The following is a 72,089-nucleotide window of genomic DNA, read 5'->3' on the forward strand; positions in this document are numbered from 1 at the left end:
TTAGATAAATATATACAAATCTAAAATGCATCCATATCTGCCAACAATTGAAGTAGAATTGCATGCTTCTTGTTTATTAATAGGATATTGATTTGATATGTACAATAAAAAGGCTAAAATGTGCCCGTAATTAAATTGTTTGATTCATGTGTTAAGTGCAGTAGCTGAATCCTGCTAAACTATTGAGAAATGACTCAATTTGTCATTGCAAGATCTCATGCCTTAAATAACTTCTAAACCAGAAGTCATACTACTTTTTTGCCTTGTTCAAAATGGATACAATACAAGTCCAAATGAATCAAGTTTATTGTATATAAAAGCAAGTCATACTGTTTTCCCCATGTAACATTGCAGTAGTGAATCAAGTTTTTAGATTGGATCAAAATAAAAGCAAATAAGCAGTGAAAAAAATACCATGTAACAGTGTCGTTCTTTAAAAAGTGAAGAAAAATAATTACAATTTTACTATATATATCATAGCAAAGGATAAGCACAATTGAATGTAATCTAAACCCAAAAATAGAGTAATCGAAAACCTCAAACCAAGTTAATTTTAACAGACCAAAACAAAAAATACAGCCAAATGAGAATGAAAACAAAGAATTCTAAAACTAAACTATTTAACTAAAATGGAAAAAATAACGAGATAGGTAAACGAACCTGTCATGGCTGTTGAATTAGAGATGAAATTGTGATTTGTGTTTTGTGGTTTTGAGATTTGAGAGAAAAATGGTTTAGTAGATGAGACTTTGAGTTATGAAGGAGGCACCGGGGGGAGTTGAAGAATGAAATTGAAAATTAGGGTTTCTTTTATTTGTATAATAAAATTATATTTATTAACTAATAATATTTTTATTATTTATTAGAAAATTAATATATTAGTAATTTATCATTTATTATTATTTGTTAACAAATTAATAATTATTATTTAGACATATTTTTTAAGATAACTATTAAAAAATATAAAAAAAATTAATGAGCTGCTCGCGAACTTATCGAGTCGAGTTGAACTTTGCTCGACTCGAGTCGAGCTCGAGTTCTAGTCAAGTCAACCCGAGTCGAGTTTTTACCGAGCTTTGATCGAGTCGAGTTTGAGCTACTCACGAACTGCTCAACTGATAAGCACCCTAATGCCCAACTAAGGTTTTTTTTTCTATCAAACCCAAAAGAAGCTTACCATAAAGCATAGCGTTGTCCCCCATTTACCGTAACATCTATGTAAGTACGATGGATTTTCTTTACTTGTTTTTCTCACTACTTTTTCTCTCAGACAAATGGAAGAAGAAGAAATTGTTTTTCTCACTACTTTTTCTCTCAGACGAATTGAAGAAGGAGAAATAGGTTTATAGAATAAGAAGAAATGGTTTTATGGAAGAAAAAGAAATGTGTTTATGGAATAAGAAGAAATGTTTTTATGGAATAAGAAGAAATGAGTTTATGGAAAGAATAAATGTGTTTATGGAAGAAGAAGAATGGTTCCGAATGGTAAATGAAACCCTTGATTCCCATATTAATAGGGTAAACTACACAGTTGGTCACTAATGTTTGAGTAAATTTTCATTTTCCCTACTAAAGTTTAAAAAATGTGGCGGTCAACCTGGTCAACCCAATCCATGTAGCAGTTAACGCTTAGTTGTGTTTTCCGTCATGCTTGTTAACGGCGATTAACGTCGAGTGACCAATTTGTAACAAATGATAACAGTAGTGACCTATTTGTGACTCTCAAACATTAGTAACTATTTGCATAGTTTACCCAGAAAAATTATTATTTTTCTCATTGTCTTTGCCTTCTGAATACAGTTTATCGAAATATATTACACTTTTGGATTTATATACTCCTCCAACTGCCCGTTTGTCTTGGCTGTCTTTGAAACGTGGCCTTAATTAATAACAAAGAGTTGACCTAAGGAGAAATAAAATAATTAATACAAATTTTATATAATTTAAATTATGGATGAGCATGAATTGAGTAGGATTGAATTTTTTATTCACCCCAATTTAATTCGAGTATTATATTCTTCCACCTGTTATTTGACCCGGATTTAAAGAGGGTTCATCTAATCTAAAATTTGATTTGATTTTTTTGGTAAAACTCGTACTTGATCTAATCCGACCCGACATAAATATATATATATATAATTTTTATTTTATTATATGAAATAATGACCTAATTGAAAAATTATAAATAAAATGATATTATCATAATTATTTTAAATATTTAAGAGATAATTATAATGTTCTTTCATGTTGGGTCAAGTATATTTGATCTTAAACTCGAATTTAATACGATCTAATCTAAACATAAATTTTCATAAAAAAAATTAACCTTATAAAATCAAGTTGAAATCATTTGATATATGCCCACCCCAATTTAAATAACCAAATTTAATCATACATTTATTTCGTAAAGAAAAAGTATATTTAAAAATATTATAAATTTAGATATCGATATTTTCCAACTCAGATTTACTTTGTTCCCAAAAAGATAATATGGTGTAGATTATAATTGTCGTTATGCAAAATAGAAACTCAAACATCTCCCATTTCTAGGTTTAGTTTCATACAAAAATGGATAGAAGGGTAGATAGAGATAGTCGTTCACGTTAAAAAATTTAAATTATTATATATTTTGAATATTTTTTTATTTTCAATTGATAATATGTTTTTGTCTCTCTTAAAATTTTAGAAATTTATCTCATAGTATAAGATATTACGTCGGTCCTGATTTCATATATTGTTTTAGGTCAAATTCCTGGACTCACAAGTCGAGATGTATTCAAGAAATGTGGCGAAATCTGTATCTCGTAGCGTCTTGGATTCTCGTTGTCAATTAGTTCGGGGACGGTCTAACCTTGCAATCGAAAGGCAGACTATGCAATGAAGCCACCGATAGCCGAGGCTTAGTTGGATTCACAAACACCCTATGCAGCACACTTTTGTATCTGCCATTGCTGAATATCTGATAACAATAACAACAATAAAACTCAAACTCAAAATCAAAATCAAATTATAACTCGCCTCAAGGTGATCACCAACGTTAACAACAACAGAATTGTCAGTTGGTTCAACAGTGATCCATTGTCCTTTGTATTGAATCTGCAAACCTTGAACATCATCTTGGAGAAGAAGGGTTAGGAATCCATAATCCGAGTGTGGTAGCATCCCTAATGTAAGGTCAGGTTCAGGGCATGGAGGGTAACAATTAACCACCATTAGCTGGCTTCCATCATCGAATTGCTTTAGTATCTCACCATTCTCTGGTGTCTTATCACCTTTAGTGGCACCCATCAAGCCTAGGGTCTCAAGTATGGCCTCCATTATTCGTATAAACAAGTACTTGGTTTCTTTTGCGTAGGTAGCCGCCCAGTCCCTATTAAAATAATCATATAAAGATTATTATATATATTCTCAGTGCACTAAAGGAAGCAAAGTATGCGGATATTATTATAATCCCCCAAGAAAAATGGTTGTTTTATCTTGACCTGAACTCCATGGGGGAAGTAGGCCAATGAGGGAGAACATCTGAAGTGGATGGCAGACAAGCTTCAAGAAATCCCTCCAACAGAAGACAGCATCTTTGCTCTGGTTCCAGCTTGTTCCATATCGAACAGGTGATGCCATGTCGGAAGACATGTACTTTGATCTCTCCTCGTGTGGGAGCCGAATGTATGTACCAGTAACCAGAAAAGAGAATATAGGAATAGAAAAGAAGAATAGGCAGTAGATTAAGAAGCTTTTTTAAAATATTTCAGGGTTACATATATCCTTTTTCACGTTTCACATGCTCTCTTATTTATAATTTTAATCCTTAGAAACAGACAAAATCGGTTAAGGCTTGGGGCGTCCTTTTTTCTCTCAAGCTTCTGCGCAATATTCGGTTGTCCTTGCTGGTCATTTCTTGGTTGCCAACTCCCTCTGTGGTAACGCTCTCGTTCCCTGTATCAACTCTAACTACCTTTCCTTGACATTACCCCCTCCTGAAAGAAGGACCTTGTCCTCAAGGTTAGCAGCAGGTGTAGATGGGAGAAACTCATCCATCATCAATGGAAAAGATGTAATTTGTTGAAGAGGATGACCCTTGCATGGCTTGAGTTGAGACACATGAAAAACTGGATGGATACGCGTGGACTCTGGTAATTCTAGCTTATAAGCCACTCGACCTATACGTTGCAATGCGTAAGGACCAAAGAAACGTGGTCCAATCTTCTGATGTCTCCTTAGACGTAGTGATAGTTGTCGATAAGGTTATAAACGCACAAAAGCCCAACTACCCTCCTCGAGCTCTACTTCGCGTCGATGTTTGTCGGCCTGATTTTTCATACGGACCTGCGCTTGAACTAAATTGCTTTTTAATACTCGCAATAATGCATCACGTTCCTGCAGATCATGATCTACTTGAGCATTGGAAGAACTACCCTCTAAGTAGTTGAGAATGGTGGGTGGATCACGCCCATACAATGCTCGGAAATGGGTCATTCCTGCTGATGTATGATATGCTGTATTATACCAATATTCTACCCATGCTAAGTATTGCTCCCACTTGCTCGGATCATCTGCTGTCATACAACGAAGATACATCTCGAGACATCGATTCAAAGCTTCAGTTTGCCCATCCGTCTGTGGATGGTAGGTTGAACTGAACATTCAGTCCCTTGTAGTTTAGCTATCTCAGTCCATATTCACTAACAAAAATCCGGTCTCTATCACTGAAAAAGTTCTCGGTATCTCATGAAGTTTCACAATCCCTTGGACCATAATCTTGGCTATATATTTACTATCAAAATGCTTCGGAAGTGCAAAAAAATGACCGTACTTTGTGAGACGATCGACCACCACCAATATTCTCTTTCTCATTAGATTCGGTAAACCTCTAATAAAATCTATTCACTAACAAAAATCCGGTCTCTATCACTGAAATAGTTCTCGGTATCTCATGAAGTTTCACAATCCCTTGGACCATAATCTTGGCTATATATTTACTATCAAAATGCTTCGGAAGTGTAAAAAAGTACTTTGTGAGACGATCGACCACCACCAATATTGTCTCTTTCTCATTAGATTTCGGTAAACCTCCAATAAAATCTAACGAGATGTCTTCAAATACCTTATCTGGAATCAAAAGTGGTTGAAGAAGTCCTGCCGGGGCCAAGCTAACACTTTTCATTCTTTGGCAAACCTCACATTCTCTGACAAATTGTCGAACCTCTTTTCGCATACCTTTCCAATAAAAATTTGCAGCTAATCGTTGAAAAGTGCGTGTAATACCAGCATGTCCTCCCATCAACGAGCTATGAAATTCTCGTAATAATAATGATTTTAGTGCAGATTCTTGAGGTACCACAATTTTCCCGTGCCTTAACAATAATCTATCTTGCTCTTCATACTCATCAAAATTAGTTTGTCCCTGCTGAATACTTGCTCGAATATGTTGAATCTCAACATCCGTTCTACTTGCTGCCCAAATATCATCAAAAATACCAAACAATGGTCGAGAAAAAGCCATGAGAGTAACTGTAGATTCTCTGGATAGCGCATCAGCAACATTGTTGAGTTTTCCAGATCGATAATGGATCTCGAAATCATACCCAATCAATTTTGATAACCATCGTTGTTATTCCGGAGTTTGAATAGTTTGTTGATTTAATTCCCACAGTGAGCGCTGATCAATGATAATGACAAATCTATGACCCACCAAATATTGACGTCACTTCCCCACTGCTTGAGTAATGGCGAACATTTCTCGATTGTAAGTAGAAGCACCTTGCATCCGTGGACTGAGCTTTTGACTAAAATAGGCTAACAGCTTACCCTCTTGAGTTAGAACCGCTCCTATACCTGTCCCTAAAGCATCAGTTTCGACCTGGAATTCTTTGTCAAACTGCGGCAGCCCAAGTATTGGAGCAAAACAAAGGCGTGATTTCAAATGGTCTATGGCGCTTTGAGCCGCTTCAGTCCATTCGAATGATTGGCCTTTACGAAGCAAATCCGAGGTGGGAGCTGCTATAATAGCAAATTCTTTAATAAACTTGCGTTAGTAAGATGCAATGCCGAGAAATCCTCGCACTTCCTTGACCGTGGTAGGTACGGGCCAAACTCGTATTGCCTCAACCTTAGCGGGATCCACTGCCAATCCTTCCCTTGAAACTATATGCCCCAAATATTAACAGTGGTCTGTCCGAATGTACACTTACTACGCTTTGCGATAAAACTATTTTCTTGCAACCTTTGTAGCACCTGTCGAACATGGTCCAAGTGTTCCTACCAATTTTGACTGTACACAAGAATGTCATCCAAAAAAATTAAAACAAATTTACGTAGAAATGGTCGGAAGAGATCGGTCTTTGTTGCCTGAAAAGTGGATGGCGCGTTGGTTAAACCAAACGGCATGACGAGAAACTCATAATGTCCTTTATGAGTCCGAAAAGCTGTTTTCGGAACATCTTCTGCTTTAACGCAAATTTGATGATAGCCGCAAGTAAATCCAGTTTTGAAAAGAATTGTGAATCACCCAACTCATCAAAGAGTTCATCGGCAGTGGGAATCAGGAATTTATCTTTAATGGTGATTGCGTTTAAAGCACGATAGTCAACACAGAACCGCCACGTACCATCTTTCTTCTTTACCAACAACACTGGTGAAGAAAATGGGCTATTTCTCTTACAAATCAACTGGTGTTCAAGCATGTCTCAGACTTGTTGTTCGACTTTATCTTTCTGAAAATAGGGATACCGGTAGGGTCGCACATTCACTGGTTTGCTCATAGGTTGTAAATGAATAGCATGGTTATTTTCTCGAATAGGGGGTAGACCATGAGGAGCCACAAAAACCATATCAAATTCAACCAATAGTTTTGTCATGTCCTCTGGTTCTACTTTGTTTTCCATCGTTAGTCCCATATTCATTTGCAAACAATAATAGGCAGCTACAGCCTTAGTATCCTTTAAACGACGTAAGGATTGTAATTGGATCGGTTGGGGAGCCAGCCCTGTTTCCCCTTGCCAACAATGCTCCTTGTTCCCGTGGTGGAATTGAAACCGAAGTGTAGAAAAATCCATAGTCACCGGTCCGAGAGTAGCCATCCAAGCAACTCCTAACACCATTTCAGTACCTTCTAACGGTAACACATAGAAATCATAAGCAATTCAGTAACTTGAACTCGCAATTTAAGATCGCGCACACAACCCTCGTTTTGTAATTTTTCACCATTTCCCACCAGGACCCTGAATTTGGTGTTGTTGTCACATTCAAACCCAAATGTTTTGCAACACGGGTCTGGACAAAGTTGTGTGTACTGCCACCATCAATCAAAACCCGAATCGGTCGGCCTCTAATCTCCCCCGTCACACGTATGGTATTAGGAGTAAAACAACCTGCAAGAGCGTTAAAGGAAACTAAAGATTGTTCGCGTAAAACATCGTCGGACTCCTCTAAGTCATCGCAGTCATTCACTCGTGTACCTGTGATCGTTTCTTGGTGTTCATCCTCAAGTTCATCATCTAACAATAATAACTGAGGATCCTTGCATTTGTGACCCGGAACAAATTTTGCATCACAATAATAACACAACCCTTTCTCGCGTCGAGCTTGAGCTTCAGCTGCCGAAATTCTGCGAGGTTGCATAAGATTATGAGAGGTCGTGTGATTTTCTGATTGAGGTAATCGGCCAAGAGTTGCTTTAGACCCAGAAGAAAATGAGGTGGGGTTTGGTAGTATGGGCGGCAAATTTGTACCCGATACCTTACCTAATGATTTCCGTGTCAAGAAATTTGGCTTATTAAATCGGGCCAGCGCAATTACTTCACTCATAGAGGTGGATCGATAACCCAACACCTCATGCTTAATATCTGAACGGAGCCCAAACACAAAACATTGTGTCAGAAATTCATCAGAAAGATTATTTGTACGCAAGGCAAGGTCTTCAAATCGGTTTTGGTATTCGTCCACCGTTGTTGTTTGGAAAAGCTTAGAAAGTTGCCCTTTCGGTGATTCGATTTCCATCACCATGAATCGTCGGTGAATCGCTCCAACCAAATGTTGCCAACCTGACAGTTGTCGCTATCGTTGCATCCAACGAAACCATTTCTTGGCTATGCCTTCCATTCTGAAGGATGCCATGGTTACACGATGGTGGTCCTCAGTGCCATAAAACTCGAAGAAATCATTCGCCGATGCAAGCCACTCCTCTGGGTCCTTACCATTAAATATAGGTAACTCCACCTGAACTGGTTTGGGTGAGAAAGGAAATACGTCATCGGATTCCACTTTCATTTTTGCCTCGCCTCTGGTCACCATGATTTCTCCTGAACCATCACCATTGCAAGAAGTGGTTGCCAGAGCTCCCAACTGTGCAGAAAGCACTGTTAACTAGCGAACCAAATCCTGGAGGGTTCGCTGTGTGGTTGCATTCCATTTCTTCTGATCCTCCGCCTGAGATTGGAGAGAAACCAAAAGTTGGTCATGGCGAGCACTCGCTTCCTTCAAAGCTTTGATAACGTCCGTGTTACTCACCATATTGGTCAAGCTCAATGATAGCACCAAAATGTTATGTACCAATAACCAGAAAAGAGAATATAGGAATAGAAAAGAAGAATAGGCAGTAGATTAAGAAGCTTTTTTAAAATATTTTAGGTTTATATATCCTTTTTCACGTTTCACATGCTCTCTTATTTATAATTTTAATCCTTAGAAACAAACAAAATCGGTTAAGGCTTGGGGCGTCCTTTTTTCTCTCAAGCTTCTGCGCAATATTCGGTTGTCCTTGCTGGTCATTTCTTGGTTGCCAACTCCCTCTGTGGTAACGCTCTCGTTCCCTGTATCAGCTAACTCTACCCTTTCCTTGACACCAAAGAACCTAGTGCTCACCTCAACTATTCTTCTTATAACTTCGATGGGGATGCCATGATTTACCACCTGCATTTCAAAAATTGTTAATGCATCCATTTTATCAATTCGTTTGTATCTTAAAGCTTAGAGGTTACCTGAAAAAACCCATATTCTTCGCAAGTGAAGGAGAGGGAGTTGAGGACTTGGGACCGGTTTGGGCCTTGTAATTCAGCAAAATCGATTATGGACAGTTTAAGACTAGACTTAGCCATATATGCTGCTCTTTATCCACATTGTGTCGATCAATATAGGCAATATATACTTATCGGGAAGTTTTCCAACTCCATTCTCAAGAAGATTTTTTACTCCTTTCTGAAACTCATGGGTTTCTTTTGCGTCATCTTTTCTCATTCCATTGCAGGGGACTGGTTAACTCACCTGGAAATAGCTGAAATGAAAGGAATTGACAGTGAGAGAAATTAAGAAATAAAGCAAGTGGTGTGAGAGAGATGAAGAATGGGGGTTTGATGTGTGATATATTTATAGGAAAGAAGATGAATGGGAAAGAACAGGAGCAAGTTTTGGAGAAACCGGCCTCGGATTTATGAATCCCAGCCCCAGAAACACTGACGTCTGATTCTATTATTACGTAAACAAAAACCTTTTACAACTAATAAGGAAAGAATTCAAGGACTAGAGAGCCCTGGATCGACTATTCCCTTTTATTTCCTTCTAGCAACAATTAATCTCCTTTTGTATTAACTTTGCATCCTTTTCTATTTGACCCAACAAATTTGATCTTATATGTCTCTTTTTCTTCTATCTTATTGTTTGGGTAAACTACTCAAATGACCACTTAACTATAAGGTTAGTGTCGATATGACCATCATACTTTTAATTTTGGCAATATGATCATATAATTATTTAAGCGGTTTCAATCAAATCATCTGCTCTTAAAATTTAACGAAGCAACTAACGCGAAAGTTAATAAAATTTGTATAATTATATGTTTAGACCTCATAACTTATACATTGTCTCAATTTGGTCCTAATTTTAAATTAATTTTATAAATTTAACATCCAATCAAATTATGAAAGTATGGTGGTCGTATTGTCAAAATTGAAAGTATGGTGGTCATATTAATTTGACCATCTGTAATATCCCAAAATCCGGCTAGTGACTAAAATGAGAATTTTGAAAGTTTTGTGTTCAATTTTGAAATGAGTTAAAAGTTTTGGGATTTAAGTAAAGAATTTTGATGATGGATTAAATAGCATAGATGGATAATTAAAGGGGCAATTTAGTCTTTTCAGCTTAAATGATATTTTTCCCCTTTAAATAAGAGTTATACACGTGGGTTTTGGGAGATTTCTAGATGCCTTCTTCTTGCTCTCTTCTTCTTCCCGTAACTCATGCTTAAAGGTAAGTTTGATTTTTAGTTGTTAATTTTGAATTTATAAGTTAGTTTTGAATCTTTGGGGGTTATATAAGCTTAAGGAAACTTGTATAAGCTTAAAACATCAAGAAGAGAGAATTGAAAAGGAATTTCTATTAAAAGTTTAGAAATGAAATTTTGATATAGAAAGGTTTTTGAAATTCTAAGGATGAATTTGACTTGTCCTCAACTTAATTAAGAGATATGAAGTGATGGAATTGAATTTAGAACAAGTAGAAAATTTAGTATGATTCTTGAATTCCATATGGAATATAGGATTTTGAGACTTGAGATGGGATAAACGAGTACAAATGGGCTTAAGTATGTGTGTTTGAGTTTATTATATAAAAGGGGTTGAAATATGAAGTGTTTAAATTGAAATGAAGTAATTTTTGTGCTAAAAATGTGATTTCTGGGCTAGGGGTATCGGTACCCATTCAACAGGTATCAATACATCTCAAACGAAAAATTACAGAATGCAATGAGGGTACCGATACCCTAAGAGGGTATCGATACCCCTAAAGGAAAAAGTGAATATTGGTTTATTAAGTTCGTTTAAGTAGTTAGTATCAAATTATAGGGTGTAAGTATCTAATAAGATTGATCAAGGGGAAAGATAAGAGATTGGTATTGACTAGTGAGGCCAGGTGAGTGCATACTAGTGACATATAATGTTTAATGGAAATAAGACTTGTGATAAGTCTATTTCCTAGAGTATTATGCATGAAGTCACGAACATGATTATGTGTTTGTTATGATTATATGTATTACATTAATTGTATATATGCATGACTAAAGATATTGATATGCTTTGTAATAATATGATTTGTAAAACACTATTATTTAATAATAGAAGAACATGAAATAAGCTATATGATAAAGACATAAGGAATTAAATGAACTTGTGACATAAGCTACAAGTTAATGAATCATTGATATATATGTGAACATAAGATAACCAAGTATAAGTCTTATTATATTGTATAAGTGATTATACGAGAAAGGTTAGGAGACTCTATGAGGATAGTATAAATTTGAGGGCATAAACATAAATAATGATACATAAGTCATACAGGGAAGATTTATATACTTAAAGGAAACTATGGTGTATGAGTTATAAAGTGAAGAACTACAAAGCTTTATGAAAGAATATTATAGAAGTCATGGGAAATTGAATTAAATAAAAAGATTAAACTAGTATATAGATTATTTATGTGAGTGAAAGGGGAAGTGAGATAAGATGGGTAGAAATTATTTTTATGATAGAATGAGACTATTTGAACCTGTAGTATAAACTTTATAAAGGAAGACTTAGGTAAAATCATTATATGATACAAATATAGAGCATTACTATACAATTACATTAAAGAGTATATGAGATATGTGTAAGTTTATAGGTTATTGATTGGACATATAAGATTATATAATTGTATGATAACATGAAAAAGTGAACTAAGTTTAATGATGTTAAACCCTATAGTAGAAGTTATGTGATTATAAGTGACATGATTACATGATCACAAGATATGATACATGACATTAGATATATGAAAGAGAAAGTATATATGATGTGATATATGAAGTCATATGGATATTATATGACTGATTATATGAAAAAGAATATAGGTACATGTGAATTATATAGAAATGAACTATGTGACTGGATGTAATCTTATGAAAATTAATAATGAGCTATGTGAAAGAGCTATGAGATTATGTGTATATGTGATATGAATATATGAATGTATATTAATATGAATATTATTGTCCATGTTATGTGTCTGAGAGCTAGAGGTATAGTTGGCATGCCAAGAGTCGAGGGTCTACGCGGTCCTTCGGGACATATATGTATTCTTTGGAACATGTGTGAGGTCTTTTGAGACACATACTTGATCCTTGGCATATGTATATGATTCTTAAGGAAATTCTATGTGGTACTTAGGGACATCTTATATGGCACTTCGTTGTATTTCTACGCGGCACTCCGGTGCAATTCTACGTGGCACTTCGGTGCATTTATACGAGATGTGGTGACAACATTAGTGCACAACCTCTATAGACTCACATATCTATAGTTCTCACATATGTACATGGGCTAATCAAGAGTTAATAACAAATATATGTTTGTGATATGATAAATGTTATGGAAAGGATATGATGATGTATGAGTATAGTATTTGATTAAGAAGGTTAAGTATAAAAGTATGTGATTAAATATAAACTACTAATGATGATTTATGTGTATGTATGTATGTATGTATGTATTTCTTACTAGGTAATATGTTATGATTTATATAGTGATATCTGTATTGTTTGGTTTATTCAATCATATGTTGATTAAAAGAATAGATATAAGAGGATATGATTATTAGATATAAATGATAAGAATATTGTTGGTGGAATAATTTTAGAGATGAAATAGTGTGATATATGTGTATATTACGTTGTATACAATGTTATATTGTTTTGGTGTGGTATCATGAGATGATATGTTCATGCATGTGTAAATAGTTAGAGTTCTTTGATATGATTTATTCCTCACTAAGTAATCGACTTAGTGTGTGAGTATTTCACACGCAGGTTACGAAAAGTGAAAACAGAAGTTGAGAGGAGTAAGACAGGTCAGCATCTTCCTTACAAAGTTCATATCAGAAAAGAAATGTTTGATAAATATTTTATTCTTTTAGATGTAGTTGGCATGTAATATAAACGATTGAATTGTATATGCTCTGATAAGTTTGGAAACTTTTATTTTGAAATAATATGAAGTTTCTTTAATGGGGATTTTTATTATTTTGAGCAAGTAAAGGTTTTAAAAGTTGATGTGACTCCTCAACGTCATATCATTAGTCATTGTGAACTACCACATCAGCACTGTAAATTATCATGTCAATATCATAAAGTGTCACGTCAACGTCATAACGGTCAATAACAGAAATCATCGATCAAAATGTCACATTGATTTTTTTCTAAGTTTGAGGGTCATATTGATTGCAACAATAGTTCGAGGGTCACATTAGTTTTTTTATAATACAAGAACTCCAAATACTTTTTTGCTATAATTATATTTATCAAACATAAAAAATAATAAAAAATATTTATTTTTTAAAATGTTTACTAGTGAATAAGATCAAAATTTTATACATAAGATTGAACAAAATTTAATATTTTATATGTATAATTATATTAAATTAAGATTTATATATTACATTATTTATTTCATAGAAATGGCTTAATATAAAAATAAGCTTCCAAATTATACATCTTTTCTCATTTAGGTGGCTAAATTTTTTCTTGTTCAATTTAGGTGCCTAATATTTCTAATGTTATCATTTAGGTGCCTACGCCGTAGTAGCCGCTAAAAAGAATCCGTTAAAAATAAGTCAACCAAACATTATTTCACATGTGGCTTGATTTTTATTTTCAAAGAATAAAATTCATAAATTTTCAAGAAAAAACTCAAACTTTTCCTATTTTTCATAAAATGTCCCAAGACTTTCAATTCAACCTTAACCACCACTAACGTTGGCGATCATCGACTCACTTGTCGTCCTCCACCTTGTCGACCACTTATCCACTGAATAAGATGGATTGGTGTTGGAATTTAGGAATTTTGGGGGTTTGAAGCCACGATTAAAGGCAGTTTATGGGTGGGTAGGATGTAACCGATGGGTAGGTATTGGTGGGGACGACAGCGGCGGTGGCCAGCCAATGGGTGGGATGAATGCTTTGGAATAAAGGATTTTGGGACTTTTTTGATATTTTAGGAATTTTTTGAAAAATAACAATAATTTTAAGTTTTTTAAAAAAAATTATAAAGGTGCCACATGTCACATTTTGAGTGGTTAACGTAATTTGTTTAATTCCTACTACGATCAAAGCATATAAATGATAACATTTGAAACGTTAGGCACCTCAATTGATAAAAAAAAGTATAATACCTAAATGGAAAATAATAATTATTTTATTATTTTTTATAGTTAATAATTATTTTATTTCTTTTGTATTAGTTCGTAATAAAATAGTGAAAGACAGCCCAGGCTAAGTAAAATTTGACTCGATTAGCACGAACCAACTTACCTTAGTGGGTAAAGGAATTGTTTTTGTTTCTAGAGGTCATGGGTTTGAGCATCAATGACAAGCGTCAAAATTGTCAAATAAATAAAGTCTTTTTTCTCAAATAAATAAACTATGAACGTAGTATAGAGAAGAAATGGTCGATCCACAGGGACTTAAAAATTTCTAATATCAATTTGAATTGATCTTGATTTAAGAAAATTACAAAATTAAAATAAAGGGGTTTTGCAAAATAAATTGAATAAATTGAAATAAATAAAAATAAGAAAAGCATATGATTGAAAATAATTGTGATGAGAGATAGCCTTCAGCTTTGTTTTGCCTCAATTTATTTCAATCACTGAAATAGATTTTACTTCGAGATTTTTTCCGGTTACAGTCTACAAGGCAACTTGGCCTTCTCTCATGTGAAACTAATTTCCAAGTCAATCATTGGAATTTAGTTTGTTTGGATTAACAAAGACTATCGATGTTACACCAATGCTACTTTAAGTGCTGGAAAAATGTGCTCATATTATGGTGTCTCAATGAGATTCGAACCTGATCTTGGTTTCCTTAGCGGACCCCACTAAGTTTGTTAGGAAGTTGAATTTGCTACAAGTTGATTCTTCTCCCACGGTAAATCAAAACAACATTCAGCTAATCTGTAATCTTTGAATTGAAAGTGTTGAGATATTTAAAGGAAGGTCGATTGTCAATCCTAGTTTACAGAAAATCAAGAAATATATCTAAAGGTATGAAGCGTTTTGAAAGTGTTGAGATATTTAAAGGAAGGTCGATTGTCAATCCTAGTTTACAGAAATCAAGAAATATATCTAAAGGTATGAAGCGTTTTTCATCTCGTAAAAGGTTGAGTTGTAGCTCAACTTTCGCTTAATTGGAGATTAGCCAATCATGGATTGGATCATGCTTATCCTATGAAAAGAAAAATAATGAAGAAAATAAATTCAATAAATATCCAAGGAAACATAAATTCCCATTTGATTTCAAAGGTTGAACCTAAGTGGTATATAACCCAAAAGTTCTAAGTAAATAAAGTAACCAATTCCTAATTAAACTAAAAATCTTAAATAAAAAAGTAATAATAATATAATTAAGCTAAAAATCCTAAATCTAAAAGGTTTATCATAAAAGATAAAAATAAATATTTAAGTCTTGTATTTCTAGTTAAATTTTGTTTCAACTTATGGATAATCTTATGTCAGGTAAATTCTAATTAAATATTCAAGATAATTCGTTCATCTTCTAGAAGATACTGACTGGACCATCGAAATCTGCTACTTTTTAGGTTAATTAATCCAATAAAGCTCATGTCTAAAATAAACCCAAAATAAAGATAAATCAGTAATATCCAATCAAAAAATAAGGAGTAAATAACAATAAATATATGCAATATTAAAAACTCATCAAATTCCCCCTGACTTATTCAATGCTTGTCCTCAAGTATACTTCAATCCATATTTCCATCATTTACCAAAGATTCACTCAAAAAGTTTTGTTTAAATCTCAAGTTTAGGTATGTGTTGAAAAAGTTAGAGAAGATAATCAAATAAAAAGGACAAGCTAATCCAATGAATAACAATTAACCAAATGAATAAGGGTTAGATACACATAGTTTTTGTTATTTGCTTGTGAGATGAAATCGAACAAAGTTAAGTTTCCTCATGAAAAGCGATTGGCAGAGTGTGAGTTTTATTTGCCTCCCCTTTTGTATCACTTACTCTTTTTTTTGTATTCAAACGCTTATTTCTTCTCTCGTATTTTTTTTTTCATTTTTTAGTTTTTTTTGTTTTTCCTCCCCTTTTGTATCGCTCACGCTATTCTCCAACTAAGAACTTCCTTGCAAGAAATTCTACGATCATAGAGAATTTTTTTTATTTTATCCTTGTAGATTTTGACATTCTCATATACTTTTCTTCGTAACTTTTTCAGCTTTGAAATCTTGTCCAAAATAGTAATCGGTGAAGTATCTTCTTTTCCCCAAAATGTTTCCTGTAAAATGGAAAGTAAAATTTTAGATTTAGATGGATTTAGACGCAAATCAGAATGAATGGAAAAAATATTTTCTAACTCCCTGATTTATTTTTTATAATTCTTTAACTCCCTGCACAAATCATCGGATATGTTAGTTTAAACAAAATCATCTCCCAAAGGCTCAATAACATCAATGAAATTAATGCTTGCAACATTATATGGATATTTAATTACCTTGTAAACGTTGAAATTAACAACCTCACCATCAAATTTCATAGTAAGAATTCCACACCTAACGTCAATTTTGGTATGTGCGGTGATTAGGAATAGGCGACCAAGAAAGATTTTAGAGGAAGTGTTGGTTTGATCATTTTTTATATCAATGACATATAAATCAGCTGGAAAAAATTAATTCATTTACCTTAACTAGAATATTTTCAAGAACTCCTTCAGGATAAATGATAGATCGATCGGCGATTTGAATTGTGACTCTAGTTTCCTTCAAAGGCTCAACAGAAAGTGAGTTGTAAATATAAAGAGACATAACATTTATGGAAGCACCCAAATCACACATAGCTTGTTTAAAGCCTACCTTACTAATTTTATAGGAAATAACAAACATACATTGGTCCTTTAATTTCAGTGGAAGCCTACGTTGAAAGACAACTGATACATTTTTGCCTAAATTTACCTTCTCATGACTGATAAATCTTATTTTCGTAGTGCAAAGATCTTTCAAGAATCGAGCATACCTTGGCATCTTTCGGATTATATCAAGAAGCCGTATATTAATCTCTACCTTCTAAAAAATATCAAGAAAATCATTATCCTTGGTTGGTTTATCTCGTTTAACCAATCTTGATGGAAAGGGAGATGATGTCGTATATGGAGAAATCGAGGGAAAGGGTTAAAATTTACCTCATTTTTTCTTTGGGATTTTGCGTTAACTCTCTCTTCCTCTCGGGGTCTTTATTATACTTCTTGTTCTTTCTCCCTTGCATCGATTTTTTCTTGATTTCTTTGGGATACTGAGTCTTTCTTTTCGTTTTCTTCATTGGATTTAACAGAAATATTCTTAGGAATAGGTTCAATGACGATGCCACTCTGAAGGGTGATGACACTAATGCTTTCTTGTGGATTTGTCTTAGTTTGAGATGATAGCCTTCCTTGTGATTCTATTCATCCCACAATTTGATCCAATTGGACCATTTTCTTATCTAACTCTCATTAGAAAATGTTAAACATTTGACGATGGAATCTAATAATGATGTCGCCGGTTGATATGGTTGAGGTAGTGGTAGCCTTGGTTGATATGCTTGATTTGGTCTAGGATTTTATGCATAGCTGAAGTTTGGATGATCCCTCTACCTTGGATTATAGGTATTTGTGTGAGGATTGTAAGGTCTCTATGGTGCTCGTAAAAAATTGCCAACTTCATTTACTTATACGATAGTGTCTTCTTGTAACATCGGACAACAATCCGTGGGATGATTCGACTTTATGCATATTCCGCAAGAGTCTAACAATACTTGTTTTGCCTACAATAAGGGATTGAACAATATCATCCAACTTATCAATTTTAATTTCTAATGAAGTTGTACTTATCTCGTGAACACGTCGAGTAGGTTCCCTAGAAGAGCCAAACTGTTGAGAGTTAGCGACCATGGTAAAAATTAGATTTCTGGCTGTATGTGGGGTCATATTCACAAATACCCTTCCACTAGTTGCGTCAATCATCTTCGTCTCCAAAAGAAGCAAGCCTTCATAAAAGTATTGGAGGAGAGTCTATTCGGTTAACTCGTGTTGTTGACAACTAGCACAGAGTTTCTTGAATCGTTCCCAATAATTGTATAATGACTCTCTATCTTTTTGTTGGATTCCTGATATGCTTCGCGTTAATTTACTCGCCTTCACCGTAGGAATAACTTGTCAAGAAAAAGACGAGTCATATTAACAGAATTAGAAGGTAAGTAAAATAACCAATCTTTAGCCAAATCGGCCAAGGAAAAAGCATGAAGTTTAATCTGATCCTCTGATACTCCCTGTGATTTCATGCTAGAGCAAACCATATGAAATTCAGTAAGGTGATTGTGAGGATTTTCACTCGATAATCCATAGGAAGTAGGTTGAAGATAGATCAATCCGATCTTGAATTCGAATGGTGTTTCTCTACTCGGGAATGCAATGCATAATGGTTGTTGTTCGGTAGGTGACACAACTAGTTTTTTAATTTTCAGATCAGCCATAGGGATCAATTCGTTATCTTGTAGGGATTATGCGTCAGATGTTGAGTCGAGAACTAGATCATGTAGGTTTCTTTTTTGTTGTTATTGTCGACTTCTTTCCCTGATCGTGCGTGTGTGTAGTCTTCAGGGTACTGCTTCAATCTCAGGTTCAAAATCAACTAGTTCGCCTAGATTCTTCCAAGTTGTCATAAATCAAAACAAACAATATTAGTAATTTGCCAAATTCCCCGACAACAGTGTCAATTTGACAAGCATCAAAATTGTCAAATAAATAAAGTTTTTTCTCAAATAAATAAATTAAGTTCGTAGTATATAGAATAAAGGGTCGATCCACAAAGACTTAGAAATTTCGAATATCGGTTTGAATTTATCTTGATCCAAGAAAATAGCAAAATTAAAATAAAGGGGGTTTAGCAAAATAAATTGAAATAAATAAAAATAAGAAAAGTAGATTATTAAAAATAGTTATGATGAGAGATAGCCTCTAGCTTCTCTTCGCCTTAATTTGTTTCGATCACTGAAATAGATTTTACTTCGAGATTCTTGTCGGTTACAGTTTACAAGGCTCAACCCTTGTAACTTTCTCTTCTCTCATGTGAACTAATTTCCAAAGCCATTCTTGTTTCGATTAACAACGACTGTCGATGTTAACACCAATGCTACTTTGAGTGTTGGAAAAGCTCATGCTCAGATTATGGTGTCTCAATGAGAGTCAAATCTGGTCTTGATTTCTCTTAGCAGACTGTTTCTAAGTTTGTGTCTTAGGAAGTTGAATTTGCTACAAGTTGATTTTTCCCCCCAACGGTAAATCAAAACAACATTCAAGCCAAGGTGCAATCTTTGAATTGAAAGTGTTGAGATATTTAAAGGAAAGACCGATTATCAATCATAGTTTGCAGAAAATCAAGAAAGATACCTAAATGTATGAAGCACTTTTCAATTCTAACAAAACGGATTGAGTTGTAGCTCAGCTTTCGGCTAATTGAAGTTTAGCCAAGCATAGATTTGATCATGCTTATCATTATGAAAAGAAAATATAAGAAAAATAGAACTTCAATAAACAACCAAGAAAATATAAATTCCCATATGAGTTCAAAGGTTGAACCTAAGGGTATTTATAACCCGAATGTTCTAAGTAAATAAAATAATTAATTCCTAATAAAATAATAATAAAGTAATCAAACTAAAAATACTTATTAATAAATGATCAAACTAAAATCTTAAATCTAAAATGTTTATCTCAAAAGATAAAAATAAATATTTAAGTATTGTACTTCTGATTGAATTATGCTTAATCTTATGGATGATCTTATGCCAGGTAAATTCCAATTAAATATTCAAGATATTTCGCTGATCTTCTAAGAAATACTGAATGGACAATTGAAATCTGCTACTTTTTGGGCTAATTAATTCAATAAAGCTCGTGTACAAAATAAACTCAAAATAAAGATAAATCAGTAATATCCAATTGAAAAATAATGAGTAAATAACAATAAATATATGCAATATTAAACACTGAGCAACCAACATTGCAATGGTGATTGAGCGTTTATTGTCAAATGGTTGAGAGTATTTAGAACAAATATTACTTTGTAAATACCTTAGCTTAATAAAAAAAAATTGACTTGACTAAAAAAAATTAAATTCTAGTTGTAAAGGATTGTTGTTGTTCCTTGAGGTCCCAAGTTTAGTACTAAAAATTTCGATTTGACTCGATTCATAATTTTATAATCTCCACTAAAAATAAAATAAATTTTGAGTTGTTAAATATGACTGAAATAACTTGAATAAATCGAAAATTTTAATAATCAGTAGAGTGGTTTTTAAGTTTAAAGTCGAGTCCCTCAATTTTGCATGATATATGCATATTGTATATGAAAAAATATATATATATATATATATATATGTTTAAAAAGCCATTTAAATTAGAATCAATTAGTACTATAACATTATAAATATTTACAATTAAATTTAAACATAAACTCAAACAATTTGACTTACCTCGAATTTTATAAACTCGACTCAAAATTTTTTAAAATAAAACTTGAGTTATAAAATATGACTAGACAACTCAACTAACTCAAATATTTTTAATTCGACTCGACTTGATCAAATAATCACTCTTTGTTACATCAACCTCTTTTGTATATTACAAAAACAAACCAAAGCCAATTCAAGGGTAGTGCAGATTTTATTCAACGAATTGCTAGACATTACAGTTTCCAGCTGCATAAATAATGTGCTCTAGAATGTGTTCTAAATGGTCAAACTAGCCAAAATCCAATACAATAGCCCTGCAGAGAAGAAGCTGAAAAACCATGCATTGTTGTAAATCACAACAAAAGCATCCGAAACCGGTGATAGAATCCCCACCTTTTGCAAGAACCCTGGGATTACTGGCAATATCCCAATTACCAGAGCTACCATTGCTGCTAAATTGAAGCCTCCAGAATAGTAATATGCCCCATCAGGACTTGAAGAATACAAGTCCTCCAGGCTTAATTTAGCTTGTCGAATAAGATAATAATCTGCTAATACTATGCTGAAAATCGAACCGAGCAATGCCGAGTACCCGACTAGCCATGTATATATAAAGCTCTCACTGGATTTGAGTAATCTCCAAGGCTGGAAAGCAATGCAAAGCAGTGCAGTGAAAACAGCACCCCTTCTGAACGTGAAATTGGAAGGGCTTAGATTGACTAATGCATTTGCTGGAGGAACAACATTGGCTGCAATGTTGGTTGTCATTGTAGCTAGGCTTATTCCAAGAATGGCTAGCACTATTGTTGTGAACCCTCCGATTTGACCGAGAAGCTGAATTGGATTCGAGATGACATGGCCAAAGATTACTTGAGTAGAAGATGTTACAGCTAGGCCAACAAATGTGAATGCCCCCATGAAGATCCGAAGACAGGCTTGACCGATGATTTGATCCTTCTGAGTCTTGGCGAACCGAGTAAAATCGGGGATGTTAAGTGCTATTGTAGCCCAGTTTGCCGTTAGTGAAGGGAAAAACAGAGACCAAAACTCCGAGGTAGATAGCCTAGAGGATATGGTTAGCATGTGGCCTAAACCAGCATCCTTGACATAAGCCCAAACGAGAAGAAATGAAGTTAGAACCATCAGAATTGGTGCCGCATACTTTTGGTTTTAATTCCTTATATCTTTCCAAACTACGGCCAACTGGGCCAACGAAAAGGCCATAAAACAAGCAAACTCAAGAGGGGAGGTGCCGAGCCATGGTATGACGTGAGAATAGGAAGATTGTTTAATGGAGCTTGTGAGAAAAAGTTAGAATGCCTCACCTCCAATCCAGCTCTCAATCCCATACCAGCCACAACCAACCAAAGCACTAAGTGAAGTAGGAACATGGGCACCACGGATACCGAAAGACGATCTCGCCAAGACAGGGAAAGAGATGCCATATTTGGTGCCAGGGTGACCCGTGAGGACTAATGGCACCAACAAAATTATGTTGGCAGCAACAACAGTGTCAATCCCTTGCCACCAAGCCATACCAAGATCAACAAGACTACTAAAGATTATTGTTGCGTGTTATGAGTATTATAAAATTATACGCAAATAATGTGCAAGTATACACAATCGCTCAAGTAATACAGTGATGAGTGAGTATCGTCTCCACAGGGATTGGGTGAAATTACAAAAGTCTAACCAAAGCAAAGCACTAATCTATCTATGTATAGTTAGTCTTAATATATACAAATGTCACGGCAAATGAAAAGTGTATGAAGGTGGATATGGAGTGATGGTTTGATGATGTAATGAATGGAAATGTAGTGGCAAGAACAGATGTTTAGTGTTGAAAATGGTGTAATGTCGAGACAATAAGAAATTGTAAAAACAGTAAATAAATAACAAATAAAATGATAAGAAGATAATCCTCACGTGACAAGCTTCCACTGGAATGAATGGTAGGGATTGATTTAAGGATGCTAAACTTATTTCTCAGGCAAATTTATGCTATCTAATCTTTGCTTACTCGACAGGGTTTTCCTAGAGTGATCCCTCTATCTCTAGTCAAAGGAACCTAACAGAATAGGATGCCAATGCATCTGCTCTCACTCAACGAAGCTGGCAACCTACACTATTGATAAAAACACCCTTTTTAGTCGTTGAAATCCTCCTAGTCTCTCTCGAGTACTAAGGGATTAGGATATAGTATTCCTAGGCCGGTTCAAAGCCCCTTGAAAACACTATAGCTCATTGCTTATGAGGATCTTGTCTTGTGTTTCTCTCGAATACTACAAATATTTTTAGCTTAGGTTTCTCTGGAACACCTAACCTTCATTTAAGAAATGAACACTCTCATGCCTCTTACAAGCTTAAATGGTGAAGTATTCACAAGCAAAGCAAGCAAATAACCAAGATAAACATAAATATACCATTAAAATAAAGTTTAAACAACCATAAAACCAACCACCACCAAATACATTAGTTCATGGTGGGGTTCGAAATATCCAAACACAAAGTCATGAAAATATTCGTTCCAACAACCCACAAATAAATGGAAAAAAATAGCAGCAAAGGGAAGTGAGAATAAGCCTTTGATGCGCGCCACTGGAGGACTCCTCGGCCACCACAAACCACCTTAACTCGCTAGCTCCTTTCGACACCTAGATCGCCACTCCTTGGAGCTTTATCAATGGAGGAAAACCCAAGGAAGAAGAAGGAAAAATGAAAAAGAAAAATCTGATTTTTTTCTGCTCTATGCGTGTGTCTCTTGCGTCATATTCCCTTCTCTCCCTTGAGGTGTCATATATAATAAAAAATATCTAGGGGTAATGATTAGGTTGTTGGGTGTAAAATGCCCCTCATACCCTTAGAATCACACCATAAGCGTGAACTTTATCCTCCAGGTGGCAGTGGTCCTTTGGCAGGCGGTTACAGCAATCATTTCACGTGCAGCGCCAGCTGTCCTCGTACAGCTGTATCTTTTTTTCGTTTTCTACGCCGGAAATGCCAAGACATATCAATCTACTTCAGCAACATGTGATGACGCGACATTACTTCCCAAAGAGTCCTTTTGTCTGCTATTCCCTGCACACCACAAATAACTGAACATTTCTCTCATACAACACCATTAAGAAATAAAACAGCAATACCACCACAAATGCAACTATATGTAACTACATGATCCTAAAATAACTAAAATGAACCTTTAAACAAACAATAACTTAAGTGAAAAATGCCTTAAAAGTAGCATTTTTAGGAAGTTAATAATTATAAAAGTGTTTAAACTTTCATTGTCAAATCGTTAAGAATCTCTCGACATTAACATTAACAGTCATTAATATGAGTGATCAAAAATTGATGTGACATGTTAATTGTTGACGTGGCACCATCTTACCACATAAACCACCATTTAAAACTATATTTCTCTTCACTTTCCCTCCTTTGCAATGCGTTTCACCAGCAGCAACAACATCTACCCTACCTTCAGCAAATGGCCCAAAATCCCTTTCTTCTTGCCTTGGTGCATCTTCATATTTTTAGCTCACTATAAAAGGAGGTCCGGCCCTTGGTGCCTTTGTGGAATATACAAGTACAGATGATGCAATAGCAACAGTGGACATAGGGATGGTCAAATATTTGATGGGTTCTGATCCGACCTGACTCCATAAGGATATTTTTTTTAGGCGGGACGGGACGAGTTATATAATAGATATGTTTAGGGTGGGATGGGGCTGGTTGTAAAGTAAAAGAACACCGATTCAACCCGACACGACATAAACTAGCTTGGTCCTTCCCTTTTGGCACCTCTCGATGCTCTCAACCACCGGCTGCTATCCAAGGCATGCTGCATAGGGATTTATCTAATGCTGCTATAGCGTAGGTTCCAGTTTAGTTTCCTTATGTATTCAAAAAATATGTAGTAAAATATTATAGAATATATTATTTTAATCATTTAAAATATAATAAATATATTATTATAAAGGACATTATTTTAAGTATTTTTAAATATTAATATATTCGAGTCGGTTATAATTTATAATCTAAAATTTTGGATGGTTTCGGAGCGGAAGAAAGGCTAGCACTCATCATGGCAGAGCGAGATCGGATATAAGTAATATATTTTCGGCGCTGGGTGTCCATCCCTAAGTGGACAAACTTCAGGGCGATGACATGAATAAATGGATTAAAATTACTTTTTAGCTTTGAGAGGTCAATTCCACAAACCAAATGGATGCAGTTTTTGTATTGTTGCAGAATATGGAGCATGGGATGAGCTACAAATTTGGCTCAATACCTCACAAGGAAGCCAATGAGAAATTGTACCATCCGGGCCTGGGCTAAGCTGAGTTGTGCTTAATCCAGAGTCCAGATCACCCAATAAAATTCTAGAATCACTTTGATTTACAATTTTGTTTTAGTTTCTGCTTTATGTCACAGTACTATATCAGATCATTCATATTTTTTTACTTGAAATTTATCTAAATTGGGACGAGATGTACAAAAGGATCTGAATTTTGATTTGATCCTATCGTATCTTCAACCCTAAGGCCTAGTCATCCTTAAATAACCATACACTTTTCCAATTTTAGTGCCACATAGGTTACTGTAATTTTTATTTTTAAAGAACTATTTTTTCCTTTTCAACCATACATGGCAATTCAAGCTGCATGCAGATATGAATGGAGATATCTCAATTTAAGTTTGCATTCACCAAGAAACCCTTAGGTGGCGTTTGGTTCGCTGAAATATTTCTAAGGGAATTGAAATCTGTGAAGGAATTGGAATCTGAAGGAATTGGAATCTGAATCTGAAACTTGTTTGGTTGGCAGGAAATTGAATTGGAATTCAATTCCATATCTGTTTGGTTCGCAGACATGTCTGATGAATTTGATTTCAGTAATATAAATGACATAATTATCCTTCTTATTTTTTGTTTAATTTTAGTTTGTTTTATAACTTACATGTAGCAATATATTGGCTGTCCCTTTTTCCCATATGTATGGGGTAAGGGAGGTAAGATAGTAGGCTACCCCCACACCAGGTTGAGAGCAGCTTCCGTAAGAGACCTCTGAATTATGAAATGCCCTCCGTGGGACTCGATCCCACGACCTCAAGGTTAAGAACCTTGTGCTCTACCAACTGAGCTGGATGGTAGAGCACAAGGTTCTTAACCTTGAGGTCGTGGGATCGAGTCCCGCGGAGGGCATTTCATAATTCGGAGGTCTCTTACGGAAGCTGCTCTCAACCTAGTGTTGGGGGTAGCCTACTATCTTACCTCCCCCTTACCCCATACATATGGGGTATGGGAAAAAAGGGACAGCCAAATGTAGCAATATATTATAAAAATTTAAAAAATATTAAATTTTCATTTTATTGATTGATTATTCATTTCAATAAATTATAAAATCATACAATAAAACATCATAAGTTAAATCATCCCAATTAGGGATGGCAATGGGTCGGGTTGGGTCGGGTTTTTAGTCTACTCGACCCGACCGAGAACAAGGGAACCTCCACCCGAGACCCGACCCGAATATATGAATTAGAAACCCGACCCGACCCGAAATAATAAAAAAAGTATTTTTATTCAATAAAAAAGTGACTTAATTGAAAAAATTTATATAGATAGGGGTATTATTGTAATTATTCCTAAATATATAAGGTAAAATTATATATTTTTTTCCGGGTCGGGTCGGGTCGGGTATTTTCACCCTAAACCCAAACCCGACCTGAATATCACACTTAAAAAAACTCGACCCGACCCGACCCGAACTTGGAATTTTAAAAAAAATCTGACCCGGTCCCAAAATTTTTTTAAAAAATCCAACCTGAATACCAAAAGATTGATGAGGGTAGTATGATCAAATTTCACATTCCCTCCGCCAAATGATTTCAATTTTATCATGTTATGGATGAAATTTACTTTCCCTCTCTTGATAGAATTGGATTTCAATTCCCCATTGAAAACTTGAACCAAACATGAAAAATTGGTGGAATTGGATTCTAATTTCTCCTAATTCTAAGTGATTCCAACAAACCAAACGTCACCTTAGTCTCAGTTTTCTCGTCTTTAATTCCACACCTACCGAAGGTCCACTTTCTAGAGAACAAATAGAAGCACATGAAGCTTAAAAAATCTTAATTTCGATGTTCCTTTAATCATATTTTGTATTAAAATAAATTTAATTCGAATAATTTTCCACAATTCCTTCGAGACTATCAACTTCAACGTTAATTACAAACCTCAACCTAACTAAGAGTAAATTAAGACATGTGGAAGGTGGATAATGTAACACCTAGCGAAAATACAAGATTTTATGTTTGGTGGGTGAATTTATAAAATTCTAAGAACGAAAATAGATATCAATAGAAATATAAGAAAAATTTAAAATATGACAATTTAAAATTTTCAGGGAGCGACTATCTCGCCCACCCCTCATGTAGGTCATCTTTGGTAACACCCTAATTCCAAAAATTGAAGTGTCACATGGAATCACCGAAATGACTAACCCTTTTCATTTAAAACCATATACTCAACATTTTAGAATAGTTATTCAAGGTATGAAAATACATTTTACAAAAGTGGAGCTCTGGATTGAAAACTCAATATAAATACATAAATAAGATATTACAACTGACCCAATTACAAATAATGACCTCTACACGCTCATTAATTGCCATCATTGTACTCTGGTACTCCTGTTGAAACTTCTCTAATGACATCATTGTCTCATCATGCTATACAAAACGTGTAACCTACAAACGAAACACACAATGTCACACAAACAACTCTACCATACTACATGCATTCATAATCAGTACGCCAATAAGTATAGTAAAAAACAATGTTGTTTATCCAATGTATATCCACAACCACAATACAACATCAAGGATAAGGTTTGGGTCACGTAGCTTGAACACTCATTCATAACACATAAGCAAGCATCATGATATAGTTCGAGGTCACATGTACATCACTGACTCACACCCCTTTAGCCTATTAATATTGGCACTTTAGATTAACTTGGTTAGTCTTGCATTAGGAATGTACATCCAATGACTCTTGATGACCAAGTACCTCGAGTGAGACCCGAATCACGTACGCATCAAGAATGTACATCTGACTAGCCTATTCTTTTAGAGTATACATATAGTCTATATCACAAGAGCATTAGATCTACATCCGACTAGCAAACTTTAAGTGCCTCAGTGTGACTCTTAGGATATCCAGATATCCTACCAAACAAAATAGATTATCATCGTATACAATAATTCAGGTGTCCTTGTCATTTCCTGAGTCTTAAAAAGACATAAATATTATAAATCTCCTATTTGCATCTACATGGGATTTGAGTTGTGAAGAAGTAAGTATATACAGTTCACCCTATATGGATGAATGGTATCCCTCAGTTGAATTATACCCTTTGGTTGGATTTGATTCGGTTTAAATCCATCGTTTTTGGTTGTTGTTTTGGTGTACATGGTGTTATAAGAACCACCATTCATGTGTTGTGTTGATGAGGTAGTTAGGGCTTATTAGTCATATTTTGCTCATGCATAAAGCATGACATATATATCTGGTTTCTGTGTGTTTATATTTCTTTTTATGCATATGATTTTCATTAATTGATTGATTAAAGTTTGTTACATGTGTATATATATCATTTTGATTTGATATTTTCATTGTTATCAAACCAGCTCTCGAGCTCGCCCCATCTCTACTACCCATCCAATCCACGAGTTACCCCTTGTCATGGCCGGTCCGTTGCACTGACTGCATGCATGAATTGAGGAAATTCGTGTTTATATGTCTTGTTATGTATATGATTTCATTAATTGATTGATTAAAGTTTGTTACATGTGTATATATATCATTTTGATTTGATATATATCAAACCACTTTGAGCTCTCGTGCTCGCGCCATCTCTACTACCCATCCAATCCACGAGTTACCCCTTGTCATGTCCGGTCTGTTGCACTGATTGCATGCATGAATTGAGGAAATTCGTCGCCAACTACGCACGATTCTCAAGTCATTGGCAGCAGCGGACGATGACATTGGTCGATTTCAATAGAAACATCCTAGTAAAATCGTCGACAAGGAACGATGACTTCTACAATATCGATAGGATATGACAATTTCGATCACTGTAACAATAATTCTATTTACCTCATTAATTCCGCATCATTCTCATTTTCCCCTCATTTTCTTTTCAACACTTCATGTCCCTAATCAAGACATAGTCTACATTGGTTTTGTCAAAGTTGTTTCTATATTTAACAAAAGGTAGTTGAAGTTAAAACGATGGAAAGTAATAAGAAAGGAAGAAGATATATCCATTCCACACCAAAACTGAACTGAAATGAGAAATGTTAAAAATTTTGGTAACGTTTCATCACAAGAAAATAAATGTTTGATTAACTAGTCCTATTCATTACATGCATTAACAAATAAAAGTAGTTTTGTTCCATTATGTAAACTGCCCATGTGATTGATGGTCCCATGAAAATAAAACAAAAAACTCCACCCAAATACCTTGCTTTTCTTTTTATATAATTCCTTAATTACAATGTACACTTACAACTATGCAATAATTAACACTTCTCAATTCCTGCGTTTTTTTCCTTTGTGGGTAACAAATAAAAAAATGGGTGAATTGTGAATATAAAACTGTAGTTGGTTTTTATGACCCAAAAGGTGCACGGTGAGGGATTCCTTTTCTTCTCCTTGCATTTGAAGGTGGGGGAGGCGTGAGCGGATAAACGCCTTGTTGTGAGCCTTCACGCAATTCTTCTTCTTCCTTTGACATGCCTTCCCTTTTAGTTCTATCCATTAGTACCTCATTCTTTGCCTCTAAGCTAAAACTTGCATTCCCATTTCTCCTTACTCCTACAAGCTAAGTTCATATTAAAAATGGGATTAAATCAAAATGTGGGATTTTATATTACCAAACAATGTGGGCATGCATGTTATTATGATATATATGATGATTGATGATTGATGATGATGATCAATGTGGTGGTAGTTGTGAGGGTGATGCTTTATATATGATGGTAATTGTGAAGGTGATGATGATGATGAGAAGAAAGCATGAAGAATGTGAAGTAAATAGAAGGTAAAACATAATTTACCTTGCATCCCAAAGAACAAAAACAAATGGGTCCAAGAGGCTTCTTCCACAGATTTCACAGATATGAGCAACGCCTTTTCCAGATTTCGTTTGAGGCCTCTCATTAAGAAATAGAACCCTGGCACTGTTTATCACATAAGTTTGAACGCCACTTATATCCAATACCTTTTGAATCTCTGTAACCCTCACTACATCATGATATGAAGATCTTCTTATCTGAAAAAATCCAGACCATAACAAGTTTTTGATTATATTACCAGAAGAAGAAGAAGAAGACGAAGAAAGATGTTAATTTTCAAGCATTGAGTTTACCTGAATTACTTGATGATCTTTGTGTTTAAAAGAACGGCAATAGAAGCAAAATGCGTCTCCTTTACAGTCTAAACAGTACATATTACATTCACCCCTACCTGCATCTCCATGTGTTCTGCAAACTGTGAAAAAGGCTGTACTTAGCAGTGACTCTAGCCATGGCGGCACCGGCATTGTTGTCTATCTCCAGAAAACCAAGCGAAAAAAAAATAATGAGACCAAGAACCAATATCAAGAAAGAAAGAAAGAAGAAATATTCCGCTATTACAGCAATGGCATTACCATTGTTAATCAAAGCAAAGCAATGGGGTTTTTTTTCCTTTGACGATAATGGAAGAGAAAATCTTTAAGATCAAAAGCCAAGGAAAGAGAACGAGAGAAGAAACTTAGAATTAAACCAACAGCAAGCGCCTGAACTAAGGGAGAAGGCTCATAAACAAAGGCAGGGAAGTATCGTGGGGGAAGTTTCGACGGCGGAGATTAATGGTGGTGGCTGAAGTTCATCCGCAGCCGTATGATGAACGGACAAGGATGGCTTTGGCGCTTACGCTACTTTTGGCTCTTTCTTTGCGTCTTTACGTAGGCTCGGCACATCGAGCCTTCGATATAACATTAGTTCACACAAGTTGATCACCACCTAACTTTGTGCCACATGTGCTGCCTTCCACGTGGCTTAATATTATTTTTAAACTATATATCTTTTCACAAATTGACAGATAATGCCCAATGATGATTGCCTTTTCATAAATTATAAAGAATTCAGAAAACAAATATGGATTTTTTTATCATTATTTCTTCCTAAACTTTTTAACATGTTTGATAACTCATTAATTAAAAAAACAATATTTAATATTTTAATATTAATATTATATGTAAAATCAAATGAAGAGTGGAAATAATAAATATTAATTATTTAGTTTCTTTCTTGTATTGATCAGATTGAGTACAATAAATTAGAATGTCCCATTTGTTTAAAATATATACATGTGTAAATAGTTGTTGGATTGGGCGGCAACACAGTGGTAGCTTTTGGGTTGGTTACAGCACTAAACATGTATTACAAGGAAAATGTCTTTCAAGGATTTATAATTAAATGATTCATATATTATGCGATTAATTAAAGTATAAACAATTAGAAAATGACATATTAAAAACATATTCATAATTATAATGTCGATCACTGTATGTTTCGGAATCCAAATTAATTAATTTACTCAAACAATATCTTTAATTTTGACCTACTTAGTAGGTAGGTACTTTTCATAATAATTTTTTTTTAAACTAGTAACATCGGTACTAAAAGAGATATTATTATTATTTAAGATCTAAGTTCGAGTAACACCATCTGCATGATATATGTATATTGTCAATAAACTGAGAATTCTGAATAGATACTATATTATAATCACCTTATAATTATTCAAATATATAACTAAACTTTTCTATGTGAACAAAGCAAGGTTTGCTTTTTAACATTTTGTGTAACAAAATCATGTTGAGAAGAAGGGTTTGAGAAAAAGAAGACACTTCATATTTTGTTATAAAGTATATATTAAATGGGGAATTATGTGGTAAATTGTAGGACAAACATATAATTTTATGTTAGGGGTGATAAAAAAATTTCAGGGACGAAAATAAATTATCAATAAAAAAAATTCAAAAGAGCAATCCTTACCCGCCCTCTAGACCATCCTGTAAAATGTGATGCCTAAACAAGGCAGTTATTATGAAGGAAAAGGGAAATGTTAAAAAGAGATTAACAGCAGATCTTAAGGACTTTTTCTTGATGGCCATTGTTAATGACTTTGTGTAGGGAATCAAGGCTGGCAAAATGGGAATGGCAAGCTCTTTTTAGTTGTAAAACACCCTTTTAATTCTGCATGTTATCATCCAGTCATATACTACTCCATGTTACCTAAATCAAAAGAAATAAAAAACCATACCATGGGTTGCCTACAATATCATATGAACCCACATGCCATGCCACTACTATTTAATGTTTGTTGATTGTTCTAATTTGAAACTCTAAATGCAAATACCAAAAGATTATGTCAAAAATACATTTAAGCTGATGACCTTCCAACGACCAAGAGAGTGACTTTGATTTGACACTTCAACTCTATAAGCTAAGTAATCACTCGGTATATATGATGATCCTTCTTGCCTAATGAATTAAATTATTGCTTTTCATATAAAAAAAACTTAATTTCAATCACAAGAGAAGATTATAATGTTGGAAAAATAATGGTGCTACTAACATGAAACGTTAATACCGACTAGAAATATAATAAAAAAAATTAAATTAGATTCGATCACATCGTGATGAATCACTCCCTTAGAAATAAGACCGTTTTAATTAGTGTAATTCTTGAGATGGACGATGTCTCCCGAAGTTAACATGATCCTTCAAATTTTATACTAACAAATGTGAAGTGAAAATCCACGCTACTGCTCTTCTCGGAATTAATTTGTATAGTATATAAACCATCACTAAATAATTTTCTTTCTCATGTGGGATTAATTGTATTCTTAGCATTTATACATTCTCTCACAAATGCACAATAAATTTTAAAAAATGAAAAAAAATAGATTGGAAGTTGAGAAAAGCATTAACGAAAATATTAAGAACAGATACTAGATTTGTAGAAGCATACATGAATATATTTCTTAGAGAGCATTACATCTTTATATAGATTGAATATTAGGTCATCTATTAAGTATTATAATTATGCACATCATCAAATTATAAAATATAACTTATGTATCTACGTTTTATTTCCTGTGTCCACAATTATAATTTTAATATAACAATACATAGTGAAATGAATAATTCTTCTCTTAAGCAAGTACTGAACGAATCTAAAACTAGTTAAGATAGGAGTAAACACATGACGAACAACTAACTTCATTTATCTATTGGAATCCACGATAAAATAACAAAATAGTTAGAACTCGTAAGATGCAGGTTAAATCCTCTAGAGAAACAACCCAATGTTTTTCATAGAAGGTAATTAATCCTTTAACTTAAATTTTTTTTCACATACAAAAAAATATTTATAAAAACATTAATTGTTTACCAATCATTAAACATATTATACTACTCTTTAGACTTTAGAGAGAATTAATACCACCTTTGAAGATTATATTATTTATAGAAATAATCACAAACTCAAAAAAATATAATACATAAAACAGACAGAAGATATGTTCATAGATATATATGAGATTTGTTTTAGGTTCATTCCTTCCTTGTAAGTTTTGAAATGCTGCCCATTTCGAAGTTGAAAAGTGTCAAGTGGTCCTTCGATTATTCTTTCGAAATTTTTAATAATAAAAAGTATTATTTTTGAAGTGTTTGTACGTTGTTTAGTGCCAAAATCGTATCATTCGACCCTTCAAGAATGCCTAAAAAATACTTTAGATATGAAAAACACTATACTCGATTAATTTGAATTGTGTTTCTTCTTTTTTTCAAAGTGTTTTCGAACACCCTCTTAGAGCTAAGAGATAAAATCTCGATACTCAAACAGCAAATAAATACCTTAAAATTAACAAAATTCAAATTTTAAATATTCTTATCAAATAATAGAAAATTGATTGAATTTTATCAATTTGTCTATTTATCAATAGAATGACCATCCAGCTCAGTTGGTAGAGCATAAGTTCTTAACCTTGGGGTTGTGGGATCAAGTCCCACGGGGCATTTCATAATTCGGATGTCTCCTACGGAAACTGCTCTCACCTGGCGTTAGAGGTAGCCTACTATTCTACCTCCCCTTACCCCATTACATATGGAATAAGGGTCAGCTAATTTTGTCCAATGAAAATATAACCCATGTGGTCCTCGTAAAAGCGATATTGTCCCACCCTTAGAACAGAGCAAATTGAAAGGACTTTTCATCCTACTACCAATTAATAACAAAACAAAACACGAATTAGTGAAGATAATACGTATATGCCTATCAACAATGAGTAGGAAAATGAGTAAAATGTAGAATTTGGGTGTTTAATTTGATTGGGGTAGTTATTTTGTACGATAGTCTAATTTAAAGTTTTAATTTAAGACGGTTTAATGTTTAAAAAAATATAATTTCTAGATAGAGGTGGGTATACGGGCTACCCCGTTTAGTCTGCGGTTTTGACGGTGCGGGCTTAAATGGAGCGGTTTAAAAAGCCTGCAATCATAAACGGTTTTGAATTTTAAGGCCCGTTAAATAAAATAATTTTAAATGCAATAAAAATAACATTCTAACTTGCTACACCTTTCAAATGATCCAGTAACTTGAAAAGGAAGGTAGCACCGTCAAATATAATAATATTTAAAATTTATTTTAATAGATGGAAATGATTATAAAATAATTTTTTTAATTTTTAATCATTAATATATAACGATATATTACTTAAACTCAATTAAAAAACAATATCACTTATATCACCAAATTGAAAACAAATAAACAATAACCCATTATACTTTATAAAACATGATTATTCAAGGCTATAAAATGAAGATACAGAAGTGTCTGCAAGCAAAAATTCAAACAAAAATTCAACAAAGTCAACATTATAAAAATCTAACAATTTTTCTTTTGTAAAAGCTTTTAAAGTTGAAATATGTTTTCAATTTTTTTTTACTTTTCTTTCTTATTTTTAATCCAAATATTACGTGTCATATGATATATTATTAAATATCATGTGACTTTTATAATTAAATAACGAAATGGATAACATACTTCATGAAAACATAAAGGTCAAAATTAATATAAAATCTTTAAATATCAAAATGATAATGATGTAAATTTATAAGACTAAAATACTATATAAATCTTTTAACTTTTATTTTTAAAATGAAAATAATTTGATACATTGTAAATGAAAAAAAATATCAAGTAACGGTAGAATTATGGCAAATCCTAATAAATTTAAGAACTACAATGGTTATAGTAACATAATATTTAGGTAATTTATTTTCTTTTTCTATAAAATTCTTTAAGTTATTTTCTCTAAAATGTTATAATTTAAATAAAGGGGTTATGCGGGCTATTGCGGGCTACCTACGATTATACCCATTAACCCGCGGTTTAACGGTCCGGGCTAAAGCCCGCATTAAACAAGCTTCAATTTTTATGTCCGAAACTCGCACGGATCACGGTTAAACGGGTAGCCCGCGGCCTTAGCCCATATACCCGCCTCTAATTCTAGATTATCATTTATTCAACCTAAAAGAGTTTTTTGTCCAACCTAAAAATTATATTCTTAATAAGATTTTCAATTATAAACCGATTTTTATCATTTTTAATTTATATTAATAAATTATATTTAAAATTTTCTATCTAATTGGCGACCGACGTTCTCGTAAAGTACAATATTCGTACATGGTAAATCCATGTCTTGGAGTGACTTCAAAAAGTACTAATACAGTATATATATCTGACAATATTTGGAGATTTCCGATGCCGGACAACGTTGTCTACTTTTAGATTTCAGTGTTTGGTTCTTTTCTATTTGATGAATGCGGCCTTTGGGTGCGTGAAATTTGAATTAATTTAAAAAATAAATTTTTTATTTGATTAAAAAAATTAAGCTCAAAATGATTTTAAGTTGTAATTTTATAAATTCAATTCAAAAAAATTTTAAATTCAAATCTAATTATAAAAATAACTCGAACACCTCTAAATTTTTAGTAATTAGTACACCTCTAAATTTTTAGTAATTAGTAATTAATTTTAAGTTTCATTCCTTGGCTTTGTATGATATATATATGACATATGAAGAAATATATATGTATTGTATATGGTTTAAAAAGTCATTTGAATTATAATCAAATAGTATCATAATATTATAAATATTTATAATTAAATTTTAATATAAATTCGAAAACTTGATTCGATTCGAATTTTATAAACCCGACTCAAAAATTCTTAAATCAAATTAGAGTTATAAAATAAGAATCATCACTTGAATAATTCAAAAATTTTAACTCGACTTGACTATATTAAACAATTACTCCATCCACCGTTAAAATCAAGTACAACAGCTTTTTGAGTTTAACTAATTCTCGTCCTTATAGTTGAATCCCGGCACATAAATTAATTTTAGGACTATAATTATCGTAGTACAATATTATTTTTAATTATTTGATATAAATATAAAATTAAATTGTTTTATTTAAAGAACATAAAATTATTTGAAAGAACTCATCAAGGGTTCGTTGGTAAAAAGAAAAAAATATTATTCTCGCAAGAGGTTTTAGGCGTTTTTCTCGAAATATCACCTTTTACTATTAATTTTCTCTGTCATGCACCCTTCAGATTATTTTTCTCGATCTAGCACCCTACCCCGCCGTTCACACCCCACCCTTCCCTATAATACTCTCATTCTCATCACTTTCATCACACCAAATCCTCTCAACTTCTCTCAAATACTCTTATATTCTATTTAACTGTTTAAGGTATATTTTATTATATTTAATATTTTTTAATTTATTTAAATATTTTATTTAATTAATTTTTTTTGCATATATAAAATGGAAGGAGGTCTACTTCGCTTGGATGGAAATCATATATCGTGACATTTTGCTAATACGGTAACATTTTAACGTTTTAATATAATTTAAATTATTAGTAATAATTTATTTATTTATTTAATGCATGATTATTAGTTTAAAAATTAATTTTTGTAATTATTTAATTTAGGAGATGAACCGTGTATTAGATCATTTTAGGAACCTTAAGTTAGTGATACTTAGTTGTGTCTTGTCGTATTTAGTAGAGGTTGGATTCGGTCACATAGGTAGATATGAGGGTCACTGTAGATAGAACCAGACTTATTACTGCCTTAGTGGAGCGGTGGAGGCCGGAGACCCACATTCCATCTTCCGTGTGGAGAGTGCACGATTACACTTGAGGATGTTTCTATGCACCTGGGGCTTACGGTGGATGGAGATGTGATATCGGGGATGGCACACGTTTCATGGATTGCTTTGTACTGGGACTATCTAGGACGTGTCCCAGAAAGTTTTAACGGTGGTCGGATACCGTTAAATTGGTTAAATACCAATTTTCGGGAGTTGAATGAGGGCGCTCTGATGATAAAGTTAAAATGTATGCACGAATATGCATACTGCAGCTGATAGGAGGGTTGTTGATGCCGGAAAAATCGCGCAACCAAGTTCACTATATATGGTTGCGACATCTTGGCGACTTTCGTCTGGCCGGATCACTCAGTTGGGGCTCGGCAGTTTTGGCTTTCCTGTACAAGGAGATGTGTCGAGCCACTAACTACAGGAAAAATGCTATCGGCGGATGTCTCCTGCTGCTGCAGTCTTGGGCATGGTATCGATTTCCCTTTTATGTCCCGTTGTCAAGAACCCATTCGTATTTCGCTAATATTGAGGTAATTATAAAACTGATTTCGTATATTAATCATTTTATACAGTGTATTAAATTTTGTTTTTTTTGAATAGGTGGTTTACTGATAGGAAAAATAATCAGGAGCTACCTGATGATTTAGAAAAAAAATTAGGGTGCTAATCGATCAGAAGGTTGGTACACAGGTATGCATTTTAATGTTTAAAAATCGATTTTAGATTATAGTTGTATATTAGATATTATTTGATAAAAATTATATATATTTGTTTTAGTTTGAATGGGTGTCATATTCTAATGATGATGTAGGATGATGATCCCACCTGAGTTGAGGGGCCCATTAGATGTTTGGATGGTGATGGTCCCTTAATCTGTTATGTGATATTGAGTGGCACTTCACTGATCGCGTGCTCCAATTTGGTTGTTTTCAACCAATTCCGAAAGTACCTCGCAATATAGACGAGTTGCATAGCACAGATATACGCGTAATACCGATACAGATTGGTTGGTGAGCATCATGAGTGGGTCGTGTTGTGGGAGGATCAACATCGGCGCCTTCCCGTATAGAGCCCATTTTTACTGACCTCTTATGGTTGCTGATGGTTATTATGAGTGGTTTAACAGTAACGGGAAATGTTTCTGCTTTCGAGGATGCACGAGGGCGGACTTTCAGCGACGTCGACAGAGATGTTCACCGACACAGCACCATCGTCCCCCGACTCGTGGAAGGAGAGCAGGTGCTTCCGGTTCATCCTCAGCTACACCACATGACCTTCACAACAGCCACTGTCTGCAGTGACTTATATACCGCGACCATATGTGATACCGCGACCATATGTGATGCCGCCACCGCCGTTCCTTACCCAATGTCGCCGCCACCACCGTCACAAAGTTTTATGACCCCTCATGGAGGATATTATGGGTCTATGTTTGCAAATATGACTTGGGGTTCATATCCCACATTTTGGCGGGTTCAACCTCATCACCCATGGCAACAGCACAGACACTTCTGTACAGTTTTCATACTCAGCGATGTCTGGGTTTTATGAGTTTTCCCAGTTTTCGCAGGCCGGTGGATATCAGTCATACACCTCCAAGATCCTTATTCTATGGAGGTGCTTCATCGTCATAAGCTCCTCATCAACCTAATTTAGTTGCTCATGACGTCGACATCGACGACGATGATGGTGATGATGATGACAGCAAGGAGTCACAACCAATGATACGAAGAAATCCTTCTTGAGACCGACAACCACCGCCTGAGGAACACATTCGCGTCGCAGCATCGATAGCTTTGTTATTGTAATTTGTATATCATTTACCATTTATACTTATATAGTTGTTGTATTTAAAATTATATTCAAATACCAAATTGTTATTAGTTTTGATAAAATTTAATAATTGTGTTCGATAACTTTCTTCAGTTTGTCACTTATTATCTTTTTTTAATCGCATATAATGCCAACGTCCAATCTCATATTCTGGTATCGTTTTTTAATCTTCATCAGCGGTTATCGAATGACATTAACTTGAAGTAAATGCAAATTAAAGTATAAGAAAAATTATTTGATAAACAACTACATCAGTTCCTCATCAATTGTTACTTGACGACAGTAGAAGTGGACATGTTTTTCTAGTGTATCCTGGGTTTCTACAATGCCCACATCTTCTGTCTTGTCTAGATCTTCTTGAATATCCATCACAATGAATTCGATTGGATTTTGAACGACCACGCTCCCTCAATAAAGTTAGATTTGGTACAATCGAAAGCCAATCCTGAACCTCATCAGGGTCTTTGTCATTACCTATAAGGGAGAACTCAAATTCGTATACCTTAAAAACTTCAAATAGTAGGTATATGGGATCCACAAAACAGATATAGTCTTGACGTGTATGCAAGTAAGTTGCTATCACATGAGAGCATGGATACTTCAGAGCTAGAAAAACCCGTAGTTGCACGTTTCTGTCCGTAGATTTACTCTTAATGACGCAGCTTCAATCCCTTGAAGAGGTCGCGGTAACTCTGTGACATGAAACGTTTCATGTCTTCTAGAGAAGCTTGTTACAGACATTCCATTTGATGCAACAATTTTTTTTGTAGAACTGTAACTAATCTAGAGTGATAGACATGACCGCCTTGCATCTAGGTTTGAGCTTGTCCCCGAGCTTCGCAAAAAAACCCCAAAAGAAAATATGTAGTTTTTACCAAAGCCGCTACAGGTAAGTGACATGCACCCTTAAGGTTGAATTGATTACCTCAGCCAAGTTGGTCGTCATGTGTCCATATCAATATCCACCATCATATGCGTTCGTCCACTTTCTTTATCGATGAGGCTGATGTAATCGTATCCTTCCTCGTTTTTCTCCCGCAAATGTCTTCTAGAGAAGCTTGTTACAGACATTCCATTTGATGCAACAATTTTTTTTGTAGAACTGTAACTAATCTAGGGTGATAGACATGACCGCCTTGCATCTAGGTTTGAGCTTGTCCCCTGAGCTTCACAAAAAACACCCCCAAAAGAAAATATATAGTTTTTACCAAAGCCACTACAGGTAAGTAACGTGCACCCTTTAAGGTTGAATTGATTACCTCAGCCAAGTTGGTCGTCATGTGTCCATATCGATATCCACCATCATATGCGTTCGTCCACATTTCTTTATCGATGAGGCTGATGTAATCGTATCCTTCCTCGTTTTTCTCTCGTTTTTCTCCCGCAAATCTTTAAGCATTCCTTCAAACATTTGAGGAAGTAGTTCGTAACCTGATCAAAAAATGTATAACTTACTAACTTGCTTTCTTTGCAAAATTAAAATGATCGAAAGAAAACAAACTACATCAGTTTTACTTACCCATGCGCATAATTAATTGACGCTCATCATTCTTCTTGTATCTTCCATGGTAGTTCTCAACAATGTGTCGGAGATAATTCCTATGTTGGACAAAGGGTGGTTGCCACATTAGACCCAAAGACTCCATTGCTGCTATGATCCCAGCTTCGCGATCTGAAGTGACACAGATTTTTTCCCTCGTGATAACATGTGCACGTAAGTTTCAGAGGAAAAAAACTCAAGAATATGTATCTTCTCCTTCAACAAGAGCAAAAGCAACTGGAAGAATGTTGCGATTGACATCTTGGACAACTACCAATAATAAAACTTGATTTTATTTTCCATACAAGAAAGTCCCATCGATCTGGACCACAGGCTTGCAATATTTGACAACATTAACGCACTGTGGGTAAGTCCAAAAAACCCGGTAGAATTGACATCGATTGTGAAGAACTCGATCATTATGGTATGTATAGGAGGTTTTGAAGTCCACAGTTGTCCCAGGATTCAACCTCCGCACCAGCCTAAACCAGCCTGGAAGTTCGTTGTAAGATGTATCCTATTTGCCATGAAGTTTGACAATGGCATTTTGTTTTGCCAACCAAGCTTTTTTATAGGAGACAGTGTACCCATATTGAGATTATATAGCTGAAATCAACACAACAACAGCTATATGAGAGCTTTCTTTTACCATGGGCATGATGGCTTGGCATACACTTCAGAGTCCAAGTTGGGATGATCTGGTTGACCCCTCCAGCATAACATGTGTAAGGACCATTGTATACTGTTAGTTCTCATATGTTGTTTTTCCTCTTCCACTTCGCTACGCGAACCATCCAATTGCATCCATTTTCGCGTCGGGCACAGTAGCATACATATTGTTCTATCGTGGAGCGTCGACTCTCGATTGAACAAATTACGGAAATTGTAATTTTTATAGCCATCATCGCTTCTTCTTTGCTTGAAAACTCCATGCTTAAAGATAACTCACCATTATTTATTGATGAGTAATATCCATAGTCACCGAGATGAGACATATCCAAATTCTGGCTCGTACATTGCACCATAATCAGCTTCATACATATGCTGGAGGGTCAGTTTGTGCCACATTTAATGGAACTTCATCTACATTATCATCATCATCAAAGTTGAATTATGGTGATTATGGGTGAATGAATATCTCTTCCCAGCATCATCCGTACCAGGCTCACGAAGCGATTCTTTGGTGGAGATGATGGTTCCTCCATACCTCCACATTTAGGTCGAAGAACCTACTACTTGCACATCTTCCCCTTGAACTAGAAGGCATATCGACATTGAGATCGAAAAAGCTCGCAGTGGAATAGCTTCCCCTGGAGCTTGAAGCCATCGTGTTAAATGAAAACTGCACAGATTGTTGCGTCGATGGCATCTCCATATTAAGGTTAAATAAATTTCCAGATGTCTTCCCATTGAACTGGACGCGATGTTGCCATACGGATGTTCGTGGACCCACCTCGGTACATATCATAAGGAGTTGCGGATGAATGCCTCCCATTGAAGTTAATGTGACGACACCATGATGCGGATTTCCCATTATGGCATTAAAATATTACCATTATTGTAGTCGGGCTGTCAACTTGATCAACTTGTTCAGACACCCATAGTGAGAGCTTAATGACTAATCCCGAACAACACGCACTTGAACAACTTTGCATACATCTCAATATCGTTGTCTGAATAATTATTTGAGAATCAGCCACATTTCAACATCATCATTGTTCGATAGTTCGAACGCTGTATAAGTTAATGGCAACAATGATATTGGAAATCTGTAATGCAACGACGATATTCTTCTACTACTTCCAAATGACCTTCCTCGAAATCTTCGTTATCAGCTCCTCAGAGTTATGCTTCTCTTGAATGATATTTTAACACGCTCATTTGATATGAAAACACGCCGGTTTCATCTTCTCGAATTTCTCCATCATAATAAACAATAGCTTAAAGTCGCGCATTCTTAGAGTTTAAAAGTGCGACAATATTATATCTACAAAAAAATAACTGAAACCAAACCTATTAATAAATAATATATGATCGAAAATATAACACAATAATTTTTTTACACATAAACGTAAATAATTTAAATAATATATTTTATATTAATACCTACACCGCAAAAATATTTCGACGTATGCTCCTGCTTTCCCCTTGAACTGACACATAAATTAATTGAAAACAATTACTATAATATTTTTTCAAATAATCATAATAAACAATAAGTATAATAAAAAATATTATAACAAAATTACCTTATACGAAAGATCGAACGAACTTTTAACTTTGAATCAAATATAAGAGGATTGTCGGTGTTATTTACTGTTGAAATGATTGTTATAAATTTCTTGTTGAGAGGGAATTGGAGAGAGTTTACGGGAGAGGGCTATTTATAGCCGAAAGAGGATGTTTTAAAGCGAGAGTCCGGGTAAATTATGCAAAGCGCGGTCTCTGCACCGCACCTTGCATTATGCGTGTCTGATAATTGAGCATGTGATAATTAAAAGCATGACCCCTGTCCCGCGCTATAGCCCTACGTGGCGTAAGGCGTTCCCTAGGGGCCGCGCTTTAGACACGTGTGTCCATGTCAACATAAAGCGCACTGTAGGGGGCGCCTTACCCCACGTGGCGCCATATCAGCGTAAAGCGCGCTGCAGGGGGTGCGTCTTACTGCGAATGGTGTTAGATCGGGAAAAATAGTTTGAAGGGACAAGAAAAATTAATGGTAAATGTGATATTTCAGGAAAAACGCCGAGGTTTTAGAAGTTGCGTCGTCTATAGCATGTGCTTCGTCTATAGCATGTGCTTGCATTGTCAACTGGTTAAGAAAATTACCAACATATATTACCTTATAATTACTTTAAATTGTTAAAAAGTTATCTAAAAGAAAATTTTATTAAATTATCTTTGTGATATATTTAATTTTAAATTAAAAATATTTTGTGTGAAAATTCATTAAATTATTTTTAGTATGTTGAAGCGTAGGTGGGCACTCAGTATTTTTTATAACTCACATGCTGTTATTAATACGAACCAAAATACAAATATAATACAAACACTGGTTGTCACTAGTTTACAAACAAAACCCCACTATACAATGCTTTGCTAAACTATCACTCGTATTTTTTTCACTATTTCACTCACACACTTATCATATTTCATATAATACATACATCAACTATTAAGCCTATAAGCATTAGAACCGGCTCCATTGTTCATTGTTGAAGTAAAACTCTATGCTTTCAATATTATCTTTTTTGCCACCTCGATTATTCTCCATCAAGTATCTTACTTGTTGCTGCCAAATGTTTCTTGCAACTGCCACAATTTATAAGTGTTTACTTCTTTTACCACATAATTGTTGCCTCATTTAATTTATGGTTCAAGTTGCTTCCATTTAATTTTTATGTGTGATTATTTTCATTGCATTACAGTGGTTAAATTCCCTTATTTGTTGCCCTCTTTCTTCAAGTACCAAGTGTGTAACTCGTAAATATGCATGGTTTGCTGACATCCACAATGTAAAATTAAGTTTGAATTCTAACCTTCCTCCTCAAACTTGATTTTTCATTCCAAGCTTTTCTTTGAGTTTGTGGAATACGTCTGCTTTCAATGACTTTGTGAAAATATATGCTAATTGATATTCGGTTCGACAGTAGATTAACTCCACATTTTTGTTCTTCACCTGCTCTCGTATAAAGTGATACTTTGTATCGATATGTTTGATTCGGCTATGGGAAACTGGATTCTTGGCAAGAGAAATTGTAGACTTGTTATCGACATAAATTGTAGTCGGTTTTTCTTGTGTCAAATTTAGTTCGTTCAAAATATTCTTTAACCATATTGCTTAGCAAATACACGTTATTGCGGTTATGTATTTTGCTTCACATGTCGAAAGAGCTACCGTTTGTTGTTTCTTTGAAGACCATGAAAATACTGCAAAAATGATATGGAATAGATACCCAGAAGTATTTTTTTTTATCATCTACGTCTCCCCCATTATCACTAATAGAATAACCAACTAACTATGAATTTTCTGAATGCGTGTAGAATAAACCATGATATGTCATACCTTTGACATAACTCAAAATTCTCTTTGCTACTATCCAATGATCTTGTTTCGGATTCTCCATAAATCTGTTTATCGATCCCACAACATACATTATGTTGGTCGTGTGATAGTTAGATACCTTAAACTTCCAATGATACTTTTGAATAACATCGGATTCACTGGCTCTCTTGTTGAATTAACATTTCATCTTACATTTGCTTCACTTCGACTCCAAGAAAGTATGACATTTCACCAATATCTGACATTTTTAATTCTTTAGTCATATATTTCTTGAAATCATTAAACATACTTGGATTATTTGATTAAAAAATAAGCATGATATAAGCACACGATCATGATATCACCATCTTTATTTTCTTTGTTTATAAGGCATGCTCGTATGGACTCTTTATGAACCTATTTCTTTGCAAGTATTCATTTATTCTCATGTTCTACGATCTGGAAGCTTTCTTCAGTCCACATAGAGCTTTCTTCAATCGATAAACTTTGTCTTCGTGCCTCTTTTTAATGTATCCAGGTGGTTGCTCAATATAAACTTCTTCTTCTAGGTAGACATTTACAAAGACTGACTTCACATCCATTTGATAAATCTTCCATTTATTTTGTGTTGTTATTGTTGTGAGAAGTCGGATGGTCTCAATCCTTGCTACTAAAACAAATACTTCATAATAGTATATTCATTGTCTTTGTTTGTAGCCTTTGGTAACTAGTCTTACCTTGTATTTCTCAACCTCTCATTCTTTGTTGGTCTTAGTCTTATTAACCCATTTTACTCCAATTGGGTTGTGTTCTGATCAGGTTGTTAGCTCCCACGTATCATTTTTCTATTGATGCAATTTATTCATCCATTGCATTCTTCCATTTATCATCTTCAATTAATTCTTCATATGTTATTGGAATATTATTCACAAGTAAGCAGAAAAGTGAAACACTTTGTAATTCATAATCATTATACCTTTCTGGAATTTTTCTTTCCCTAGTAGATCTTCAAACTTCCGTTGGAGGTACTTCAGAACTTCCTATTATATTGCTACCATTGCTACTGTTGCTTGATGACGATGGTGTATTTTGTTGAGGACCTTGATCATCATTTTGTTCATCTTGATTGATAAGATCATCGTCATCTTTATCTTCATTAAAAAAATAGTCCTTCAACTTTCTTTTCTTTTTTACTCCATTTTCAATTTTCTGCTTCATCGAACTCGACATCTCTTGAAATTATTACCTTTTTAGTAAGAGAATTATTTAACCTGTAGGTTTTGCTTCTTTCATCATAGCCAATGAAAATACGTTTTTATCCTCTATCATCCAGCTTCTTTCTAGTCTGTTCAGGAACATGGGCATATGTGATACACCCAAAAATTTTGAGGTGTCCAACTCCTGGTTTCTGACTATTCCACGCTTCATTTGGTGTCATATATTTTACACTTTTTGTTGGACATTGGTTCAGTTGGTAAACCGCACATCGTACAACTTCGGCCCAAAAATTTATCGGTAGGTGTTTATCTTTTATCATGTTTCTTGCCATGTCAAGGATTGTGTGGTTCTTTCTTTCAGCTACTCCATTTTGTTGGGGTGTGTATCTAACTGTCAACTGATGGATTATGCCATGTTCTTTACAAAAGTCCTCAAATAAATTTGATGTATATTCGCTTCTTCTATCTGATCTGAGTAATTTTAAATAGTGATCGTTTTGTTTTTCCACCATTGCTTTAAATTCTTTTAATTTTTCTAACGCTTATGATTTTTCTTTCAAGATGTAAATCCAACATTTTCTACTAAAATGATCAACAAAAGTTATGTAATACATGTTACCACCAAGTGATGGTATGTCAGAAAGATCGGCTATATCAGTATGTACTATCTCCAATAGCCTTCGAGCACACCAAGATCTACCAAGTTCAAAGCTTTGTATGTGTTTTTTTCATGTAATGCAAGTATCACATAATTGATTTGGAGGTTAACCTCTGGCAATCCTTTCACCATACTTGCTTTTGATAATAGCTTCAAGCTCGAAAACCCTAGATTCTTATCAAATAATAGAAAATCCTGATTGAATTTGTATCAATTTGTTTGTTGCTCAATGAAAATTTTAACCCATGTGGTCCTCGTAAAAGCGATATTGTCCCACCCTTAGAACTGAGCAAATTGAAAGGACTTTTCATCCTACAACCAATTAATAACAAAACAAACACGAATTAGTGAAGATTATACGTATATGCCTATAAAAAATTAGTAGGAAAATGAAGTAAAAATGTAGAATTTGGGTGTTTAATTTGATTGGGGTAGTTATTTTGTACGACAATCTAATTTAAAGTTAATATAAGATGGTTTAATGTTATAAAAAATATAATATTTTAGATTATCATTATTTAACCTAAAGGTTGTTTTGTCCGACCTAAAAAATTATATTCTTAATAAGATTTTAGATTATAAACTGTTTTTTTTATAATTTTATAATTTTATATTAATAAATTATATTTAAAAAATTTCTATCTTATTGGCGACCGACGTCCTTGTAAAGTACAATATTTGGCACATGGTAAATCCATGTCCTTGGGGCTTGGAGTGACTTCCTAAGAGTACTAATAACAGTATAAATATCTGACAATATTTGGAGATTATCCGATGCCAGACAATGTTCTGTTATACTTTTAGATTTCAGTGGTTTGGTTCTTTTCTATTTGATGAATGCCGCCTTTGGGATGCGTGAAATTTTACTTAATTTAAAAAATTAATTTTTATTTGATTAAAAAAATTAAGTTTTAAATAATTTCAAGTTGTAATTTCATAAATTCGATTAGAAAATTTTTTAAATTCAAATCTAGTTATAAAAATAATTTGTTGGAATAATTTTTAAGTTTCAGTCAAGCTCCTCAGCTCTGTATAATATATGTATATAACATGTGAAAAAAATATGAAAAAATATATATGTATTGTATATGGTTTAAAAATCATTTGAATTGTAATCAAATAGTACCACAATACTATAAATATTTATAATTAAATTTTAATATAAACTCGAAAACTCGACTCGACTCGAATTTTATAAACTCAACTCAAAAAAATCTTAAATTAAGTTCGAATTATAAAATAATACTCATCAACTTGAATAACTCAATTTTTTAAATCGTCTTGACTAGATTGAACGTTCACCTCAACCACCATTAAAATCAAGTACAACAATTTTTTTTGAGTTTAACTATTTCCCGTCCTTGTAGTTGTATCCACGGCACATAAATTATAGATGCTCATTTTGTCTGAGACTTTATCCAAGTTTCATTTGTATTTTCACACACATATATATATATAATACAAAAGATTATTGGGCTTTATTTGGTTATATATATAGTGTAGGCGTGTTATATATGAATATATGTTATTATTATTATGTGTGAATACATATATGCTATTAATATATATATATATAATAGGTCTGTGAATAGATATTATTATTATGTATGAATATGTGTGTCTATATATATATATTATTTATTAATGATGTGGTAATTATATATTGATGTGGGTATGCCTATCTATCTATATATATATATATATATATATATATATATAAATATGTTTCAAATGGTTATATTAATGTTATATATGTAACACATATATGATTATAATATAATATATATAAGCTAAAAAATAAAACAAATATCTAAATGTTTATTAATATTTTTTGTAAGAGGCCCAGATTACAAATTAAAATTCAAAAGGACAACAGAAGCAAGTAGGGGCCCAAATATTAGCGGAACCCAGCAGCGGCCCAAGTTGTTAGGGTTTGAAGGAAATCCTAGCCTCATTCTCGCGTCCGCCGCCGCCAAAGGATACAAGTTGTCCATATCGGTGCATTGATGATACGCGCGCCTCTCCAGATGCCTCACGTGCCTGTGTTCGGTCTCCGCTTCACATCATCAGAATCACATGCAAGGAATGGGAGCAACACAAAAAAGAAAGTCAGAAAATCAGTGACAAAAAAAGAAAAAAGCAAGCAAAAAAGAGGGAAAATGATTTTGTTTTTGGTTTTTTATCCATGCAATCCGGATATATAACCCGAACTCAAACATGTAAAAAGGAGGAGCTTTGTAACAGTGATCTGCTTCCCCATTCGAGGAGAACCAAACAAATACACAGTAAAGAGAAAAAGCTTTCAAAGGTCTCAACTTTGTTCATTTTTTTCCAGAATCGTTTTTATTCAAACCAAATCAATAACAGTAAAAATAGAGAGAGGGGTAGAGTTTACGTTAGTCGTAGACCCTCGTCGTCGGAGCTAGGGTTGTGTTCGGAATCTCGTCGGTTGCAGGTTGTTGAGGACGCAAAAGGTCAAAGCTTTAGACCGTTTAGGGTGTTCGTTTAGTATTTAGGGGTCGTTTTGGTGAGTTTTAGTTTTGGTTTATGGTATAAAAAAGGGAGACGTTTGGATCGTTTTAGGTACAGGTCAGGTTCAGGGCATGGAGGGCATCCCTTTCAAAATTGACATGTAAGATACCCCCGAAAGCATCACTCCACTCTATTCAAATAATTGGATTAAGGGTAATATCATTTCATTTTACGATTTTCGTGAAGTGATTGTCTTAACGTATAAGAAGGTTACTTCCGACGTTTATAAAATAAAATCGTATCCCATCAAGTGAAAACCTAAAAATTCAACTACACCTAAAATTTGGGGAATGAGAGAAAAAGAAATATTATTCTATTTAAATCTTTCGAGAAAAGATCGTTAGAACCTATAAAAGATCTGATATCGACGTCTTTAAATAATCGAACATTCTTCTTCTTTTTTAAAAGGATTGGTAATTCATATTTAATTTTTTATTTTTATCATCATTCATGCATTTGAAATTAAAATTAATAAGGAATCTTAAAATGAAATTGTAATATTTCTTTATTTTGATTGAAGTAAGAATTGGTTGCTTTAAGGTAGGAGAGACTATTCAAAATTGACATGTAAGATACTCTCGTAAGCATCACTCGACTCAATTCAAATAATTAGATTAAGAGTAATACCATTTCATTTTATGATTATCATGAAGTGACTATCTTAACGTATAATAAGGTTGCTTCGACGTTTTTAAAATGAAATTGTGTCCCGTCAAGTGAAAACCTAAAAATTTGACTACAACTAAAATTTGGGGAATGAGAAAAAAAGAAATGTTCTTCTATTTAAATCATTTGAGAAAAGATCGTTAGAACTTATAAAATGTCCGATCTCGACGTCTTTAAATAATCGAACATTCTTCTTCCTTTTAAAAGGATTGGTAATTCATATTTAATTATCTTTTATTTTTATCATTATTCATGCATTCGAAATTCAAATCAATAAGGAATCTTAGAATTGAATTGTAATATTTCTTTATTTCGATTGGAGTAAGAATTGATTGCTTTAAGGTATGAGAGACTATTTCTTCTCGATAAGAAATAATTAAATATTGTCGTTTTCCGTTTTAAAATTCAAAGAATATTATTTGAAGGGATCTTAAATTAAATTAAATTCGAACTTGTAAGATTCATTGCAAAGACAACTAATTAATTGACTATGTACCGATTTAGAGCACTGTGGAGGTGTTAATCATTCACCATGCGTAATCGACTCCCGAACTCAATTTAGGAGTGGTGATGGTTGTGACGAAACCAACCGGTAAGGGATGGTCGACAAGTTTAGGGGTTTAGAAATTTTAAGGGTTTTTTGATTTTTTAAAATAGGGTTTTTTCTCGCAAATAATAATAATATTTTAAATATTTTTTTAAAATAAAAAGAAAATAAAAACTTAGCATGTGTGGCAAACACTGATGGTTAACTGATTTTTAATGGATTTTTTAACGTTTTATGGTGTATGCACTTAAAATATAAATTGTATATCATTAAACACTTATATTGACCTAAAAATTAAAGACATAAATAAACAAAAGTATAATTTAAACACTTATTTTTATTATTAAGTTTATTTTACCCTAATTTTCAATAACGCTCCTTCCTCACCCTCTTATTAACTTATTCTATGCTCACTAACCCTTCGTTCTTTCTTTTATATAATAATAATATAATAATAATAATAATAATATAATAATAATAATAATAATATAATAATAATAATAAATTACTCCATTTCTTAACTCGACAATTGAAAATGAATTATAAATATTTAATATAAAATAATTCGTAAAAATTCATTATCATATCAAAAACCAGATTTCATAAAAAGAAAAATAAATTAGACAAATTAAATGCCAAAAATAATTTATATCTATTTAAATAATAATTAATAAAAAATATACTTAATTAATTAGATTAAATTTTTAAAATTCGAGATATTACGTTACTATAGACACCATCAACGTTGCAGAAGAAGTAGAGGAACTAATCATATTGTCCAATAAAGGACCTTCACTATCAAACCATGAATCATTCCAAAATATAAGTAGACGAACCATTGTAAACTTATTTAAGTTGTACTTTTCTGTATTATAAATGAAAATCAAATTGCTAATACCTAACTTATTTAAAACACAAAATATTCTTTTAATATTCTTAGGTGATTATAATATAATATATGTTCATAATTTTTATTAACCATTAACAATGCATACACATTCTATAGATGTAGTTCGAACCTAAAACCTCAAGAAATAATAACATTCTTTTTAATCACCAACACTAAATAGATTAAAAAAACATTTATATAAGCCATTGTTTCTCGACCTTATTTATAAAAAAATTAGCATTGTATATAAATATTATAATCCAAAACAAAACTAATACATTGCTTGAATTTAGCAGATAATACTAATAATAAATATATTTATGATTACTAATTATTATTATTATTAGAGAAAATAATCTCAGTGACCAAAAATCTCAGATAATATACGATTTTGACCATTTTTTTTTGGATTTGCGAAAATGACCAACAAAATCGCAATGCGATCTCTAATTCGCATTGCGATCTCCACTATCGCAAATTCGCATTGCATTTCGAGTTGCGATAGTTAAAAATCGCGTTGCGATTTTCTATTTCGCGTTGCGATTTTCCATTTCGCGTTGTGATTTTCCATTTCGCGTTGCGATAGTCTACAGTTGTCGTTGCGATTTTCCAAATTCGTTGCGATTTTCCAAATTCGTTATGATAGTCTACAGTTGTTGTTGCGATAGTTTACAAATTCGTTGCGATAGTCTACAGTTGTCGTTGCGATTTTCCAAATTCGTTGTGATAGTTAAAAAAAAATTTGTTTCTTAAGAATTTTCTCTAAAAAGATAGTATCCGTGCGGACGTGTCGAAGACACGTATTACCACGACCACGACCACGACCTGAGATGAGACGGCGGCGGCGGCAGCGCGCGAGAGTCCCCCTTGTTCTCTTCCACTCAACAAGGAAATGGAAAATTCAAGCCTTAAATACCATTCCCAATAGTGTTTCCAATACTATGTGGGATTGAGCATTACCAACACCATAGAATCTTAGTTCCCGACCACCACTTACTAATCAAAGAGACCGAAATATGAAGGGACTGTTAAACTGCATACATAAGCATCTGTTTTAGTGCTTCCTTGACTATGTAATGAGCATGCATTTCTTTGATATATGTGTATTTTTCTAAATCTCTGCATAGGAAAATGCTAATAGAATATAGTAAATAAGTACAGACAGTTGTTTTCTCCTCGAAACATTTCTATTCAGTTAATATTATGGTAGCAGAACATGTGAAAGTATTAGATAATCTTACTTGATCGGAGGTTTTAATGCGTCTTATGATGGTTTTCATGAGTATCAAGAGTAACTTATTGGAAATTAATTGCTAAAATGATTGGTTCAAGGGCTTGATTTACGGTGTCGTCTGTTATTGATTGAGTTAACAATAGTTGTCTATGTTCATTCCCCACTGTTTTTGAAAGTCAAGTTAGGGAAGTAGCAGTGAACTAGATATGACTCATGCCTTTCAAGTGATAATGGAAAGAGATCTCAAATCTGTGGTCTGGTATATATCTTTCTTGTTCTTTAATCGAATGAATCTGAAATAATCAAACGGTTTTGATATGTGGTTGGGAAGTAAGATTTTATGGTGTTGGTAATGCTCAATCCCACATAGTATTGGAAACACTATTGGGAATGGTATTTAAGGCTTGAATTTCCCACTTCTTTGTTGAGTGGAAGAGAACAAGGGGGACTCTCGCGCGCTGCCGCCGCCGCCGTCTCGTCTCGGGTTGGGGTCGTGGTCGTGGTCGTGGTCGTGGTAATACGTGTCTTCAACACGTACGCGCGGATACTATCTTTTTAGAGAAAATTCTTAAGAAACAAAATCTTTTTTTTAACTATCGCAACGAATTTGGAAAATCGCAACGACAACTGTAGACCATCGCAACAAATTTGGAAACTATTGCAACGACAACTTGAAAAATCGCAACGCGATTTTTAACTATCGCAATGCGAATTTGCGATAGTGGAGATCGCAATGCGAATTAGAGATCGCATTGCGATTTTGTTGGTCATTTTCGCAAATCCAAAAAAAGTTAGTCAAAATCGTATATTATCTGGGATTTTTGGTCACTGAGGTTATTTTCTCTTATTATTATTATCACCAACTAACACGTTTGAGTGGTTCAAATGTTTACATCAATATGTACTTAGGTAGGGTATGCCCAAAATTGACACATTAACATATTGTATACAGAAAATGAATTAAGAAAAATAAATAGCTAGTTTAGAAATTTAATTACAAAATAAATGATAAGCTGCAAACATTGGCCCTTAAATTAAATCAAGTTTTGGTCTGCAATTATAATCCAATTGGATCTGAGGCCCATGCTTATAACCATCGACTATTAAATGAGGAACATTTCGGGTAAATTTAAAAGCTTAGATACCGAATTTAAGAAATATTACATACACACGCAAGATTTTATGTTAGGAGATGAATGTATAAAATTTTAAAAGAAACGTAATTTTTTTTAAAACGGAACGAAATTATAAAATTTAAATAAAGTGGCCTATTTAACTTGAAATTTGAAAATATTATGGATAGGAAACAAAATTGAAAAATGTAGGTGTTAAATAATTATTTTAAGATATATGTTATTTGTTATAGTACACATAAAAACGCCATACTTATATGACAAATTTCGTAAAATATATTAAAAACACAAATCGTCATGAATTTGATGAAATTGTATGGAACTCGTCATGCATTCATGATGAGTTCTAATTATTTATTATATTTTATAAAACTAATCGCGAGAATACAATGAGTTCTAAAAATACTATAACAAACAACCTAGTTCTCAAATTAATTTTTTAACACTTATATTCTCTATTTTTTTCTCGTTGGATTATTTGTCCAACGAAATCGACATTTTTATCTTTATTTGTATGTTCATAAACTTTTCTTGGAGTTAATCAGGAATGGACTGAGGGTAGGACAATTGTCCCCTAAACTTTTCAATTTTTCTTATATTTAATTTTTGTGTATTTCTATTGATAGTCTATTTTCATCCTTCTAAAATTTTATGCATGGTGTTGATGTTGTAAGAGAGACGAAGGGAAGAAAAACTTCGTGTACATTAATGTGACTTTCAAACCATGTTATTAGCAACTATTCTACGTACATAATTCCCCAAGCTGCAGTTTTTGTATTTTAATTCCAACTGAAGGTTTCTTCATTACATAGATTTTATAGGTGTCCGAGGCAGTGTTATTCAGCGTTAAACATGAGTTTCTTACACTAGAACACGATGTCCTTGCTTGAACAACATGCTCCCCTGCATTCATCACACACCCAATGTCTGCCAAAGCACTTCCTTTCCTGCTTGCCTTTACCATCCAACTTTGGCTTCATTTTATCACTTCCTTCCACCAATTTCTTCAACTTTTTAAGCAATTTCTCCCTCTTGGAGCCAAACTGGACCACCTTTTGTAACACCTAAGGAAGGCTCAACCATGTCTGGACCATCTAACTGCTGCTCGATTCTAAACCCTACATTTTCTCCGCCTTCTTCGATTTCTTGTTCGAGATGATCCTTGCTCCCCTCGATATACTCTTGCAGCGGTTGATATCGCTTCAGCTCGTACGTCAAGCACGCGTTGCACCATCTTAAGTATATAAGTTCTTTAAGTTCTTCAGCTCTCTCCTTCTGAACTTGTTCATAGTCATTTGCAAGTTTGTTGTATTCCTCCCTAGTTATCCCCTCTTCTTCAGTCTGAAAATACAAATTAGAGTCTCGGTTAGAATTTCTCGAACTCGAATGTCAATGTCGGATACGAGTACTTCAAGAAAACAAAGAGTACGAAATGTGAGGTTCCTAAAGGTAAATTTGCATACCTTTGAGATTGCTGAAAGTGATTCCTCTGCTGTTTCCAATTTCATTGAAAGCTCATTTTCTGATCCTGCAATTGATCTATGAGAGATTGAGTTCTTTAACTGATCCTCTAGTTTCTTGATGACATTGCTTCTTCCTTGTAGATCCTCACCATTTCTTCTAATTTCTGCATCTTTAGCTACAATCTGTGAATCTTTTTCTCTTAAGAGCTTGTCTTGGCCTTTTGTTTTTCTCAACAGCCTCTTTACTTTCCTCTCGAGTAATCCATTCTTTAATTTCCAATGCTCAACCTGCTCCACTACTCTTAAATGTTCCATAACTATATTTTCGACCCTTTTGTTCTCGGCCACCATGGAAGAAAGTTCTCTTCCAGAACTGTGCAGACAATGTCTCCAACAACAAAATGTTCTTAAGCTCCATAAGCACGGATTCTTGTTCTTTAAGATCGCAGAAACGAAGAAACTTCCTTTCTAATTCCCATTCTCTCTTCTGAAGTTGTTCGACTCGCGTTCTTAGGCCTGAAATCTCTTCTTCGTAAGCAATTCTGTTCTGAATTTCCAAACTTTTAACCATGCTCATAAAATCAGTCCTTGTCAACTTTTCTCCTTCATCTCCACTGGTAGAAGATGTAGAATTAAGTCTTGCTCCAACTCTGAACTCTTGAGAATCAGCTTCCATTGAAGAAGCTTCAAGGTTTATTCTTCCTTTGGTTATGATCCTGGCATAGATAAACCCTGCAACAGATAGCGCCAATGGAATGCCAGCTTAAGAAGCACTGGCTTCAGTACTTGAGCTTTTGATGATGAACTTTCCATGGCGAAAAACTCAGCTTCTTAATTTGATTGTTCAGATAATCAAATCGTAAAAGGAATGCAATTGCAGAAACAAGGAAACGGGAAACAGAAATCTTGGGAAAGTTTTGTTTAATTTGTATATGATGTTTGTTTTCATATAAAGCTATAAAGAGAAAGATTCTTAAACTTTATGCTTAGATGAGCTTTTCTTGGCTTAGAGGAATAGGTGGGATGCTTTTTGACTACTCTAAAGGCTTAATTGCGCCTCCTTCAATTCATGTTCATTGGAATCTTATTCCTTTTCCCTTTTCTTCCTTAATGAACATGCTGATCGAACCAACGGGATGGTTCAAGTGGTAAGCAGTTTGATATCACATGTCTTGAGTTTGATACTTTGCGCATGTAGAAAATCTTCGTTAAGAGTCTCACACACCAAAATCAAATGTACGACACAGATCGATCTAGATTAATCAAACCATAATCCTAGAAAATTGGGAAGGCAACAAAAACAAACATGCATGATCCAACTCTTCTCAATCACACCTCATCATATCTTCCTCATGAAATTTGTACCATTGTTAAATAGTATTTTAAAGATTAACGTTTAGTGTAGTATCTTCCTATGAATTCATACGTACGATGTCATCTCTTAAAAGAATTACCTAAACGTTAAGGATTTTGATTTTCTATAATTTTTTGAAGATTAAATGGTGTATAAAGTCCTCAAGACTTAAAAATAATAATTAATTAAATCTTTAAAATTTGTATATTTAATTGAGCCTTTAAATTGAGAAATTAAATATATGAGCCAAGAAAATAAATTAAGTAAAAAAAATTATTGGTTATGATCATCAAGTCTTAAGATTTTCTTATAAGATATTGTTTTCATACTAAACATTGTGATTTTTTCAAATATACGAAACATTGATATTAGATGAGAAAATAATTTTTTCGATCCCTTATACGTGCAAATCCTTTTTTCAACATCAGTATGTAAGAAAATTTATCCATATAAGTAGGTGGAAATTCAAAATATTAAGATTTAATTGGTTGTAAAATATTCAAAAACTTATTTTAATTTTTTTTGAGGACTTTTGATATTTTATTTAAAAAAAAACTAATAAAATTTTTAAGGAGGTACATTTCTTCATCAAGGAAAAAAAGATTAGTACTAAGGTCGTAAATGAGTCGAGTTGAGCTTGAGTATTGCTGAGTTTGACTCGACTTTAAAACTCTGAAAAGAAGTTCGACTCGGTTCGAAAACTCGTGAGCTTAATTTTTTTAAACTCGACTCAAAACCAAGAATTGAAACTCAAAATAAATAAAAAAAATCTTCAACTTAACCCTGTTAAAGCTCAAAATCGATCTCGAACAAAAATCTTAAGTACAATTATATTGTATTTTAAAAAAATAACACATAAATATTAATATTATTAATAATTTAATTATTAAAAAATATTTTTTTTAATTTATTATTTTTTGAGTTGCTCACGAACGTTTCGAGTCGATTATAAAATAGCTCTTTTCGAGTCAATCGTGTCCATTCAAGTTGAGTATTTATCGAGTTTTGATCAAATCAATTTCGAGTAGCTTGCTATCTTTTTTTTTTGGAATCCCAAGGTATCCCCAGGCTTCGCCTGGAACTAATCCTCCGAGGTACTGTCGGGCACTACAGGTGGGGACCTATCCCAAGAAAGTTTGTTGCATCCACAAGGGCTCGAACTAGAGACCACTTGCTTAAGCGACCAGAACCCCTTCCACTCAGGCCAACCTTCGTTGGTGAGTAGCTTGTAGCTTGCTATCTGACTCATCTTATTTACAACCCTAACCATTGAGGCACGGACATCCCAAAGTTGTTTGTAATCCGGGCCAAAACGGCACTGACTCTAACATTGAGTTTTCCAACAAAGGCAGCCGGTACAAATAAATTTGGGCTTTAGTTTACCCGAAGACAAGAAGGTCCTTATATTAGAAATAAAAAGAAAAGCATCTTTGGGTCTTTTATAAATGTTGTTACGGTCTCTTCTTACATATAATATTGCATGTATGGTCAAATACCAACCAACATCCCATTAGAATTAGACAAAAATATATAGTTTTTTTTATGAGTTTTAATCATGTGTCGTGCTGCCATATCAAATACATAAAACTAGGCAAACCCTTTTCAGACTCCAAAAGTCCACAGGGATGAGCTAGGTTCTTTTTCTTATATTTGGGTTAAAATAAATGACTGAGATTAACAATATGAAATAAGAAGATATTCGTGGGAAAAACAAAGAATCAATCTCAGCCATATATTTTCACTCATCCAACGATCCTAAATCTATGTAAAACTAAAGAGTTTAACATTATGTAAGTGAATCATAACCCTATATATATATATATAGAAGTGTTATCTGTCAACAAAAAAAAACATCGAGTTCGATTCCATTCAGCTTGAGAGTGTATCAACACATGGTAGCAGCGAGGAACTACTTTCAGGTTGAATTTTAAACCGAGGTCTTTAAGTCAAGAAGAAGACCTGGGTTGACTGCGATTTAGCAACAATGAACAATATCTCAGTCAAATTTACAACATAGCTCATGGTGAGAAGGACTATCTATCAACAAAAACTTTCGTGTTCGATTCCATTCAGCTCGATGACATATCAACCTCACAGTAGCAGCAAGGAACTACTTTCCGGTTAAAGTTTAAACCGAGGTCTTTAAGTCAAAGAAAAGATCTAGGGCAATATGTCAGCCTAGTACAACATAACTCAAGGCGAGAAGAGTTATATGTTAACAAAGCCTTCGAGTTCGATTTCATTCAGCTCGAGGGCATGTCAACTGCATGATAGCCGTGAGGATATACTTTTTGATTGAATTTTCAAGCCGAGGTCTTTAAACCGAGAAGAAGACCAAGGTTGACTATAATTAGGCAACAAGAAGCCTCATTCCGATTCAAATTCCGAACTACGGTTTCAATTTCATGAAGGATGATATCATTTCAAGACTGACTCAACTTCGCGACGGAGGAGTCATCCGCAACTCAATTTAACAGGGAATTATTCCTAATTGCAATATTACAGTCAATTTTCAACTCCACAAGGGAGGATATTAGACACAAGGACTCCCTCATACCGAACAAAAATTTGTGTCATTTTATCTTTGTCCTATTTTTCGTTACACGAAAAAGGACAAAGAGTGTAACATCCCAAAAAGCGGTCTAGTGACCAAAATGCAAATTTTGAAAGTTTGATGGTCAAAGTAGAAAATTTGGGAAAATTTTTAAAGATATAAGTGGTATTTTCCCAAAAAGGATTTTATTCAATAAATGGATTTATTTAGTGACCAAATTATAAATTTGGTACAGATTGGTGACCAAAGTATAAACTTTGAAAAGTTTAGGGACCAAAATGTAATTTTAAAAAGTTACAAATGGTCACGAAAATAAAGAAATAAATATATTATTTTACATTTTTAAATGTTGTAAATAATATTAATGGTTTAATTCTATATTTAGTTTGGATTATTGGATTAAAGTGACTGAATTGTAAGTTTTGGAAATTTCATGGGAAAAATGGTAAAGTGGGAAATTATTTTCTCTTGACTGTGGAAGATGATAAGGTTACTGTAGCTTGGTATTAATGTAAATATCAAGTTCATTAAGGGTAAATTAGTATAGATATTTTGAATTCAAGGGTAAATATTGTAATTTAGCATTTAATGAATTAAATATTCATTAAATATTAAAGAAAGATGAAGAATTATGAGATGAATTCATTCATCTTCTCCAGCACCAACGTGAGCTTCTCTCCAAAGGTAAGAAAACATTTGTTTCAAATTTGAGCTAATTCCTTTGGAATTCGAGTATGCCGTGAAATAGGAAAAATGATCTACACGAAAAACGCTATCATTTGGTACCGATATTCCTTTCTATTCTTGCTGGATTTCAAAGATCCCAAATCTAAGGGTTTATGTTCATTATAGGATTCATGAAATTGATGATAAATCTTGATGATTTAGAGGTTGTAGATTCATTTTCAAGCTTGATTTATGGTTAGAACATGTTCAATCTTTCTAGAAATTATTCTTTGAAAATTTGAACATGATGAATTTGAGTGAGAAAAATTATGGAAAAATTATATAAGGTCTGGAAATGATGTAGGAAGTACTCTACAAGCCTTAGAAAATTCGACGACCATTTTGTAAATTTTGAAAAGTTGGGGGACCAATTCGTAATTTTATGGAAAAGTTGTAAATGGTTGTATAGTTGTCTAATAGTTTATGTACTATGTTGGAATTGTTGTTTTGGGATTAAAATGAGCATTTAGATGTGAAATATGACCATTTTGGAAGTTTGGAAAGATTGATGATTTAAGTGCAACATTCACATAGTTAGTGTACCGATACACTAAGGATAGTATCGATACACCCTTGAATTGAAAGTTTTTTAATGTAATTTGTGTACCGATACATAGGTAGTGTACCGATACACTAAAAAGGGAAATGGAAATAGATCTTTCTTTTAGCCTAAGAAATGAATGATCGAATTATAATATTTGGAATGCTGATATGGATATTATATGTATGATTATGTAGATATTGAGCACAAGTAAGTTCTGAAATGACTGCAAAGTTAGGATCAATCCAAAGAGATAAATCATAGAAGTGGATTGATATATAAAGTGTCAAGGTGAGTGCAATTTATTTGTACTTAGGTTATTGAACAAACATGGCTTGCGATGAGCCAGTGACGGAGTTACTGTGGTAAGAAGTGACTCTTAAAATGTTATTTGATTTGTGATTGATATGATGCTTATGTGGCATGAGTGTATGTGATATATATATTATTGCATATGTTACATGAATTGTGTAATATGTATGTGATAAGCTATGTGAACTGGTATAAATAGTGTATATGATTACATAAGTTATATATAAACATGTGATATAACATAAGCTAACGAATTATATGATATGAGATAAGACATACATATGTGGTTATATGAGACATGATATGAAAAATAGGAGAAAAAAATATGAGATATGTGAAAGTGAATATATGTATTCAAGACATGACATACGTGCTTACATAAAAACATGAGAAATGATATAAGTTATATTATACGATCTATGTGATTATATGCACATGTAATATATGTTACATGATATGAACCTATGTGATACATGTTATATTATATGAGATATATGTTACACATACATGCGGTATGTGACAGAAGAAAAGGTATATGTGATCACAAGAGAAATGACATGAGTATATGAACATATGAAACATAATAACAATGCCCATGGTATATGATACGAGATCTATAGGTATAGTTGGCATACCAAGAGTCGAGGGTCTACGCGGTCCTTCGGGACATATATAGAGGTCTTTTGGGACAAATACATAGGTCATTCAAGACAAATTTCATATGCCACTCAGTGGGACTTATACAAGCTGTGGTGACAGTATAAGTGAACAACCTCAATGTACACACATACCTTAAGTTCTCACAGGTGTTCATGGGCTAATAAAGAGATTAAACAAATATACTGAATGTGATATGTATATGTGATTTGTTATATGGAATAAATTACAGGATTCATGTATTGGTGTATTGCTTGGTTAATGATATATTGATAATGATATATGTATATGTAGTATTGGTTATATGAAAGGATATATGCTTTAGTTATATGAACTGTATTATATGAATTATATGATGTTATGTGTATTTCTTTATGAAATGATATATGATGTGTATAAATGATAAGTATATAATTATTCGATAAAAGGTATTAATGATAATAATAGGATAATGATAAGAAAGAATACAATCATATCATGTGTGGATTTGATATAATGGAAATATGCTGGTGTATGATATGATAGTAGTAATTGTTCATGCATGATTATAAGTTTGAGTTTTATTATATGTTTTAGCCTCACTAAGTCATAGACTTAGCATGTGATTGTTTCACACATAGGTTTCAAGAAGAATAAAGAGCAATGTGGAGCAAGACAAGTCAGTTGCTTCTTACCGAAGATCAGATCAGAAAAGAATTTTGAATCATATGTATTTTGGATATTGAAAGTAGTAGGCATGTAATTAATGTTTTAAATGGTATATGCTTTGACAAGTTTTGTAATGTTTTAAACGTATATATATATATATATATATATATATATGTAAACGGAAACTTTATACTGATGAAAGTATGAATATTTATGAGTTTTATGTACGTTTTACGAAAGTTACTGTAGCAATGATGTTTATTAATGTTCACGACATTGTTCATACAGTATAGTACTGTTCATAAATATGTTTTTGCCTTAAATATTTTATAATGAAGCATAATTTAATAGTATATTATTTTATTTTCTTAATATGAGTTCAAATGTTTTGTTATTTTGTAAGAATATTGTTTCAAAAAGTTAATGTGACATCTCAGACTATCCGGTCGGGTACGGGTTGAGGTGTTACATTTAATGGGTATCAGAGCTATAATTTAGCCGATTCTAGGCTAAAAACGAAGTCAACAGTATTTTAAAAAGTATACATGCCAACACAAAGTGAAAAAAAATTATGATCAGATAGTGTAAGGAGTGTGATGTCTTGTTAATAGAGTTAAATTGTTATGTTATATTAGATTTTAATCATGAGAATTTCCAAAGTGAAACAGAAGGCGATACACCTGAAGGTAATAGCAATTCACCTGCCCTGGCCATGCATGGAGAACACCTCAGGGAGTGCATGTATAAGATTAGAGAATGTTTCATGATGTTGAATAATATTATGACGTGTTTTCAATTTTATACTTCTTTAATTCATAGAATGAATATATCAAAATAGTTAAAAGAGTTAAGAGCACCCGAGCTCAAGAGTGAATGTGGGGAAGGTTCTGTTGTTAAGACCTTTGGATAAATGAAATGAAGATAGTGTTAGAAGGTTTTCATTCTCTAAAGTGGAGAAGTTAAATTGAGTAGTTTCGTTACTACGTGAGCAAAAACTAGAGTATGGTGGACAAATGTCACCATAAGAATGTTAAAAGATCAAGTGACGTGGTTATTATTTGTAGAAAGTTCAAGAATGAGGACATTGATGACCAGTTTATAAGACAAATGAAGCTAGAATATACGAGCTTGAAGCAAGGGAATTACAAATTCATGTGTATGAATGTAAGTTTAATAAGTTAAGCAGATTTGTTGTTGAGTTGATTCCAATTAAGAAGGATACATGTGATTGGATGCTTAGGGCTTATGCCTTAAATTAAAAGAGTGTTACTGGTTTTAAATTTGTTATCGTTCCAAGAAATAGTTAATTGCACTAATGCTCTAGAGAGAGGATCAAAATGAAAGGTTTGGAGAACAAAACTCTCATATGATTAAGAGAATAATGCTTCATAGAGTTAAGCACCATCAAAGAAATGTAGAGATTAGGTTTTCAACTTTAAACTAGATATGAATTAGTTCTATTCTCTGCCAGAGAATAAAGCTAATCAGTTCAGACGGATTGGAAATTATAGTATTAGAGGAACTTTATCGTTCTGAAATAGAATAGTTTCTTTATGGCATGGACAAGATAAAGTAGAGGGGATGGATGTTAATTGGAGAATTAAAAGACCAAGGAACAAAATATTGTTTTGGAATGGTTGAATTCGAACCAAATGAATTATATTATGGATGAGTGAGAATGAAGGTTTGATAAGTGATTGAAATAGAGGATGAATTATTTAGACTGGAAAGAATATATATGGATAGTTTGATGAAAGTTTACGTTTTGATTGAAAGAAATAAGTTTAACAACAAAGTAGTGTGATAGTGGTGTATTCTGATATGTAAAGGTAGTATAGCTAAGAGATAAGGATTTGTGTATTCAAAGGAGTTAAAGATAAGTACAAGTGATATGGAAAGAGTATGGGAGTAGAGAGAAAGAAATGAAAAGGATTGAGTTTAAAGGATCATATATGATAAAGGCTATATGGAAGTGTAGATGATGAGTTTGATATGAAGTAAAGAAAAGTGTACAAAGTGATGTGAAAATATTGTTTGATTTCGTAAAGTATAGTTTAATCACATTTGAAGAAGATTTAAGGTTGTGTTCTGGTTAAATGATAATGGAAAAGAGTTTGGTTACTATTATAAGGTAATTAGAGATGGATTTATGATGTTGAGGGATGAAAATGGATGTTACTGTTTATATTCGATGTTTTTGTGCATCGGTACACTGTAGCACTATAGTAGTATTGTTCATGGTAATGTTCATTATTGTTCACGATGCTGTTCATACCGTATAGTACTGTTCATAAATATGTTTTTACCTTAAATATTTTATAATGAATCATAATTTAATAGTATATTATTGTATTTTCTTAATATGAGTTCAAATGTTTTGTTATTTTGTAAGAATATTATTTCAAAAAGTCAATGTGACATCTCGGACTCGTATCCGGGTCAGGTACGGGTTGGGGTGTTACAAAGAGGGACAGCTGTAGACACTCATTTTTGTCCGGATTTGTTTTTATATATATAATGATATAATATAGGTTTTGAAAATATATATTATATAGTTTTGAAAGCCTTTTTGAAAATATGTATAATATATAGTTTTGAAAATGATTTTTGAAAAAATATATATTATATAGTTTTGAAAACCTTTTTGAAAATATATATTATATAGTTTTGAAAACCTTTCTGAAAATATATATAATATATAATTTTGAAAATATTTTTAAAAATATATATAATATATAGTTTTTGAAAACATTTTGAAACATATATATAATATATAGTTTTTGAAAATATTTTTGAAAACATATATATATATAGTTTTTGAAAACATTTGAAAATAAATAATATGTGGTCTTAAAAACATTTTGGAAAATAAATATATATATATATATATTTAATATTATTTTTATTATTATTTATATCATTTATTTATTTTTATTATTGCTTATTTATTTAATTTTAATTTTTCCTTTTAGGTCCAGTAAAAGTCCAGCAAGGGTCCAAGTCCAGCAGGCCAAGATCGGGTAGCCTGAATACCCAGCGGGTAAACCGAGTAAATAAGAGACCTGAGATATGTTAGGGTTTTCAACACCAAGCAAATAGCGCCACTGGCCACAACGAAAACTAAGCGAGAAATCCAGCCAAAAACCAGTCACAAAATAACTAAGGCAATGAGCCCGGCTAAATCGGGACTAACACATCCCGTTTTAGCCAGTCAACCCACAACCACGAACAGTCCACAACAGTATGATCAAGAATGATCCCAAGATAATCGGGAAAGGCCACTGGTAGAGGGGATATAAATACCCCCCACTAAGCCACCAAAGGGGACAACCAACAACACAACAGAACTGGAGTCGAACACCACGAAAAAAGTAATGCAATAGCAAAAATAGAAATAAGCAACCGGCGTCGAAAACACAACAAAACCATGAAAAGCAGCCAAACACCAGAGCTAACAAACACCATCAAGTGACAAGCTTAAAATAGACCAACCAAAAAACAAAACAACATACAAATTGAACCAAAAAACCATCTTAAATACCAACAAAAACAGAAAAATCGATGCCTTTTCTCATTAAAAGGGACGAGGGTTGTGAAGGAATAGCATCGGAGTAAAAGCATCGAAAAACAAAACATTTTCCTCAAAAAAATGTGAAAACCCAAAATTTGCTCGTTAGATCTGTCGAGTAAGGTGTTTTTTGGGGGTTTGAGGGTCAGTTTTGGGTTTATGGGGTCGAGAGGGCCAGTTTGGGGGTTACTTATTTTTTTCGATCATCGACAGCGGTGGCTGGCGGTGGAGGAGGTTCACCGAATAGTGGCCGACCATGGGACAGTCAGTTAATTTTGAGAGAGTTTTGAGAGGAAGCGGTCGGCTGTTTTGAGGGAAATGAGGGAATGAAAGGAAATGTGGGTTTTTAGGTATATACTAGGGACCTTTTTATAATTAAGGGATTGTTAAATCCTATCCACCATCCTCATAGTTTTGATAGATGCAAGGTAGAATGACAGATACAAGGACATTCTTTTATACATGATTTCAGACTACTTAAATTGGGTGGAAGTGATATGGTGTTAGGGGTTGACTAGATGAAATTATTTAGTCCAATCTTGATGGACTTCAACAAAATGACACTGAGTTTTATACACTAAGATGAAAAAATTGTTATACAAGGCCAACAATCTAATACTTTGCACTAAACTCAGGGGCCACATTATTGAAAATGACAGCCTCAGATTCAACTATTTTGGGTCATGTGGTAATGTTGAGTATGAAAAAGAGTTCAAAACCTATTCCTGTAACTATTCAACCTCTATTAGAGAAATATAACTATATTTTTGCTGAGCCTACAAGCCTACCACCTACAAGAAACCATGATCATGCTATTCCTCTCAAACCTGAGTCTATTCATGTTAATTTTAGACCCTACAGATTTCCCCATAATCAGAAGGCTGAAATGGAAAGACAGATTGCTAACATGCTCTCCTCCTCTATTATTTAACCTAGCAAAATTTCATTTGCTTCGCCATGTCTCCTAATTAAAAAGAATGATGGTACTTGGAGGTTTTGTGTAGATTACAGACAACTAAATAGTATGAAAGTGAAGGATAAATTTCATATTCCTGTTGTGAAAGATCTATTGGATGAACTACATGGAGCATTCTATAACTCATCAGGGCCACTATGAATTCAAGGTAATGCCTTTAAGTCTCACTAATGGCCCTGCTGCCTAGTCTACAAACCTAGTCTACAATAACTCTATGAAGACCATATTACTCATTTGCAATTGGTTTTGGAATTTTTGCAAGCTAACCAGTTATTTGTCAAGTTGTCCAAATGTTTATTTGGACAAACTCAAGTAGAGTATTTGGGACATATTATTTCAGCTGTAGGAGTAGCTACTAATCCTAGCAAGGTGGAAGCAATGAGAAATTGGCTTGTACCTAAATCCTTAAAATCGTTGCCTGGGTTTTTAGGTTTAACAGGCTACTACATAAGATTTATCAAAAATTATGGCACCATCAGCAAACCCTTAACACATATACTTAAAAAAGACAGTTTTAAATGGAACTCTGAAGCCTTGACTGCTTTTGAAGATCTGAAACAAGTTATGTGTGTTGCCTCTGTTTTAGCTCTACTAGATTTTGGTAAGAGTTTTTATTTGGAAACAGATGTCAGTTCTGGAGGCATAGGTATTGTACTATCTCAATATGGCAGACCTATAGCATATCTTAGTAAAGCTCTCAATTCTAGACATTCTTCCCTTTCCATATATAAAATGAAGTATCTTGCTATTTTATTAGCAGTCTTTAAGTAGAGACATTATTTGGAGAGCAAACCTTTTTTCATTAAGATATACCATGAACCCCTGAAGTATCTATTGGAGCAAAAATTAACTACCACCATTCAAAAGAAAGGATTGACTAAACTAATGGGGCTAGACTACACTATTCAATACAAAAAAGGCAAATCAAATGTGGTAACAAATGCTTTATCTAGACAGTGAGAAAATCAAGGTCAATGTTTTACTATGGAAACTACCTTATTAATACCTAGCTGGGTTCAGGAAGTTGAGGACAGTTATAATGAGGACACACTGGCTATTGAATGGATTTCAATCTTGACTGTAAATTCCAATATTAATCCTAGATAGAAATATTCAAAGGGTATCATTAGATTTAAGGACATGGTTTATATTGGTACTGTTGGGTCTCTTAGACTATATATTCTTCAAACCTTGCATGATTCACCTCATGGAGGTCATTCAGGAACCCATTCCACATATCACAGGATTAGATTTTATTTCTATTAGCCTAGGCATAAGGTTATAGTGGCCACTTATGTAAGATCCTGTGTAGTTTTTCAACAAACTAAAGTGGAGCATATAACAAAACCATGTATGCTACAACCACTGCCTATTCCTCAACAAGCTTGATAGGTAATTATAATGGACTTTATAGAGGGTCTACCTACATCATTAAGGAAAAATTATATTCTGGTGGTGGTAGAAAAGTTTACTAAGTACAACCATTTTTTGGAAATATCTATTCTACAGTTGATGTTGCTAAGCTATATTTGGATAATGTTTATAAGCTCCATGGCCAGCCTAGAATGGCCATTTCAGATAGAGACAAGACATTCACTAGCCTCTTTTGGAGAGAAATAATGAAGTAATTGGAGACTAAAACTCTATTTAGTACTGCTTATCATCCAGAAATAGATGGACAAATAGAGAGGGTCAATGAGTGTCTCGAACAGTATCTAAGAGGCCTATGTTTTTTTCAACCAAAACAGTAGGCAAAATGGTTGCCTCATGCTGAGTGGTGGTATAATACCACTTACAACAATGCCCTATAACTCACACCCTTTCAAGCTCTATATGTCTAAAAACCTCCTACAATGGTATGACACACAGAATTACAAGTACAAACTATATGTGAGTTCATGCGCGGCAGAGAAGAAATTAGACAGCTCGTGAAACTACAGTTAAAACTTGTTAGCAATCGCATGAAACAACAAGCAGATAAAAATATATCAGAGAGAGTCTTTGAAGTAGGGGATGAAGTTACCTCAAATTACAACCTTACCGACAAACTTCCCTTGCCCTGTGAAAAAAATATGAAATTAGCAGCCAGGTATTATGGGCCTTACAAGATTGCAGATAAAATTAGAGAAGTGGCATATCATCTAGACTTACCAGAGACATCACGAATGCACCCAGTTTTTCATGTGATTCTCTTGAAGAAACATATTGGTGAATCAAAAAAATCTATAATAGATCCTCCTGCACTGGATGAAGAAGGTCAGTTCAGAATAGAGCCTTGTAAGATATTGGGCAGAAGAATTGTTAATCGACACAACAAACTTGTAACTCAATTGCTTGTTTGATGGACTAAACTGGATGAGACGAATGGTACATGTGAAGATTACTCCATTCTTAGAGGGAAGTTTCTAACATTTGATCCTTGGGGTCAAGGACCATATCAAGGGGCGGGTATTGTCACAGTAAGAGGAGAAAGACGAGGGATCGAGGAAAAATTGGGGGATAGAGAGGCAAGGGCAAGGGTTAGGGATTGAAAGAGGAAATTGGGAACTAAACTTACCTGGCACATGAGAAGCACGGGCAGATTTAATTCCAATAGTCATGCAGCTAGCCCAAACGTGAAGCCCAATTCTTGCTGAAGATAACAAAATTAGTTAAGCAATGACAACCACCTGGCTAAGATAGATTCCCTAGTACTATTGTAAACAAATAAAATGAGTACCTGTAATGGGATCCTTATGTATATTTTGAATAAAATTCTGATTCCTTCATATCTTTCTCTTCTTCTTCTTCGTTCTACGTTCTTTTTTCTCTGCTTCTCTAATCTCTTACAACCATAACAGATTCCAACTTTTAAATCAAATCAAATTAACTATTCATAATATCAATTACTAATTCTCTTAATTCTAGAAGTGTGGCACTGATTCTTTTCCAAAGCATTACCTTAGGTTGCCTCTAGGTTATCGGCGTAATTCCAAGGCGATATGGCAGCCCATTATCAACAAAATTCAGTCTAGGCTTGACAGAGGGAAGGGTAAATTATTGTCATTTGGAGGTCGACTGACCTTGATAAAATCGATACTATCAAACTTATCGGTGTACTACATTTACTTATTTCAATTATCGATTATCATCACTTCAAAATTGAACAAGCTGGTTGCAAACTTTATTTGAGGTTACTCCATCTATAAGTTGATTTATTGGGAAAAATGAGAAAACATTGTCAAACCTAAAGACTTCAATGGTATCAGGTTCTTTCATGGTATGCTTCATAATCGATCATTTTTTAATAAATGGATATGTAGATATGGTACTGAATCAAATAGTGTTTGGAGGAAAGTGGTGGGTGTGATAACAGGGAATGATTCGAGGAGCTTGGTACCTAGACATGACCTATGTGTTGTAGGATCTTTGTTAGTAGGAAAGGTTTCTAGTAGAGGGAATGTTGGTGTATGGTCTTGGATGATCTGGATTGAGCTGCTTAGTTGGCATCTCACGTGTGATTAATAACGGTTAGTGTGAGGTTGTTGAGAGTTGGTTACAAACTTTAAAGCTTCTAAAGTTGTAACAGAAGAACTCATCGGTTTTATAAATAGACTTCTCTATGATTGTGAGAAGTGTAATAGGTGAATAGATGCAGTTTAAGCAACTTGTTAATCTTTCTTTCTTTCTTGCTTGTTTCCTTAATCTCATTTTCTTTACAATGACTGTTGGTAACTACAACTGAATTATAACATGGTATCATTCTCCAAGTCCGTAAGTGTTTTCATCACCCGCTGCTCATTCATTCTTGAGATTTCTTTTTCACGATGCATGATAGTTCATTATTTCTCAATTACTGTAGTTGTTGATCGTGTACTTTATTGAAGGTGGTTACAGATCTTGAAGTATTATAAGTTTGTGATTGAGGTGTTTTATACTCAGTTTCTTATTGTGATTGGTTTATTTTGCTAGTTACTTCATCTATGGCTTCCTCTTCGGTTAGTTTGACTGTTCAACATATTCCTAAGCATGATATTGTGAAATTTTCTGAGAGCATTTATCTTTTTGGAAACATCAAGTAATGTTGATTATTGATGGATATGGATTGTTGAAATATATATCTACTGATACTTTTGCTCCTAGTGAGTTTGTCACGAATAAATCAGGGCAAGAGGAAGAGAATCATGTTTTTGTGGTTTATAGGCAGCTAGATATCTGCTTTTTGGCGTGCTATTTCACAGCTTTTTGGCGAGTGTTCTAGTGCAAAGATATCTGCTAGTAGGTATAGTCTTCACTATCAAAGGAAGGCTGGTTTAACAGTAAGTGAATATCTGGCGAAGGTTAAGTCTATTTGTGATATGTTGAATGCTGGAGGGAGTTTAGTAACTGAACATGAGCATGTTAGTGTTGTTTTGGCTGGATTATCCATGGAGTTTGAGTCCATAATTGCTATAAATTATCGTGATTCTTTATCATTAGATACTTTAACTGAAATGATTCTTAATTGTGAAGCTCGACAGAAACTTTTCCTTTGTGAATGTGCTTCAGTTAATACGATAGTTCATTCTGGTGATATGGATTGTCAAGAGTTGAAAACCACTGATGGTAATGTTTCATCTCAGCCACAATCAAATTCAGTCAAAGGTGACAACTTTTGGGGTAGGGGTCATGGTCATTATAATAATTCCAATCGACCTCAGTGTCAACTGTGTGGAAAGTTTGACCATACTGTTCAGAAGTGCTATCACAGGTTTGATTGTGAGTACTATGGAGTGTTTGACTCTACTGTGTTAGCTAATGAAGGATAGAAACAAACACGTAATTTCTTTGGTGATAAACAACAATCTATTGTCAGCATGCAGGCATATAGTCACTCGATGAATCTTGGGTTTGCTCAGTCTCCTGTGTTCTTATATCATCCTGCTGCTAACTCTGTTTTTCCTGGTATGCAGTTATTTAGTTCAGTGTCATATTATCAAGGTGGTCACTTGTTCACTCCTTAGGTCTCGTATCTAATATCAATGCTTCATGTTAGTGCATCATCTGGTGATATATCATTTGGTTCTAGTGTTGGGCAAAATGTTTTTGTTTATCCAATGTCTCATTCCCCGGCAGTATTTGTTTCCACAGTACCTTCTGTTAATGCTTCAACCAAAGCTTCTGTGTTGTCTGGTATCCAGATACAAGAGCTACACATTATATAACCAATGATATGTTTGTGTTTAATTATGGTGATGTTTACACAGGTAACAATACCCTACTTATGGGTAATGGAGAGGGTGTCAAGATCTCACATATAGGACAGTCTTGTCTGTTAAGTAGTTCGAAGCCTTTGTTGTTAGAAAATATGCTTCATGTGCCAAATATAAAGAATAACTTGTTGTATGTATCTCAATTCACTCGTGACAATAAGGTGTTTATAGAATTTCACCCGTTTGAATGTTTTGTGAAGGACACACAAACTCAAGAGATTGTATTGAAAGCGAGGCTCACGAGTGATGGACTGTATCAGTTACTGTCACACACTGCAAAGGACTCAAGTTGGCAGTTGAATAATGTCTCAAAGACATCAAGTCTACTAGACTTATGGCACAAACATCTTGGTCATTCGTCGATGGTTGTTGTACGAGCTGTAATAAAGTCATGTAATATTGTTTCTAGCGAAAATAAGTTGTCTCGTATTTGTAAAGCATGTTTACAAAGCAAATCTTATAAACTACCATTTTTTAAATCTTTAACTGAATATAAAGAACCATTTTAATTGGTTGTTTTTGATGTTTGGGGTCTAACACCAGTTACTTTTGCTGATGGTTTTTCATACTATGTGTCTTTTATAGATGTTTATAGTCGGCATACTTGGATTTATCTTCTTAAGACGAAGTCTGAAGTTCAGTTTGGTTCTAAAATTAATTTTTTTTCAAATTGATAGAGGTGGAGAGTATCAAGCACTTAAAGGTTGGTTTCTTGCAAATGATGTTCAACAAAGAATTTCATGTCCAATTATGTCTGAATAGAATGGAAAAACGGAGAGGAAACACAAACATATTGTTGAAATGGGATTAACATTGTTAGTTGAAGCTGCTTTTCCATTGAAATTCTAGAGTCATGTATTTGTGTCAGCAGTGTATTTGATAAATCATTTTCCAACTGAAGTATTAAGTTGCAAGTCACCATTTGAAGTTC

The 72,089-nt window shown here is 33.7% G+C and overlaps 4 pseudogenes; all 4 read right to left on the reverse strand.

The window, feature by feature from the left end:
* Positions 1-2,739: 2,739 nt before the first annotated feature.
* LOC120180967 lies at positions 2,740-9,234 on the reverse strand (annotated as a pseudogene).
* An 11,577-nt stretch (positions 9,235-20,811) lies between these two features.
* LOC120180968 lies at positions 20,812-24,055 on the reverse strand (annotated as a pseudogene).
* A 5,098-nt stretch (positions 24,056-29,153) lies between these two features.
* LOC120180863 lies at positions 29,154-30,224 on the reverse strand (annotated as a pseudogene).
* A 23,666-nt stretch (positions 30,225-53,890) lies between these two features.
* Positions 53,891-55,404, reverse strand: LOC120180969 (annotated as a pseudogene).
* Between the last annotated feature and the right edge of the window lie 16,685 nt (positions 55,405-72,089).

The sequence above is a fragment of the Hibiscus syriacus genome, unplaced genomic scaffold, assembly GCF_006381635.1.
Source record: "Hibiscus syriacus cultivar Baekdansim isolate YM2019G1 unplaced genomic scaffold, ASM638163v2 tig00112503_pilon, whole genome shotgun sequence".
Classification (NCBI taxonomy): Eukaryota; Viridiplantae; Streptophyta; class Magnoliopsida; order Malvales; family Malvaceae; genus Hibiscus; species Hibiscus syriacus.